Source organism: Sphaeramia orbicularis, chromosome 3 (genome assembly GCF_902148855.1).
Source record: "Sphaeramia orbicularis chromosome 3, fSphaOr1.1, whole genome shotgun sequence".
Taxonomy (NCBI): domain Eukaryota; kingdom Metazoa; phylum Chordata; class Actinopteri; order Kurtiformes; family Apogonidae; genus Sphaeramia; species Sphaeramia orbicularis.
In genome coordinates, this window is record NC_043959.1 from 15,234,335 (window position 1) to 15,295,282 (window position 60,948).

Here is a 60,948-nt window from a genome sequence, read left to right on the forward strand (position 1 = left end):
GGACCGTATGTTGGACCCCTCAGGGTTAAAGAAGACATTTTCCACTAAACAACCAAAATCCAAACATCCGCTCATTATTATTTTCATTTTTACTGTTAAATTCTGTTCATTCTGTCTTAATCCATCAAATGTCCATATTTAGACATTTATTTATAGCAAACGATTGAAATCAATATGCTGTAAAAATACCAACAGGGTAAATATTTGACATCAACCGATAAGATGCAGATTAAAGTTGACATTTTAGGGTGTTTTGTCCTGGTTTGTGATTGGCTAAACCACAGCCAATAGGAGAGCAGCTAAATATGACACTATAATTATAATAAATGTAGATGAAGATTCACTGTTTATGTTCATTAACTAGCATATTTTATTTATTTTTTCAGTTTCACAAAGTTTTGCTTCAATTAAATTATAACATGGGCCTTTATTTTGTTCTAAATTCAACTGTAATCAAAGATTTTATTTCAATTTTGGAAAATATAAAAAAAAATTTAGATAAATTTCCTTCTTTATAATCATAAAATCCTGTTTTTATTATTAGTTTGTTGCTTTAATTTCAGTGTTTCTGGTCATTGTTTCTTTATTGTTCCTCATGAACTCAGTTTTTCTGATAAATGACTTGAATAAATGTTTGGACTTTATTCACATAAACTCTGAATATCTGCGAATTTACTAGTTTAATCTTGAATGGGAGTGTTTTTATGAGGACACGCCCTCTAGTGGTCACTGAAACAAATCAACTGGATGAACACATGAACTGGATGAACACATGAATTGGATGAACACATGAAATGGATGAACTCATGAACTGGATGGACATATGAACTGGATGAACATATGAACTGGATGAACACATGAACTGAATGAACATATGAACAAATGAACTGGATGAACACATGAATTGGATGAACACATGAAATGGATGAACTCATGAGCTGGATGAACACATGAACTGGATTAACATATGAACTGGATGAACACATGAACTGAATGAACATATGAACAAATGAACTGGATGAACACATGAACTGGATGAACACATGAACTGGATGAACACATGAACTGAATGAACAAATTAACTGGATGAACACATGAACTGGATAAACAAATGAACTGAATAAACAAATGAACTGGATGAACTCATGAACTGGATGAACACATGAACTGAATGAACAAATGAAGTGAATGAACACATGAACTGGATGAACAAACAAAAGTCCTACATCCGTACCGATAAGTCCTACACCTCTTCACCTGGTCCCTTCACCGCAGTCCTGGACCGGTGAAGACACCGTGGCTCTCGGTGTCTCTTATACAGTGTCCCTTTTTCAGAGTAGGGCAGAGCTGGTGCCGTTCTTTAAATTCTTCTAATTCTTCCCCTTTCATTCGTCTCCATGTTTCTAAATCATCTCCTTGTTTTGTTTCTGACTTTGTCTCCACATCTTTGGGATAATCAGAGTCCTTTTAGGTTTAGGAACATCAGACATTTATGATCAGAAATGTTCAGATGCAGCTCAGTGGAACCGCCAACCTGGATGAACAAACACTACTGACTCTGTGATTGGCTGATAGGTGGAGGGCGGGACATCAGACCAAAACACACAATGACATCATAAACATTAGTGTGGGCTGACACTGAGCTGTAAATGAGAATATAGTGGACGACTACTGTCAGCGAGATCAGTGTTAGAAAGGAACAGGATTCATTCATGTACTGGGACATTCAGGGACATTTAGGATTAATATCAGTATAAATGTTACAAACTGCACCTTTAAAACGATGAAGGTGAATATAAATGTTACAGTGTATGTGTACATGTGTGTGTTTGTGTATGTGTGTGAGTGTGCGAATGTGTACGTGTGTGTATGTGTGCACGTGCGAGTGTGCGTGTGTGTAAGTGTATGTGTGTGTGTGTTTGTGTGCACATGCGTGCGCATGTGTGTACGTGTGTGTGTGTGTGTGTGTGTTCTGGTTCTATTCTGTGTCTCTGTCCTGTTGAAGTGTGTGGATAATGAGGATCGTGCTGAAGTAGCAGCGCCACGACTGTGACTTTTCAGCATGTTATAAAAGGACACACACACACACACACACACACACACACACACACACACACAGTGGATGTGAACAGGTTCAGTTCTTCTATCGATGGAAACATAAACCAATTTAACAGATGAACTGAACATGTTTTTATTTTATTTCTGATTATTATTACTACTATTATTATTATTTATATATTATTGTTACGATTAGTTTTTTTACCCTGTGATTTTATATATATATACATATGTATGTATGTATGTATGTGTGTGTATATATATATATATATATATATATATATGTATATATATATATATATAGTTGTGTATATAATACAAACTTTACTCTTTGTTTTAGCGTAAAAAGTAAAATTACATGAAAATGTTTACATTTACAAGCTGTTCTTTAACAATAAAATTTGATTAAACGGTACTAATATAAACATCGGGAAATGGTTTCATGTAATTTTCCTTTTTTTTACACAAAGACAAACTTTTGTATTTGATTTTAATTATAGTTTATTGAGTTTTTCTTTGGCTGGTTCTGACCCACTTCAGATCACACTAGTATGAATGTGGAACCTGAACTAAACTGACTTTAATGGCTCTGATCCTTCATATTTTCACTGTAATGTTTGTATTTCATAGACTGGGCTGAACTCTGTGGGGTTGGACCGGACTCTTTGGGGATGGACCGGACTCTGTGGGGCTGGACCGGAGTCTTTGGGGCCAGATCAGACTCTGTGGGGCTGGACCAGACCCTTCGGCGCCGGACCGGACTCTGTGGGGCTGGACCGGAGTCTTTGGGGCCGGACCAGACTCTTGGCTGGAATGGACCCTTTGGGGCCGGACCGGACTCTTTGGGGCCGGAGTGGACTCTTTGGTGGGCGGTTTTGGTCCCTGGGCCGTATGTTTGACCCCCCCGTTGTAGATGTTGTGTATGTGTGTTTGTGTGCGGGGTTGTCGGTTTGACTCCCCATCTTGCTGGACTGCCTCTGTTCAGGAGACCATTTCCTTCATTAAACCGCTGATTAAGCAAATTACGGGCTGATTAGTCAATCAGGTCCAGGTCTGAAGGAGAGACAGGCTAATTAGTGGCACAATTAGCAGCTGTGAAGAGCAGCCAATGAGGCGGTGGCGCTCGTTAAGATTCGCCCCGACAGATGAACTCCGCCTTCGATGCAGCATCATGACAACGGAAGAAACCTGGATCCAAACACAGCGAACGAACGTCATGAAAACAGAGACGCTACATCCAAACCAGATCCAGGTCATTCAGCCGGATCTAAAGTGGCATATTAGCGCCACGTATGAAAATACAAACTATGAGAATAAAGTTGTAAAATATCCAGATAAAACCCCTAATTTTATGAGAATAAAGCTGAACACAAAAATGTCCCCAACTTCCAGAATACAGTCGAACCCACTGGTTCCACAATGTAGAACTGGGAACATTCTGTGAGGTTCTACTTCCATTTGGGGTTTACGCACAAAGTCCAAATACTGAGCCTATTAGCCGCGCCCACCAAATACTGAGCCTAATAGCCCCGCCCACCATCAACATTAGCATTAGTCGTCCGCTCCAACAGAAGCGAAAGTTGATGCTTTGTTTGTTGCGTTCGCTGTAAATGGAAACTGCCATTAACAAGGATTGAGGATTAAGATTTATAAGAGAGGACTTTATCGCATTATTGAGAATTTGTTTACTGAATATTACGACTTTAATCTAATAAATGTATGACATTTTTGTTAAATGATGAGTTATTTTAAACTACGACTTTATTGTCATAATATTACGGCTTTATCTTCCTACTATTCTGACTTTATTGTCCTAATATTCCGACTTTATTCTCCTAATATTATGGCTTTATTCTCCTACTATTCCGACTTTATTGTCCTACTATTCCGGCTTTATGGTCTTAATATTATGGCTTTATTCTCCTACTATTCCGACTTTATTGTCCTACTATTCCAGCTTTATTGTCCTAATATTATGGCTTTATTATCCTACTATTCCGACTTTATTGTCCTACTATTCCAGCTTTAGTGTCCTAATATTACAGCTTTATTCTCCTACTATTCCGACTTTATTGTCCTACTTTTCCGGCTTTATTGTCCTACTATTCCAGCTTTAGTGTCCTAATATTACGGCTTTATTGTCCTACTATTCCGACTTTATTGTCCTACTATTCCGGCTTTATTGTCCTACTATTCCGGCTTTAGTGTCCTAATATTACGGCTTTATTCTCCTACTATTCCGACTTTATTGTCCTACTATTCCGGCTTTAGTGTCCTAATATTACGGCTTTATTCTCCTACTATTCCGACTTTATTGTCCTACTATTCCGACTTTATTGTCCTACTATTCCAACTTCAGTGTCCTAATATTACAGCTTTATTCTCCTACTATTCCGAATTTTTTGTTCTACTATTCCGGCTTTAGTGTCCTAATATTACGGCTTTATTCTCCTACTATTCCAACTTTATTGTCCTACTATTCCAGCTTTAGTGTCCTAATATTGCAGCTTTATTCTCTTACTATTCCGACTTTATTGTCCTGCTATTCCGGCTTTATTGTCCTAATATTACGGCTTTATTCTCCTACTATTCCAACTTTATTGTCCTACTATTCCGGCTTTATTGTCCTAATATTACGGCTTTATTCTCCTACTATCCTGACTTTATTGTCCTAGCGGTGGCGGTGCCCTGAATCCCACTCCACAGCCCTTTTTGGTCTAATTATTCCATTCCATTGGACCTGGATGCCATTTGGATACGAGGTAATTCAACGTGGTTTAACTCAATTAAATTCCTCCTGACTGGGATTTATGGGACATGAGCAGCTCCTCAGTGGGACCAATGGGAACGCTGCTTATTTATCCCCAGTCCCACTGATACTGCGTTTGTGCAGCTCAATTAAATACCAGCAATGAGGACAATGTGTCACCAGTCTGTAATGAGGAAAGACAGGACCCCCCCAGACCAACTACAACCCCCCAGACTAACTCCAACCCCACTCATCGACTACGACCCCCCCAGACCTACAGACCAACTCCAAACCCCCACACCAACTCCAACGCCACACACCGACTACAACTACCCTAGACCAACTACAACCCCCCCAGACCGACTAAAACCCCCCAGACCAACTCCAACCCCCCAGACTAACTCCAACCCCCCACACCGACTACAACCCCCCCAGACCGACTATAACCCCCCAGACCAACTCCAACCCCACACACCGACTACAACTCCACCAGACCAACCACAACCCCCCCCAACCCCCCCCCCCCCCCCCCCAGACTGACTACACCCCCCCAGGTTGACTCCAACCCCCCAGACTGACTCCAACCCCTAGACCGACTCCAGCCCCCCCAGATTGACTACAACCCCCCCAAGACTGACTACAGCCCCCCCTAAGCCGACTCCAATCCCCCAGACTGACTACACCCCCCCAGGTCGACTCCAACCCCCCAGACTGACTCCAACCCCTAGACCGACTCCAGCCCCCCCAGATTGACTACAACCCCCCCAAGACCGACTACAGCCCCCCCTAAGCCGACTCCAATCCCCCAGACTGACTACACCCCCCCAGGTCGACTCCAACCCCCCAGACTGACTCCAACCCCTAGACCGACTCCAGCCCCCCCAGATTGACCACAACCCCCCCAAGACCGACTACAGCCCCCCCCCAAGCCGACTACAACCCCCCCAGACCGACTCCAACCCCCAGACCGACTACAGCCCCCCCAGACTGACAACAGCCCCCCCCAAGCCGACTACAGCCCCCAAACTGACTACAACCCCCCCACACTATCTACAACCCCCCCAGACTGACTACAACCCCCCCACACTATCTACAACCCCCCCAGACCGACTTCAATCCCCAGACTGACTCCAGCCCCCCCAGACCAACTACAACCCCCCAAGACCGACTACAGCCCCCCCAAGCCGACTCCAACCCCCCAGACTGACTACAACCCCCAGACCGACTACAACCCTCAGACCGACTACAACCACCACCACCACTACCCCCCCCCCCCACACACACACAGATTGGATCTCAGATGTGGTGGTGAATTATCTGCAGCTCATCACTGATGAACTCTGTAATGAACAGTTTCAAAACGGACACGAATGGGCATCGAACTGGTGTCATTCATATGGTGAACTTTAACCCTTTCATTCATCAGTGAACTTTAACCCCTTCATAGTGAACTTTAACCCTTTCATTCATCAGTGAACTTTAACCCCTTCATAGTGAACTTTAACCCCTTCATTCATCAGTGAACTTTAACCCCTTCATTCATCAGTGAACTTTAACCCTTTCATTCATCAGTGAACTTTAACCCTTTCATTCATCAGTGAACTTTAACCCCTTCATAGTGAACTTTAACCCCTTCATTCATCAGTGAACTTTAACCCTTTCATTCATCAGTGAACTTTAACCCCTTCATTCATCAGTGAACTTTAACCCTTTCATTCATCAGTGAACTTTAACCCCTTCATAGTGAACTTTAACCCCTTCATTCATCAGTGAACTTTAACCCCTTCATTCATCAGTGAACTTTAACCCTTTCATTCATCAGTGAACTTTAACCCCTTCATAGTGAACTTTAACCCTTTCATTCATCAGTGAACTTTAACCCTTTCATTCATCAGTGAACTTTAACCCTTTCATTCATCAGTGAACTTTAACCCCTTCATAGTGAACTTTAACCCCTTCATTCATCGGTGAACTTTAACCCTTTCATTCATCAGTGAACTTTAACCCCTTCATAGTGAACTTTAACCCCTTCATTCATCAGTGAACTTTAACCCTTTCATTCATCAGTGAACTTTAACCCCTTCATTCATCAGTGAACTTTAACCCTTTCATTCATCAGTGAACTTTAACCCCTTCATAGTGAACTTTAACCCCTTCATTCATCAGTGAACTTTAACCCCTTCATTCATCAGTGAACTTTAACCCTTTCATTCATCAGTGAACTTTAACCCCTTCATAGTGAACTTTAACCCTTTCATTCATCAGTGAACTTTAACCCCTTCATTCATCAGTGAACTTTAACCCTTTCATTCATCAGTGAACTTTAACCCCTTCATAGTGAACTTTAACCCTTTCATTCATCAGTGAACTTTAACCCTTTCATTCATCAGTGAACTTTAACCCCTTCATAGTGAACTTTAACCCCTTCATTCATCAGTGAACTTTAACCCCTTCATAGTGAACTTTAACCCCTTCATTCATCAGTGAACTTTAACCCTTTCATTCATCAGTGAACTTTAACCCTTTCATTCATCAGTGAACTTTAACCCCTTCATAGTGAACTTTAACCCCTTCATTCATCAGTGAACTTTAACCCCTTCATAGTGAACTTTAACCCCTTCATTCATCAGTGAACTTTAACCCCTTCATTCATCAGTGAACTTTAACCCCTTCATTCATCAGTGAACTTTAACCCCTTCATTCATCAGTGAACTTTAACCCCTTCATTCATCAGTGAACTTTAACCCCTTCATAGTGAACTTTAACCCCTTCATTCATCAGTGAACTTTAACCCTTTCTTTCATCACTTATAAAAACCTTTGAACAAATTCTAGTTGTTACCCACTTTATGGAGATCATATAAATAAAACCCTTATGTTTAACCCTTAAACACACAGTTTTACTTTTGTATCAGTTCCTAAATCACATTTTTCCTTTGTATTTTTAAACCTTCCTTAAAGCTATACCGTATGATGTGTCATTTTTACACTTTTCTTTTGTCATCTTAAAATGCTCCTAATAAGCGTGTGTCAAACTAAAATGTAAAAGAAATCCACCAGGTATTGAAACTCAAAAATGTTTAATTCTCATGTATTGCTCATATTTCTGATAAAATTCTGACCAATCATTTTATTCGGTCCAAATGAAATAATTGGCCGAGCCTGGCAGAGCCTCCTGTCAATCATCCATTATCACCGTTCCGCATCCAATATGTGTACCTCTGAATCTGACGCTTCACTGGTGCTGCTCCTCCTGTCACTGACCACAGTCTCCTGTCTGAGGATGGGAATGGATAGGATTGAAATGTACATGAAGGGAAAAAAACTGATTTATTAACAGAAACAACAGCTAAGGGGAACGAACAGGAGTCCAATGAATGAAGGATGGAGATAAAAGTCCAGGAGTCAGGTGTACTGGACTCCACAGACAGGTCAAAGGTCGGCTTTCAGGACCACGGGACTAATACACGTACATGTACTTGGTGTCACACGATGTAGGATTATGAAACCTCAAATGTCCACGGAAAATTTGCGGAGACCGCGCATCCACAGTGCACAGGCCCATCGCCTGGGCACTTCATCTCCCAGCTGATGAGTGAAGACACTGACCCAGCGCTGCACAGACCAGACCCTTAAATACAGGGTCTGCTGATGGAACAGGAGCCCGGCAGGTGGGCAGGTGGATGATGTGTCTGATTACTGAGGGAGGGGTCCGCGGACACGCCAAAAGCTCAGGCAGGGGGAAGCAGGCGGGGCTTTGAAAGGGAGGCGGGTTGTTCATGTTCAAACTTTTACTGAGTGCTGTGAGACATGCCACATCAGTAGGTACAGCTTTAAGTGAATTATCACCTTTTACTCTAATATTGTCATCTGTAATTTGTATGTTTTCAGTGTAAATCTGAATTCGTATTTTCAAGTATTTAATTGACTGATCATGTCAATGTTGATTAAAGCTCAGGTTAAAGTCTTTAACATTAAGGGTTTTCTAAAGATGCCTGTCCTTCATCACCACAACAGCGTAGAATAGAAGCAGATGAATCTGACCGTGTCCATGTTTTTGACATCAAACTCAAACACTGTTTTTCCACACACACACACACACACACACACACACACAAACACACACACACACACACACACACACACATACAGACAGACATACATGCATGCACACGTTTGTTTAAAAATGTTTCTACCCCCTGATAGGATCGAACTGTAATAGTTAAAAATGCTAATGCTAATGTTGAGTCAGTTAACTTTGAATCCACTCTAATAATCTTATATCCTCTTGTACTAAATATATCAGATTGTATATATGTATACACAATAATTTCAACAAAATGAACTGTTCACCAAAGAAAACTGATCATTGATTACTTTTCAACATGCGTCCCAGAAAGGAAGAAAGGAAGTTTGGACAACTGAAGACAGTCAATGTCACACCACTGCCATCTGCTGGTCAGTTAAGGGAAATCAAAAATCCTGAACAGTGAAAAAAAATATACTATCTTCAAGAGTGAGTTCCATGTCATACAGGTCATAACTGTCATACATGTCACACAGGTCATACATGTCATACATATTTCATATCATATAATTGTCTGTGTTTTTAAACATGTGCTTCCACTTCATTCATATATAGCTTGAAAGGCTAAAGAGGAACAGAAAGAACTAGAGATTATTTAAATTATCAAGTTAGAAAGAGAGAGAGAGAGGGAAAGGGAGGGAGAGAGACAGAGAGAGAAAGAGGGGGGAGGGAGAGGGAGAGAGAAAGAAGGAGAGAGACGGGAGGTGGAGAGGGACGGAGAGAGAGAGAAAGAGAGAGAGGGGGGGTTAGAGGTAGAGGTTAGGGGAGGGGATAGGGGTTAGAGGTAGGGGTTAGGGGTTAGGGTTAGGGGTAGTGGTAGTGGTAGGGGATAGGCGTTAGGGTTAGGGGTAGTGGTATGGGTAATTTTAGGGGTTAGGGGTAGGGATTAAGGGTTAGGGGTAGAGGTTAGGGTTAGGCTTAGAGGTAGGGGTAGGGGTAGGGGTTAGGGGTTAGGGTTAGGGGTAGTGGTAGGGGATAGGGTTAGGCTTAGGGTTAGGGGTTAGGGTTAGGGTTCTGCTTGTTTCTGTTCTGTGTCTCATTCATCTGTAACTTGTTGAACTGTTGAAAGTCTTGAAGTCGTTCTGAAACTGAAGGGTTAAATCAGAACCAGTTCTAGTCTGATTCAGGTTCACAGTCCTTCTAATTAATGAACGTCTGGAGCTTCGTTACCATCCTCCTCGGCGCCGTTCAAACTCACTCGGCTCCGAAGACGCTGCCGCTCCTTCTGCTCCATGACACTATGAATATTTAATTAATAATTAGTCGTGTAATTCCTCCTCAGGAGTTATTATCCCTCAAAGTGGTTTGTGAATTTAATTATTAGCAGCCTTTTTGTTTCCACGCCGCCCTCATTACTGTCAGGATGGATGTAACATAAACTTCATTAAAAATTAAAGTGGGATTCTTTAATTACGAGGCCGCCCTCAGCCGAGCCAGAATGAGCCAAGTCAGTGAAGTGCAAATGAGCGCATTATTTCAGAAACATGCTGGAAGTGCTTATGCTAATTGGCCGGGGTTCACAGTGGCAGACCTTCCACGCACACGCTCATTAAATGCACCGTGCAAATGGAACGGACCGACGCTGCTTCATTTACGCAGATTTATTGAGTACGACTTGTGAAAAGTACCCATTTAATTAGCCCATCTCCTCGGATGGCAGCCGCTGATCGCTGAGCTTTTTAAAAAGATGCGTCGGAGAAAAAAAATCCACTGAGGCGCCGAGTGTTTGACGATAAAGTGGGATATTTGGTGCACTTATGGGGACGGACGACTTAAACTGCAGCATTTCCCCGAAGGACCCGGAAATGAGGCCGTTTCCTCCGAGTCCACAGCGCTAATGGCGCCGATGATGCCGCCCAGGCCGTTACCGGGACAACGGGGACCACGGCAGACAGGCTTAACGACGACCGGCCCCTGTGAAGCGGCGGCGAAACGGCACCAGAGGAATGATCGGAACGAGTGAAGTTTAAGACGACAAAGAAAATACGGATGTTTTAGTGAAGATGAAAAGGTCAGGAGGTCGAAACGAGGAAGAAACGGAGGAAGAAAAAGGAAGAAAGAGAGGAAGAAAATGAGGAAGAAAAAGGACGAAACAGAAGAAAATGAGGAAGAAAAAGGACAAAACAGAAGAAGAAAATGAGGAAGAAAAAGGATGAAACAAGAAGAAACAGAGGAAGAAAAAGGAAGAAACTAAAGACGAAACAGAGGAAGAAAAGAAAGAAGTAACAGAGGAAGAGACAAAAGAAGAAACAGAAGAAGCAAAAGAAGAAACAGAAGAAAAAACAGAAGAAGAAACAGGAAGAAACAAAAGAAACAGAAGAAGCAAAAGAAGAAAAACAGAAGAAGAAACAAAAGAAAAAACTGAAGAAGAAACAAAAGAAGAAACAGAAGAAGAAACAGAGGAAGAAACAAAAGAAGAAACAGAAGAAGAAACAGAAGAAGAAACAAAAGAAGAAACAGAAGAAAAACAGAAGAAGAAACAGAAGAAGAAACAGGAAGAAACAAAAGAAGAAACAGAAAAAGAAACAGAAGAAGAAAGGACGCACATTAGTCGTTAGTCACATTAGTTGTTAGTCATGTTAGTCCTTAGTCATGTTAGTTGTTAGTCATATTATTCCTCAGTCATATTAGTCGTTAGTCACATTAGTTGTTAGTCATATAAGTTGTTAGTCACATTAGTCGTTAGTCACATTAGTCGTTAGTCATATAAGTCGTTAGTCACATTAGTCGTTAGTCACATTAGTCGTTAGTCATATAAGTCGTTAGTCACATTAGTCGTTAGTCACATTAGTCGTTAGTCACATTAGTCATATAAGTCGTTAGTCATGTTAGTCCTTAGTCATGTTGGTTGTTAGTCATATTAGTCCTCAGTCATATTAGTCGTTAGTCACATTAGTTGTTAGTCATAAAAGTCGTTAGTCACATTAGTCGTTAGTCACATTAGTCATTAGTCACATTAGTCGTTAGTCATATAAGTCGTTAGTCACATTAGTCGTTAGTCACATTAGTCATATAAGTCGTTAGTCATGTTAGTCCTTAGTCATGTTAGTTGTTAGTCATATTAGTCCTCAGTCATATTAGTCGTTAGTCACATTAGTCATTAGTCACATTAGTCGTTAGTCATATAAGTCGTTAGTCACATTAGTCGTTAGTCATAAGTCGTTAGTCACATTAGTTGTTAGTCATATAAGTCGTTAGTCACATTAGTCCTTAGTCACGTTAGTTGTTAGTCATATTAGTCCTCAGTCATATTAGTCATTAGTCACATTAGTCATTAGTCGCATTAGTGGTTAGTCATATAAGTCGTTAGTCACATTAGTCGTTTGTCACGTTAGTGGTTAGTCATATAAGTCGTTAGTCACATTAGTCGTTTGTCACATTAGTGGTTAGTCATATAAGTCGTTAGTCACATTAGTCGTTTGTCACATTAGTTGTTAGTCATAAAAGTCGTTAGTCACATTAGTCGTTAGTCATGTTAGTCCTTAGTCATGTTAGTTGTTAGTTATATTATTCCTCAGTCATATTAGTCGTTAGTCACATTAGTTGTTAGTCATATAAGTTGTTAGTCACATTAGTCGTTAGTCACATTAGTCGTTAGTCATATAAGTCGTTAGTCACATTAGTCGTTAGTCACATTAGTTGTTTGTCACATTAGTCGTTAGTCATATAAGTCGTTAGTCACATTAGTCGTTTGTCACATTAGTTGTTAGTCATATAAGTCGTTAGTCACATTAGTCATTAGTCATGTTAGTCCTTAGTCATGTTAGTTGTTAGTCATATTATTCCTCAGTCATATTAGTCGTTAGTCACATTAGTTGTTAGTCATATAAGTTGTTAGTCACATTAGTCGTTAGTCACATTAGTCGTTAGTCACATTAGTCGTTAGTCATATAAGTCGTTAGTCACATTAGTCGTTAGTCACATTAGTCGTTAGTCATATAAGTCGTTAGTCACATTAGTCGTTAGTCACATTAGTCGTTAGTCACATTAGTCATATAAGTCGTTAGTCATGTTAGTCCTTAGTCATGTTGGTTGTTAGTCATATTAGTCCTCAGTCATATTAGTCGTTAGTCACATTAGTTGTTAGTCATAAAAGTCGTTAGTCACATTAGTCGTTAGTCACATTAGTCATTAGTCATATAAGTCGTTAGTCACATTAGTCGTTAGTCACATTAGTCATTAGTCACATTAGTCATTAGTCATATAAGTCGTTAGTCACATTAGTCGTTAGTCATAAGTCGTTAGTCACATTAGTTGTTAGTCATATAAGTCGTTAGTCACATTAGTCCTTAGTCACGTTAGTTGTTAGTCATATTAGTCCTCAGTCATATTAGTCATTAGTCACATTAGTCGTTAGTCACATTAGTGGTTAGTCATATAAGTCGTTAGTCACATTAGTCGTTTGTCACGTTAGTGGTTAGTCATATAAGTCGTTAGTCACATTAGTCGTTTGTCACATTAGTGGTTAGTCATATAAGTCGTTAGTCACATTAGTCGTTTGTCACATTAGTTGTTAGTCATAAAAGTCGTTAGTCACATTAGTCGTTAGTCATGTTAGTCCTTAGTCATGTTAGTTGTTAGTTATATTATTCCTCAGTCATATTAGTCGTTAGTCACATTAGTTGTTAGTCATATAAGTTGTTAGTCACATTAGTCGTTAGTCACATTAGTCGTTAGTCATATAAGTCGTTAGTCACATTAGTCGTTAGTCACATTAGTTGTTTGTCACATTAGTCGTTAGTCATATAAGTCGTTAGTCACATTAGTCGTTTGTCACATTAGTTGTTAGTCATATAAGTCGTTAGTCACATTAGTCGTTAGTCATGTTAGTCCTTAGTCATGTTAGTTGTTAGTCATATTATTCCTCAGTCATATTAGTCGTTAGTCACATTAGTTGTTAGTCATATAAGTCGTTAGTCACATTAGTCGTTAGTCACATTAGCCGTTTGTCACAGTAGTCGTTAGTCACTTTAGTCGTTAGTCACTTTAGTCGTTAGTCACATTAGTCGTTAGTCATATAAGTCATTAGTCACATTAGTCGTTAGTCACATTAGTCGTTTGTCACATTAGTCGTTAGTCATATAAGTCGTTAGTCACATTAGTCGTTTGTCACATTAGTTGTTAGTCATATAAGTTGTTAGTCACATTAGTCGTTACTCATGTTAGTCCTTAGTCATGTTAGTTGTTAGTCATATTATTCCTCAGTCATATTAGTCGTTAGTCACATTAGTTGTTAGTCATATAAGTTGTTAGTCACATTAGTCGTTAGTCACATTAGTCGTTAGTCATATAAGTCGTTTGTCACATTAGTCGTTAGTCACATTAGTCATTAGTCATATAATTCGTTAGTCACATTAGTCATTAGTCACATTAGTCGTTAGTCATATAAGTCGTTAGTCACATTAGTCGTTGGTCACATTAGTCGTTAGTCACATTAGCCGTTAGTCATATAAGTCGTTAGTCACATTAGTCGTTAGTCACATTAGTCGTTAGTCATATAAGTCGTTAGTCATATTAGTCGTTAGTCATGTTAGTTGAGGTTAAACTCTGGACATTCAGGCTGTTATTGGTGTAAACATCCACTAGAGGCTCCAAACACCAGAGGTTATAGACCCCGCCTCCACACCCGCCCCTTCGACATAGATTAGAATAAATAGAACTTTACGTTTTACGACTTTGACAGTGTTCTCTGTGTTCTTTACGCTACGTTAGCGTTGGTTTGGTGACTTTGGCAGTGTTCTCTGTGTTCTACTCCATACGTTAGCGTTGGTTTGGTGACTTTGACAGTGTTCTCTGTGTTCTTTACGCTACGTTAGCGTTTGTTTGGTGACTTTGACCGGTGGGTGTGGTCTCAGAGGCTTTGTCCCCATCTTATTGGTGTATTTTGGTTCAAACCTTTGGGTTCTTGGGTTCCAAACCTTCGGGGACATTGAGGTTTCCCATCCTCTGCCGGTTGGACTCATTAACGTCAACCTGAGTTTAATCGGATCCTCAGATCAGACACTGATCTGCTACTACATCATCTTTTCTATTATCGTTTGTGCTGTGCACTCATTTATCAGAGGAGACGGATTAATTAAACTCAGACTGAATGATCCACAGGTTCCAGCAGCGTCCTCCTTTAACCCTTAAAGACCCAAACATCCTCCTTTAACCCTTAAAGACCCAAATGTCCACCTTTAACCCTTAAGGACCCAAACGTCCACCTTTAACCCTTAAGGACCCAAATGTCCTTAAGAGCTGCAGTTGTCCCTCTTCCTTCTCCACAGGTGTAGAATGCTTCTGTTCTTCACACAGATGCATTGGAACATTGGACTGGACTCTAGTGTCTGTTGGTAGCTCAGTCAAACACTTAGTAAACACTGGTGTGTTAGCCACAGGGCTAGCTCTGTGACGGGGCTCATCTGTTGGATTTGGAGCATTGGTTCAGTCCAAACTAAGGGCTTTGGAAGGTCCCACTGAAATGGTTCTGGATGGAGTTGAATGTTCCTGCCGGGGCCTGGGTACTAAACTGTCCTTCAGGAACAAGACAATTCTACCAGTGAATTCTACTGTGAATGCAGAAGGCTGAAGCAGCTAGAGCTGAACTGAACTAATGCACAATGAGGAAGATGAAGAAGGACTGAAGTCATTTAGGAAAAGGACTGAATACTTTGTGTTAAAGCTACAGCAAATGTCTATTATTGGGACCCGTCTGAAACAGCGGTCTGTGAGGAACACTGAGGAACTCCAGAGGAACACATACATAGAAGCAGGAGATGGACTTCCAGCGTGGTTTATCTTTGGTTTTCACTCCAGTTACTAAACTACGACACAAACAGACTTTATGAAGTTTGTTTATTGTCTCATTTCGAACGTCACTTTGCATCTGAAAGTTACTGTGTGGAAAAAAAGAAATGCAGAGTTGGAAAGAGGATCTGCTCTTCAGTCATTAACTTCAAAACTAATGCAGCCTTGGACACAGTTCTGCCCTTATGACAGTAGGAGCTAGTGCTCATGGGAAACGGAGTCTGTGTCCCTTAAAAACACCAACAATTCAGACCAAAGGTGTCGCTGTAATCCACTGAAAAAACATTCTACACACACCACCTTTAACTGTTGGACATGAGTCCATTTTCTCAGAACTTCATTCGATTGTGTTGCACTAAACTATGTTCAAACAAGGTGACTGTATTTGATTGTATTTGACTGTATTTACTAGGCCTGTGACGGTACACGTACCGAACCGAACTGTTTCGGTATGCACCTGTTCGGTTCGGTACACAGCTGTACTGAAACGGCACAGTATGATGAGAAAAAGAAAAAGGAACGAAAGACGTCGTTCAATGTGGAACTTTAAATCCACGCAAGTTTCACACGGACATATTGAAGGAGCGCACATTGACCCGAAATATGAAACAGCAGTTGATATAAGGCAAAAAAAACAACAAATATGATGTGAACCTGGAAGGAAGAGACTGCAGACCCTCCACCATCAGTCCAGTCCAGTTTGGATCAGTTCAGGTTCAGGTGAAAGACAACAACGAGGAAAGAGACGTTAATAAGACGGACGTTGTTTGGCCCCTAGGAACTACGGTAGTTCTAAAACACTGACACTAGCTCTGTCTGTCTGTCTATCATGCACGCTGTATAATAGAGGAATAAATAGAACGTTGAAAGTATGTAAAATTTGACTTTCGTTTCATGACAGCATTCGTTACGTTGGTTATGGACTGCACCCCCAGGTATATAACTGTGCGCCCCCCCCATGCCCCGGCTCCAACTCAAAAAAAAAAAAAAATCCCCGTGCACACAGGCACACACAAATACACACAGTGTCCTAAACAGTTTGTTATCTGTCCTAAAATAAATAATTTGGTTCATTGTGTTGTCAATGTTGCTCTTCAGTTTGTTTAAACAGAATACCAGTTTACCCTCTTGTTAATGTTGCACTTCATGTGGAATTTTTTTGTTATTTTTATGCAGAATGTGAACTGACAGAACTGTGATTAGATTTTTCTTGTTTGTTCGAAACTACCTTTCACGGAAAAGTGCAATACATTAAAATACATTTAGTAATATTAATAATTTATTTTATTTTCTATTTGATTTGTAGCAGCAGAATGATATTATTCCTGTTTTTCTATATTCTATTGTCTCCAAAAATTGGGGGAAAAATGTTAAAAAATTCATAAATGCATTAAGAGACATTTTGAGGGGTTTTCTTTCTTCCTGTACCGAACCGAAAAAAAAACTAACCATGGCTTTGAAAACCGAAAACATACAGAACCCAAAATTTTGTGTACCGTTACAGGCCTAGTATTTACTATATTTAGTGATTTTGTTTCCTGTCTGTTTTCAAGGTTTTTTGGTTTTTACTCCATATTCGTTCTGATCATTTCATATAAAGTAGCAGAAGTTGATGAAACTTGTCCGATGCTTTAACTTTGTGCATTTGATTTGAGTTTGTGCGTTTGTTTTGTGGACTCTTGGCGGCTGCAGATCCAACTCTGGTGTGGTTTCTCTGATCTTCTGATCCCACTGAGGCCTCCAGGTCCAGGTCCCGGTCCCGGTCCCAGTCCAGGTCCAGGTCCTGGTCCCAGTCTTTTCTTGAACATCTGCCTGTGGTGTTGGTTTGTGGACGGTCGTCGGTCCCTGAGGCCGTTGTCAGTGACTCGGTGTTGTGTGCTGATCCGCCTACGGCTTCCTTCTTCCTTTTCTGTTCTTCATGCTTCGTTCTCTATTTTCCGTTCCGTTTCCAGTTCATCTCCAGAGTATTTACTCTGAAAAACACATTCTGTCTCCTGGTCTATCAACACCTCTGAGGCTTGGCTCCTGTTTTTCTTGGACTTTCTTCTCGTCTGCAGGTTCAGGAGGAAAGCGATGGGCCAATCAGTGACTTAAACCCACAGATCACCTCAGGAAATCCTCTCCGGGCTGCGCTCTTACAGGGTCTTTACCTGTGGTGGCTCCGCTCTTACAGGGTCTTTACTCGTGTTGCAGACAGATGGAAGCAGGTCTTCCTTCAGCTCACATGTGTGGTCGTGGAGGCTCAGCTCACACATAAATGCTCTGTAAAGTCTCTGCGCTGATTGCTCTGCTCTCCAGACGGTGTCAGCGTTAGCGGCAGGTGTGGTCTGTATTAAGTGTGCGAGGCGTGGAGGGCCCTCAGCGGCGGCGGCGGCGGTTCCAGATGAGTCCTAAAGCCCAGCTCTATTATCAGGAACCCAGAGGAGCCGCTGCAGTCAAAGCCCATCCTTAATGTTTCTGACACTGACGCTCCAGGACAATCCTCCGCTCATCGCTCTGGTTTCTTCCTGTTGTTGTTTTGCTCGTTTGGCCGCCTCCCTCGGACTCATCGGGTCGATCGGCATCAATCATGGCAAAGCGCAGCGTCGAGGGAGGAACGGCCACCGAGGCAGTTATTCCAGAGGATCCATGTGTTGAATTTAGTCCAGTTTATGCAATAATAAAGACGGAACACACAGGAACACAACAGGAAGTAATGGTCTTTACACAGCACACTGGTTCACACACACACACACACACACACACACAGGCTGATATTAGCTTTGCAGTTACCGATGGCAACCATGGTGAGTTCAGCTGATGCTGATCCTGTATGACTGTGATCCAGGTTTGACCCAGGTTTTACTAGTGAATTCTGTCCATAATTCTATTTAATAGTAATAGTTTTCTTTTACAGTGTTTGACCAGTGGGTTTAGATGTGTTTTAGTTTAATTTTTTCACTGTTTTTATCTGTATTTTTCCAGTTAGTATAATTAATTGACATTTGTATTTTAGCTGTAAATATAACAATAACACAAACACACACACACATATATATATATGAAGACTTTTCTCATGTAAAAACTCATACACCCTTTGACTATGCTTTTTTCAGAGCCATGTCTCTTTTTTTCATGAGAGAAAAGATTTCGCTATTTCACTAAGGTAGACATGTCTTTCTTTGTGACTGTTTCATTTGTATTGTGTGTTTCTCAACTAACTTGCTTTGTGTCACAGTCAGAGTTGCAACACATGTTGACATCATCCATCTGCAGGTTTTGTCCCACTTAATATATTTGAGATCCTTTTCCTGTTGTCTAAATTTGGCTTTTGGAATTCCCATTTTTAGGTTATTATCTAAAGTAGAATATGTCTGAAGATTTTTTTTTTTGATAATTTTCTTACAGCCAAAGTCATGTTGTGGTTAGATAATCCTGTTCTTAGATTGGATGTTTTTGTTATCCTTTCTTCTCTATTGGCAAAAATGGGATCAATGAATGTTTTACTATTTCTAGTTATTCTTGTGGGGTTTTTAACCAGTTGTTTAAAACTGTATTTAGTCATGATAGTTTTTAATTTCTGTTTATTTTTCTTGTCTGTCCAGTTTATATTGAAGTCCCCATAGATAATGGTCTCAGTACGGTGGTCGAGGATTTTCCTGAGGTCTTGCAGATCATTGTGAAAGGAAACAATGTGTGATAGTGGATTATATAAAATGACAATATTAAAATTAGACTGAGGAGATAACACCACATTCAGAGCAAGGCATTCAAGAGAGGTGTTCACTTGTATTTCATTACACTTGATTGTGTCTTTAATGTAGATGAGAAACCCCCCCCAGATGATCTGTCCTTTCTGTAGCAAATGTAGCCCGGGATATTCATCATGTTTGTAGGAATATTGCAGTGTAGCCATGTTTCACTTACACAAAGGTTGTCTAAGTGTGACTCCATCAGTAGTGTGTACATTTGGTCCCTTTTGGAGATAATACTTCTTATATTCAGATGACCTCCTAAAATCCCCCTGGGCTCAGACTGACAGTCACATAACACTTTAGTGTCATTAACAGTCTGACAGAAAAGGGGCTGTTTTTGTTTCTGCGCAGCCACAGACCCAGCAGGTGGACCTGGTTTGGGCTTTTCCAATCAGTAAACCCACCCCTTCCCTCCTTCCATCCTTCCCTCCTCCTTCCATCCTTCCCTCTTCCTTCCATCCTTCCTTCTTCCTTCCATCCTTCCATCCTCCTTCCCTTCCTACTCTGTCCATCCCTCCCTCGTTCCATCCTTCCCTCTTCCTTCCATCCTTCCTTCATTCCCTCCTTCTCTCCTTCCCTCCTTCCCTCCCTCCTCCTTCCATCCTTCCCTCCTTCTATCCTTCCTTTCTTCCATCCATCCATCATTCCCTCCTGAAACTTTGCAAACTTTCTTTGGAGGGGGTGGGATACCCCAATACCAATATGTCAGGACTGTAGCTAGTAAATGTGGCGTTCCTGTTTTTAACTTCACTTCCCATCATGCAGTGTGGTACTGCCCTGACTGTATTCTAAACATATCCGACTAATATACAGACCTGATCAAAATCTTAAGACCAGCTGAAAAATAGCTAGAATTTACCTTTTGCACATTTGGATCTTAATGAGGTTTTAAGTAGAGCTACAATATACAAAAGCAGAAGGGGGAGTGAGACAAAAAGCACTTTGAAAAAGTAATTTATTGAAAACAACAAGTAAACTGAAATAGGCTGTTTATCAGCTGATCAAAAGTTTAAGACCATCGCTCAAAAAATTACAAAAAACTCTCCAAACCAGAACAAAAAATTTTCTCAGCAGGACTCAGTAATGAGTAGCTCCACCGTTCTTGTTAATCCCTTCAAAAATTTGTTTGGGCATGCTTGATGCAAGTGTTTCCAGGAGGCCGGTGGGAACATTGCTCCAAGTGGTGAAGATGGCTTCACGAAGGGCATCAGCTGTCTGGAACTGATGGCCATTTTTATAAACTTCCCTTGCCATCCATCCCCAAATGTTCTCTCTGGGATTTAAATCAGGGGAACATGCGGGATGGTCCAAAAGAGTGATGTTATTCTCCCTGAAGAAGTCCTTGGTCAAGCGAGCATTGTGAACTGCAGCGTTGTCCTGTTTTTAAACCCAGCTGTTACCACACAGACGAGGGCCCTCAGTCATGAGGGATGCCCGCTGCAACATCTGCACGTAACCAGCCGCCGTTTGACGACCCTGCACCACCTGAAGCTCCAGTGTTCCACTAAATGAAAAAGCACCCCAGATCATGATGGACCCCCCTCCACTGTGCCGGGTAGAAAACATCTCAGGTGGGATCTCCTTGTCATGCCAGTAACGTTGGAAGCCATTTGGACCGTCAAGGTTAAATTTTTTCTCATCAGAGAATAAAACTTTTTTCCACCTTTCAATTTCCCATGTTTGATGCTCCCTGGCAAAGTCTAAACGGGCAGTTTTGTGGCGTTGTAGGAGACGAGGTCTTTGAATTCGTTTTTTGTTTTTGAAACCCTTTTCCCGTAGATGCCGTCTGATGGTTATTGAGCTGCAGTCGGCACCAGTAAGAGCCTTAATTTGGGTCGAGGACCGCCCTGTGTCTTGACGGACAGTCAATCGGATCCTCCGGCTCAGCGCAGGTGTAATTTTTTTGGGTCTACCACTTGACTTTTTCGTTCCATAATGCTCAGGATCTGTCAAAAAATTTAGAATGACTGTCTTACTGCGTCCAACCTCAGCAGCAATGGCACGCTGCAAGAGGCCTTGCTTATGCAGCTCGACGATCCGACCACGTTCAAGAAGAGAAAGCTTCTTAGCTTTAGCCATCAGGAGGGCATGACCGTGTGAATGCCCGACAGAAAATGAGAATTTTGAGCAGATTTTGGCTTTTATAGCCTGCGGTCTTAAACTTTTGATCAGCTGATAAACAGCCTATTTCAGTTTACTTGTTGTTTTCAATAAATTACTTTTTCAAAGTGCTTTTTGTCTCACTCCCCCTTCCTGCTTTTGTATATTGTAGCTCTACTTAAAACCTCATTAAGATCCAAATGTGCAAAAGGTAAATTCTAGCTATTTTTCAACTGGTCTTAAGATTTTGATCAGGTCTGTATCTGAAAATATGGGTCTGAGCAACAGGCTGCGATATTTACTGTGGAGACGAGAGTATTACTGAACTGGAGGAACCAAACTGAACAGATATACACACACACACACACACACACACACACACACACACAAACACACACACACAAACACACACAGACACACACACACACCAACACACACACACACACACACACACAGATATACACACACACATACCTGTATATACACACACACACACACACAGACACACACATGCACACACACACATACACACCTGCACATACACACACACGTGCACACACACACATGCACATACACACAGACACACAAACACACACAGACACACACAAACACTAACACACACAGACACATACACACACACACACACACACAGATACACACACAGACACACACATGCACACACAGACACACACATACACACACAGACACACACACACTTGCACACCAAGGTTATAATAGTTTTGGATTATTAATTATAGTTTAGTTTTAATTAGTTTTGACTTTTTTTTTCTCTTATTCAGTTAGTTTTAATTAGTTTTTAGAGCAGGTTTGTTAGTTTTTATTAGTTATCATTTTTTTCTGAATGCTTAGTTTTAGTTTAGTTTAGTTTAGTTTTAGTATTAGTTTTAGTTATTTCATATATTTTATCTTCCTCATCATCCTATTCAAAGAAATTAGTGAGGCGTGGATATGGGTTACCCTGGACACTTTATTTGGGGGTCGGGTTAGGGCGGCTCATGGACTGAGCAGAGACACAGTGTACCGTACAATGTATAAATTCCCTATAGCAGGTTGAGGGGGGGTGCAATCCATACACAACGTCACTTACGTGAAACAATGCGAAGATGTGCAAAGCATGAGAGGAGATGCACAAAGCAGCCAGCAGTTAAAGCAGATAGAAACATATATAACCAGCTAACCAGCAGTTAAAGCAGATAGGAACATATATAAACCACTTATAAACATATATAACCCAGTTCCTCATCAGTAAACCACACCTTAGCAGATATCTCATCTCTTAATCCTCTCCAGTTCCATTATTAGCTAACTTTGCTTCAGTTCAGTTCAGCTAGCTGTAGCTAGTAATATCAAACGTTTTTTTAACATTCTAACAGGTTCCATACCTCTGTAATTGGATTAGTTTCATCCTCCTCTTTTCTCCTCTTCTAAACTGTGCAGTTCAGGGCTTGGAAGGCCTTTTCATGGTGATAAACTCTCCAGTTTTAACCTGGATGCTAGTTCAACACTGACTGTCATTTAGCTCTGCTCTGTCTCTGTCACTCACGCGCACACACACGGTACGCCAAAAAAAAAACAAACAAAAAAAAAAAAACCCGACCCCACTCATCACTACAGTAAACCCCAGACAGGACTGTGCTGCTTTGTCCCAGCTTTAGTCTGTATGTTCCAGGTAGAGTGGGGACCAGAAGACGACTGCAAACCACCAGTGACCACACATGACACACTGTGAAGTGTTGTATGGTGTCACCAGCTCAAACTGCTGGAGCGAAAAAATCAATTTGATATCAATCCGACATTGACAAAGACGAAAACGAAGGGAATTGTATCCATAATTTTTATACGTTTTAGTTAGTTTCGTAAGCTCACAATACAGTTTCAGTTAGTTATCGTTTTTTTCTTTTAATTAGAGTTTTTATTAATTTCAGTTAACGAAAATGTTTTTTCAATTTTAGTTTTCGTCATTTCGTTTGTTTTCGTTAACGATAATAACCTTGCTGCACACACACACACATGCACATACACACACACACACACACACACACACACACTGATCCGTAAAGACGTCAAAACCACCTTCGATAAAATGTTCATGTGCTACATCCAACATCCTGTCACATTATCACTCAAACGTTTCCACTTCATAAACAGTCTGAACCGTACAGTCCACTCACTCTGCATCATTTTACTGTCACCCTGTTTGAGTGGTTGCCATAGCAACAGCAGCATCCCGTCTCTGTGGAGCTGTAAGATAATGGACGACTTCCTCCCCACGGGGTCCCGCCGCGCTCCCACAGCCCCTGAACGCATCAAGGTAGTAATGTTCAGATTTCATCACTAACGTTGTCGACCATTTGAATGTCGATGTCCCTGCCCCCTCTGCCCCCTCCCCCCCGGCCCCGCCCACCACACCTTGTTAAATCCCACTTTGTTTGAGGCCCTTGTTGTCTGACAGTTAAGGAAGTGACGAATGGCCATTATTATGGAAAGAAGGTTACTTTTATCCACGGCTCAGAGCGCTGGGGGAGGTGGGTGCCGGGGGGGGGTGGGCACCAGCGGCCGCTCCATCACTGTCAGGGAAACTAATGATAAGGTATCATAAGACACAGGACGGCCATGTTAAGATGGAGTGGCCTCCCGCCGAGCCTTCGTCAGCCGCCGTCGGTCGGAGCTCCGCATTCATCTTGATTCTGCTCCACTCGCACTTCTGTTCCTTCACACCTGCAAAAAGACATCAACCAGCGCCGTAGATTTATAAGTGGGACAATCAGCTCGCACATTTCCAATGAATAATGATGATAAAAGTGTCGTTTTTACGCTTTATTCCTGCACAGCTCAAGAGCTGGAGAAATGAAGACGCTGTGGCTGCGTGTTTGTACATTTAACTGACAGACTGATGGGAGCCAGAGCCCGCCCACGAAGTCAACCGCACTGGTATGGGTTAAACCGCACTGGTGCGGGTTAAACCAACCCACACTGGTATGTCCGCCTTTAACCCTTAAAGACCCAAACGTCCACCTTTAACCCTTAAAGACCCAATTGTCCGCCTTTAACCCTTAAAGACCCAATTGTCCGCCTTTAACCCTTAAAGGCCAAAATGTCCCCCTTTAACCCTTAAAGACCCAATTGTCCGCCTTTAACCCTTAAAGACCCAGTTGTCCGCCTTTAACCCTTAAAGGCCAAAATGTCCCCCTTTAACCCTTAAAGACCCAATTGTCCGCCTTTAACACTTAAAGACCCAATTGTCCGCCTTTAACCCTTAAAGGCCAAAATGTCCCCCTTTAACCCTTAAAGACCCAAACGTCCACCTTTAACCCTTAAAGACCCAAACGTCCACCTTTAACCCTTACAGACCCAAATGCCGGCCTTTAAACAGAAATATAAGAAACAGAAACGTCCACAGAACAGCACAAAAAAACAAAGTGTTTGATAATGTGGTCCAGTTGTACTTATGGGGGGGTTAGGGTGAGGGTTGAGGGGGGGGGTTAACATTGATGTAACATTCACTTCAGGACAGTATGATACAGAACAGAACAGACATTTTACAGTCTGTGTGTTTCAGACCTTTTTCACCGTCACATCCACACACCATGAGGCTCCGCCCACAGCAGGTCTAATGCACTATTTGGATTATTGAGTGAACTCTGATTTTTTTGTGTGTTGGTTCATATTCCACATTAAATCCGACTTCTATCAGTCTTGAGTCTGAACTGTATGTGACCCTGAAGTGACCCACATGCACAAAAGAGGTCCTGATGGAATACGAGACCACACAGACACACACTGTGTTTACAGAAGGAAATATGGTTTTCCTCCACTCCGACAAACAACTGGGACATTTGTCGCATTTCAATGACATAAAGGTCGGATAAATGCGACCTGGATGTTAAGACTGAAGTCACATTGGAAACTAGAAGCACTCGGAGAGCGCAGACCTCCGCCAAGGCTGATCAGTGGCCCCCCCCCGTGGGCCCCCCCACCCCCGATCACCACCAAAATTTAATCATTTCTTCCTTATCCCATTTCCAACAAACCCTGAAAATTTCATCCAAATCTGTCCATAACTTTTTGAGTTATGTTGCACACTAACGGACAGACAAACAAACAGACAGACAGACAGACAGACAGACAGACAAACAAACCCTGGCAAAAACATAACCTCCTTGGCGGAGGTAAATATCAGATACGTTTCAGATTTAGGGCCGCGTATGAAAGTGGTTCAGGTCAGATTTAGGACTGCATATGAAAGTGGTCCGGGTCAGATTTAGGACCACGTATGAAAGTGGTCTGGGTCAGATCTGAACAGAACCTAATAGGAACATGAAAATTTCTATGATACAGAATTAGAAGTTTTGTAATTCTGGAGTGATGTTCTTATGTAACCAGGAGAACGGACTGAAACAGACCATAATAAATCCAGATTAGAGGTACCAAAGCTGGTGACACCTCCCACCAGTAGGGGGCGGACATGTGCCCCTTCAGTCCTAACTCAATTTCAGGGCATGTTTCTATGAATGTGAAGAAGTAAATCCAGTTTAAAGGTGTGCCCACAGCTGCTTCAGTAAAGAGTATTAATAAGGACAGATTTGGATCAAAAGACACTAAAACTGACTGCATTTGACTTTATACCAATGTTTACATTCATTTATTTTAAGGATAAGATTAAAAAAAAAACAACAAAGCACAAAGAATCGCCTATATAAATATGTTCCCAGTTTAATTTGACTAAAACTTACCCAAACCAAAATGGCCGCCGCCCTGTGACGTCACAATATGTAAATTAGATGAGTCCATTTCCTCTCATCATAAACTGAGTCCAACCCAATATTTAAATGCTTTGCAGGATGAATTTATGTCCAAGCCCTTCTAACATGTGGATGTGAAAGGGTTCAGCTCTGTGTTTCAGACTCCTCCTGTGTTCACTTTATCCGTCATTATTTTTATTGTGCATCATTGTGCGTCTGATTTCATCCCAAATGTAAAAAACAATCAATCGATCAATTACTAAATCAGTCAATCAAAGACGACTGACAGGACCAAACACCATAAAACGTCTTGTGTTTATTGTCAAAGTTCGGCTTTGATTCTTCTTTCAGTTTCTGGTGTCGTTGGAAACTTTGTGTGAGGCCGTGCTGCGTTCAGGGTGTGTTTGTAAAAGTCCCCGCTGATGACGGATTAGAGGCTCAGGTTGTTTTTCTGCTGCCGTTTCCAAACCACTTTCCTGTGTTTTAATTGAAACCGTGTCGTCCTTAAGCCCTGGAACAACACACCCGACCACGAAGCCTTGATTTTGTCGCCGTTTGCGTCCCGTCGTTCCTGAATCAGACTCCACGGCGGCGTTTGAGGCGTTCGGCCAAATGTTTGGAGAGGATTTTGATTTAATTACTAGACGCGTGGACGAAGCAAACGGAGCCACGAGGCCTTAAATCAATGTTAATATCACAACAAAATCAGACTAATCTTTGGATAATTGAATTCGTATTTATTAGATAGATTTTATTTGTTTAACAACCAGAGAAGGAAATGAAGTTCTGCTGCAAATATATGCAGGGAAGAAGACGAGATGAAACCTGGGTTCTTTAAAGTAGGGAAAAAAAACTGAATCAATAAGTGTTAAAAGAAAGTCTACAAGTGGACAGAGACAAAACTAAAGTTGGATGTACAGTGTCTCACAAGTGTCAAAACTAACAGATGTAGCATTACAAGTGTCTTTAACTAATGTTGAATTTATTCAGTTTATTAAAAAACAGAAATAAGTCAAAAAGAATCTAACTGCAGTGACTGAGTATATTAAACACACTTTAACCCTCTGGTGTCCAGGTGAGTATATTAAACACATTTATTCAATTTATGAAGTGACTGTGAATGCATCACATCTGATTATTACTGTTATCTGATTATAATTATCTGATTATTATAATTATAATTATCTGACGATTATTATTATAATTATCTGATTATTACTGTTATCTGATTTTAATTATCTGATCATTATAATTATCTGATTATTCATTCATTCATTCATTTTCTGAACCCGCTTTATCCTCACTAGGGTCACAGGGGTCGCTTGGAGCCTATCCCAGCTACATAGGGGCGAAGGCGGGGTACACCCTGGACAAGTCGCCAGTTCATCACAGGGCTGAACATATAGAGACAAACAATCACTCACACATTCACACCTATGGACAATTTAGATTTACCAATTAACCTATCAGTGCATGTCTTTGGATGGTGGGAGGAAGCCGGAGTACCCGGAGAGAACCCACGCAGACATGGGGAGAACATGCAAACTCCACACAGAAAGGTCCCACCCCCTGTCGACTGGTGTTGGAATCGAACCCAGGACCTTCTTGCTGTGAGGCATGAGTGCTAACCACTGCACCACCGTGTCGCCCATTATCTGATTATTATTATTATTATTATTATTATTATCTGATGATTATTATTATAACTATCTGATTATTATCATTATAATTATCTGATGATTATTATTAGAATTATCTGATTATTACTTTTATCTGATCATAATAATTATCTGATTCCATTCTGTCTTTTCCTCGTACATATGAAATATTCATATTTATTATTGCTGACGTTCTTGTGTCTGGTTTTTCGTTTGCAGACGTAAAACTCCAACGTTTTTCAATAATCCAGTCGTTTCATCCTTGAATCCAGACCAAACATGGCTTTAGCGTTAATTAGTGTCTTTAACTAGTGCAGATAAAAAGGGTGGAATGGACCTACAGAGTGTCACAAAGGACAAAGCACGTCCATTTATGGAGTTCTTCAGCGTTTTTACTGATGTTGGACCTGATTGAAATTTATGTGGTAAATTCAGTAAATCCATCTATTATTAATTCATTAATATTATTATTAATTTAAAGAATAAAGGACATACATTGTTTAAAAATAAGTGTAAAAATAAGTGTAAAAAGACAGTCTTATTAATCAGACAGTTTTGACTCTTTCATAGATGAATTATTATAAAACTGAGTCGGATCATTAAACTCCCAAATTAATAATGTGACTAATGAGATCATTATTCCAGTCGACTGTTCAACTTTATGATAAATATAGATTTTATCATCGAGTCCAAAAGTCTGTGACCATAAAGATAATGATATGATTTATTTATTCAAAGTCAAATGTAAGTGTGGATGTTCGACAGAAGTGTTCGTACCAATGATCTGATCATGTGGGACGTCTGAATCCATCGGTCCATGTGATCCATTTGGTTCGGACTTTGGACTAATTATTGTAAATATTATGGTTTTAAATGATGCCTGAATAACAGCATTAATGGAAGGGTTAAAATGTTGATGAAACTAAAAGCTACAACAGGCAGAACTGGGTTCAAATCACACGTGTGTTTGTGTTCCAGCTCAGCTTGGTCACATTTCAACACATTAGTCAGTGTTTTGTTAAGAAATACTTTAAAGGTCCCGTATTATGCTATTTTTCAGTCACGTCATATAGGTCTCAGAAGCCCAAACACATAGTATTTAAGTTTGTTCGCCCCAAAATCATCCTTTTTTCGGAGTTTCAGCGGTCGAAAAAGTCCCTCTCACCAGCCCTCCTCAGGACAGGCTGTTTCTGGGCCTGCTTCCGGGTATGCAAATGATCGCATCTGTCCACGCCCACTCCCCCTCCCCTCTCTGGGAGAGGACGCGGCTTACGCTAGCAGTACTAGGCGCTAATGTTGACTGTGAGGCCATCGTACACACGTCTCAGACAGGACGTCTTTCCAAACACTGGCTTTCTTTGCCTTGAGGCGTGATTGAGCCCCGACGGAAAACGGCGGTGTTGTGTCGTGTTCGTGGACCTGACACGGACAGACGCCTACCACCACTAATGCAGGCAGCTACTAACAAGCTTGATGCTAACTCTACTGATGCCAACCACAAAAGGCCCGTGTTCAAAGTAGTTCTGTTGAATGTCTCTTGATATTATCAGCTCTTGCATGTTAACGGGGACGCAAACGTTAGCAGCAGTAACCGAGCTATGTTAGCTGCCATGCTAACGTTAGACGTACACATCAACCACCAGCTTATCCGTAATGTAGGGTTATGCAGTAAAGATACAAAAAAATGAGAAGAACTTACATCTCCCACACTTGTACTTGGGTCACGAAGCGTTGGTACTGCGTCCTTCCTGATTCGGAGTCTTTGTGCTAAGCCGGAGCTGTATGGGCCCATGTTAAAAAAAAACACTCGTCCGTGAAATGCCGGGCACACACATACAAGCGTTTGGGAATGTTGTTTGGTCCATGACCATCACAGATATAATCCAGCCACTTTTTACGGAGAGGCTCGGAAGTGGGGAGCAAAAATAAACTATCGTGTTGGTGTGTGCAGCCAACAACACCACAACTTGCGTGTCTCGCCTTCGCCATGTTTGTTGTCCAAGAGGTACTTTGCCAGGGTGGGGCTTACCTTTTCATGCAGGGTGGGGGCACAGTCAGGGGGAGGAGTTAAATCCGCTTATGTCGTCATAAGCGGACCCAACTCAAACTCGGCCGTTTGAGCAGGCATTTTCACAAAATGTGGTGTAGCAAGGCAGGGAGGAAACAGACAGTTTTCAAATTCAAACCTCATAATGAGGCTACTGCAACACACACTACTATAAGAAAACTTTCACAAAGTGAGATTTGCATAATACGGGACCTTTAAATATTTTCATGTCATTTTAAACTAAAACAAACAGAAACATTTATATTTGTCACATGGGTTATGGTGTTCTTATTGGACCGGTTCTGATCCACTTTAGATCCAACTGGTTTGAACATGGAACCTGGACTACACTGACTGTTACTGTGTTCAGTGTCATGGGTTAAGGTTAGAGGGTTAGGGTTAGGGGTTAGGGTTTGGGTTAGAGCAGGGGTCTCAAACTCATTTTCTTTCAGCGGCCACATTCAGCCTGATTTGATCTCAACTGGGCCGGTCCGGTAAAATAATAGCCGAATAACCTATAAATAATCATAACTCCAAATTTTTGTCTTTGTTTTAGCACAAAAAAAACCATTAAATTATGAAAATACTTACTTTTATAAACTATCCAAACAAGAAAGATGTGAATAACCTGAAAAAAACTGAAATTTATTTTTTTTTAAAAAGTGCAATTTTAACAATATCATGCCTCAATTTATCATTTATACATGTGCATTATTATTGAATCTACAAAGACACCACACTTTTCTTTAGACATTTCAGGTTGTTCATATTTGTTCAGGTTAGTGACATTTTATAGTTTGTAAATGTAAATATTTTCATAATTTATTGTTATTTTTTGCACTAAAACAAAGACAAAAATTTGAAGTTGTCATTATTTATAGACATAATGTAAAAAAAATTTCACATCAAACTGAGAAGAAGACATCGAGTCATTCTTTTTTGTAGGTGATTCTGCTGTTATTATTTGACTGTAGATCATATTGGTCTGTATGTGGAACCTGAACTAAAATGAGTTCCACAGCCTTGACTGTGGAATTTTTGCACTTGGCAAATTCATCCCACGGGCCGGATTGGAACCTTTTGAACCGAGATGCATTTGGCCCCCGGGCCACATGTTTGAGAGCCCTGGGTTAGAGGGTTAGGCCCATGGGTTAGGGTCCACAGGTTGGACTAGATATCACCGATGTCAGTCACAGCAAAAACCATGTCTGACTGTGGGTGAAACATGTGCTCATTTTTCCTGTGCTTCCAGTGGACGTTATTAACTCCACCCACATCCTTAAAACATGACAGAAGTTAATGAGAGAAGAGACATAATGAAATCTGCAGATCAGTGACCTGGAGAGAAAAAAAAAAAAAGAAAAAAGAGATGGAGATGGAAGGAAAAAAGGAAGGAAGGAGCAGACACACAGACAGACAGACGGACGGACAGACAGACACACACACACACACACACAGAAAGACAAACACACACACACAGACAGAAAGACAGACACACACACACAGATAGACAGACACACACATACACAAACAGACACACACACAGAAAGACAAACACACACACACACACACACAGAAAGACAGACACACACACACACACACACAGATAGACACACACAGAAAGACAAACACACACACACAGATAGACACACACACACAGAAAGACAGACACATACACACAGAGAGACAGAAAGACAAAAACACAGACAGATAGACAGACACACACACACACACACACAGAAACACACACACACACACAGCCCATGAACCTCTGAAAAATGTTGACAAAAGAAATGAAAACTTTTTAGAATATTAAATTTTAAATTCAACATCTAATGTCGACCAGTTCTTTTTTCATGGTTTAATAAAATTTTGAATTTTTAAAAAAATGACAAACAGAATCTAAAGCCTGACTCTACATTTGTTCCTGTTTTCTGACTCTATTTAAACCAGTGGGGTCAGCTCTCATACGTGTCTTTAGTTTTCATGTATTTCCTAAGTTTGGTCTAAATCATGTGTGTTCATTGGTCATTCTTGTGTCACATGACACTGTAGGTTTGGATTACATAACAACACGACCACAACACGACCGCTCACACAAACCATGTGGCACTGACTCCATCCACATGTGCAAATTAAATCTGCAAACAAATAATTAGTCCAGTCAATGAGGACAATTAATGACGACGTCCTCTGAGACTGAATCTGCATATCTAATGAGCTCATTAGCATAACAGAGAGAGACGGAGCGGCGCCACCTCCACCACCAATTAATCAGATGTTTAACCTCCAATGACCATGAGAACCAATGGGTGAAGAGTAGGGGTCCAGGATCAGGTCTGGACTTAAGGGGTTTAAGGATCAGGTCTGGACTTAAGGGTTTTAAAGATCAGGTCTGGACTTAAGGAGTTTAAGGATCAGGTCTGGACTTAAGGGGTCCAGGATCGGGTCTGGACTTAAGGGTTTTAAGAATCAGGTCTGGACTTAAGGGGTTTAAGGGTCAGGTCTGGACTTAAGGGGTTTAAGGATCAGGTGTGGACTTAAGGGGTTTAAGGATCAGGTGTGGAGTTAAGGGGTTTAAGGATGAGGTCTGGACTTAACAGGTTTAAGGATCAGGTGTGGACTTAAGGGGTTTAAGGATCAGGTCTGGACTTAGTGGAGATAGATGGATGAATACATACATTTATTTTTCACTCCTGAGGGTTAGGGTTAGTTAATAAATACAGTATATTTAGTGGATACTGTCTCCAATAACACCAGAAACGTCTACAGTAACACCAGAAATGTCTCCCATAACACCAGAAAAGTCTACAGTAACACCAGAAATGTCTCCCATAACACCAGAAAAGTCTACAGTAACACCAGAAATGTCTCCCATAACACCAGAAAAGTCTCCAATAACACCAGAAAAGTCTACAGTAACACCAGAAATGTCTCCCATAACACCAGAAAAGTCTCCAATAACACCAGAAAAGTCTACAGTAACACCAGAAATGTCTCCCAGAACACCAGAAAAGTCTCCAATAACACCAGAAATGTCTCCCATAACACCAGAAAAGTCTACAGTAACACCAGAAATGTCTCCCATAACACCAGAAAAGTCTCCATTAACACCAGAAAAGTCTACAGTAACTCCAGAAAAGTCTCCAATAACACCAGAAGAGTCTCCAATAACACCAGAAAAGTCTCCAATAACACCAGAAAAGTCTCCAATAACACCAGAAAAGTCTACAGTAACACCAGAAAAGTTGCTAGATTTGTCACGAGACACTTGACAAAAAATGTCGGCAAAAGGGTTTGAAAAGCTGCAAAATTTAGCAGTCAAAGTCTCCAAGTTGGCAAAACTGACCACCACGAGGTGATAATATGGGAAATGTAATTGGGTGTGCCGTGTCATGTTACCACATGACGTCAGTAAATGCCGAGTACTGATTGGCTGGACAGGCCCAGGTGACCTTCTCACGAGAAGTGTTATACAGTGAGATTTGGACTGCAGGACTATTCAGACAGAGAGGGCAGACGGGACTTATCCGCTGGGTTACGCCGGTCTAGAAACCGCTGAAACCAGAGGAAAGGCCGGCCCCCAGCCCTTGGTCCCACCCCAACAGCAGCAGTACTCACCCTGGTGTGGGCCAATGGACACTACCCTGTGGGCTGTCCATGCATTGGCAACAGCTGTTTGGATTTTTTTCCTGGCACCGGTCCACTGACCCACTGACTGATGGGCCCACTGACCCACTGACCAATGGCCCCATTGACCCACTGAACCACTGACCCACTGACCGACAGGCCCACTGACCCACCGGCCCACTGGTCCACTGACCCTCTGACCCACTCACCCACTGACCCAGCGGTTGACCTCCCAGTCCTCCTGTTGACCAGTCCACCGCTGCCTTAAACCTCAGCTGAAGTCGGTTCCACACCAGCTGATCTAATGATCCTCATAAATGAAGTTATGAATTGACCTTCTGAGTGGAACCAGCGTTCCAGAATCTGCAGAAAATGAGATAATGAAGTGAGCCAGAAACAACAGGATGAAGAACGTGTCGGCCAACACGAGGGGAACGCCAGCGGAGGCCGGCGGAGGCTGTGATTGGCTGTTGGATGTGCTGCGGCCGTACCTCCGGCTGACGCGCTCATTAAGTGAAGGAACACTTCCCCTGGTTGGATCCATCATCATCAGGCCTTCATCTGCACATGCTCAGACCTCCACCGCCGCCGCCGCATCATGGATCATTTTTAATAATTTCACTTTATGTCGAGCCAACACTCCTTCCCAATAATTACATTTTCCCTCCTCGTCCGTATTTACCGAGCGCCGCCGTGCTTTATTTGCCTTCAGCGTTGAAGACTGAGCGAGGTCAAAGGTCAGAGGAGTGGCTGGCTAAACAGATCTGTTCATTAGCAAACAGCCGTTCACAACGTTCAGCCGCCGCATCCATCACACGGAAACGCTGAGAACAGCAGCGGCAGCAGCAGCGGAAGGGTGGGCAGGCAGGCAGGTGGGTGGGTGCCGAGGCGGAGGCCGGACAGAGACCACCGGCATGGACAAGGACGCACAACAACACAAAAACACACAAAAACAGAAAAAACAAGGATAAACACACAAAAACACTCAAACACAAATGCACACAAAAATACACACACAAACACAGAAAAAACACAGATAAACACAAAAACACACACAAAACAGAAAAAAACACAGATAAACACACAAAACACACAAAAACATACACAAATAAATACACACACAAAAACACACTAATTATTTATTTTATTTTGTTGTTTGTCTTAAAACCCTTTTTCTTTTAAATTCATGGATTATATTTATTATCAAAAAACTTTTTCTTTTGTATTAATGATTTTGTTGAATTATGATTAAAACCCTTTTTCTTTTATATTAATTGATTATATATAATCATTATTAAAACTCTTTTTCTTTTATTTCACTTGATTGTGTTTAATTATTGTTAAAACCCTTTTTCTTTTATATTAATTGATTGTATTTGATTATTATTAAACCCTTTTTCTTTTTTGTTAATTGACTATATTTAATTATTATCAAAACCCTTTTTGTTTTGTGTTAATGATTTTGTAGAATTATGATTAAAACCCTTTTTCTTTTGTATTAATTGATTATATGTAATCATTATTAAAACTCTTTCTTTTATTTCACTTGATTGTAATTAATTATTATCAAAAGCCTTTTTCTTTTATATTAATTGATTATATTAAATTGTTTTTAAAACTCTTTTTCTTTTATATTAATTGATAATATTTAATTATTATTAAAACCATTTTTCTTTTACATTAATTGATTATATCTAATTATTATTAAAACCCTTTTTCTTTTACATTAATTAATTATATTTGATTATTATTAAAACCCTTTTTCTTTTATTTTATTGGATTCATCCACTTCTCACTGATACTAATGAATAAAGATAAAACCTTTTCCTTTCTATGGATGATATTTGTCATATTTTTCGGTGTTTGGTGATTTAGTTCCTCCTGGTGGTCAGTGGTGGAACGGTCTTCTGTGTTTCTCTGTTGGTTCGGTGTTTGGTGGTTTAGTTCCCCCTGGTGGTCACTGGTGGAACTGTCTTCTATCTTCTTCTATTCAATCCTGTTTATCTGTAAATATTTGCAATTTTGGTGAGTTTCTTCTTTTTTTGTCTGTTTTTTTTCCTCCAGTTTCATCGTATGTGAAAAGTTCTGCTGATGAAGTCTTGGACTTTTCCTTCATTACATCCTAAAAAAACTTAAATTCAGTAGTTGTTCTGTCCAATAGTGTCACAAACACGTGGTTGAATATCAGACATAATTCAGTCTGTACTTATTTATGGAAGTTTATTTAATCACCACAGTGATTTAAGAGATGAAGGGACCAGAGGAGAGAAGAGTGAACTACGGCAGTTATGGGGGGGGGGGGGGGGGGGGGGTATGGAAGCTTTTATCAGACCAGTGGGCAGGGGGTGGAGCTGAGATTAGATTAGATTAGATTAGATTAGATCAATTTAGACTAGATTAGATTAGTTTAGATTTTATTAGTTTAGATAAAATCAGTTTCGACTGGATTAGATTAGATTAGATTAGATTAGATTAGATTAGATTAGATTAGATTAGATTAGATTAGATTAGATTAGATTAGATTACATCAGTTTAGACTGGATTAGATTAGATTAGATTAGATCAGTTTAGACTGGATTAGATTAGATTAGATTAGATTAGATTAGATTAGATTAGATTAGATTAGATTAGATTAGTGTCTGCCAGTAGACCAGTGGTGAGAGCTGTGGTCTATTGTATGGGAGGCATGAGTTCAAACCCCAGGCAGGTCAGTGACTTTTGGGCAACACGGTGGTGCAGTGGTTAGCACTCGTGCCTCACAGCAAGAAGGTCCTGGGTTCGATTCCAACACCTGTCGACAGGGGGTGGGACCTTTCTGTGTGCAGTTTGCATGTTCTCCCTGTGTCTGCGTGGGTTTCTCTCCAGGTACTCCGGCTTCCTCCCACAATCCAAAAAAAAAACACGCACTAATAGGTTAATTGGTTAATCTAAATTGCCCATAGGTGTGAATGTGAGAGTGATTGTTTGTCTCTATATGTCAGCCCTGCAATGAACTGACAACTTGTCCAGGGTGTAGCCTGCCTTCGCCCCTATGTAGCTGGGATAGGCTCCAAGCGACCCCCGTTACTTACCCTAGTGAGGATAAAGTGGGTTCAGAAAATGAATAAAGATTAGATTAGATTACATTAGATCAGACTACATTAAAATACAGTAGATTAGATTATGTTAGATTAGACTGGACTAGATTAGAATAGATTAGATTAGTTTTGATTATGTTAGATTAGATTTGTTTATATTAGGGTTGTCGAAATTAACGCATTTACGCGGATCAATCCATCATCATGATTAATTCTAACAATAATAATTAAAAAAAAAAAAAAAGATTTAATTTTTGGGTGTTTTTTCGTGTTTTATTGTGAAGCCGAGGCCGGAAGTCCCGTTCCGTTTCCGGTTTGTGGCTCCAGACACCGCCGACTTTGCCACTCAGCGCCCGTGTGCAGCGGAGGGAAAGCCGTTAGCTCCGTTAGCTGTATGAGCGGTGGGACAGTGGGATAGTTCCGCTCGGTTCTTCCTTGTGTTTCCACCATGGCCTACCAGCTGTACAGAAACACTACTCTGGGAAACAGCCTGCAGGAGAGTCTGGACGAGCTCATTCAGGTACAGTCTGCAGCTAGCTTATCTTAGCTTAGCTTAGCATAATGCTAACGACACCGATCGGTTTCAGGCTTCAGTAACCAGCTGTTTACCTGAGTTTAGTGGGGATATACAGACTACATAAAGTGACAGTCATCGGACTAAACATCAACTCCACTGTTCATTCAACATCAGCAACAACTACATGGAGCGTGTTTTTATGTCCTGATGCTAACATCTTTAACTCAACAACATCTCTATATTCCACGGGGACTTTAGCCTAGCCTAGCATGATGCTTACGGCACTAACCGGCTTCAGTACCCAGCTGTTTTCCTGGTTTTAGCGGCGATGTACAAACTACTGAAACTGACACTGTAAGAAGCAGTAAACTCATCCAAGTAAAAGTAATCCAGGCCATTCCGTGTCGAAAATCAGCATAAGCAGAGGCTACATTTATGTTGTCGGTGCGTTCCCCGAATGCTAACGTATTTACATCCATAACATCTCTGCATTCCGCTGGGAGGTTAGCATAGCCTAGCATGATGCTATCGGCACTAACCGGTTTCAGGCTTCAGTAACCAGGTGTTGAGTCCAGTTTACAGGTGCTATACAGACTACAGAAGAACAGTCAAGTCACCGAAGTAAACCTTTAATACAGCTGTTTGTTCGGCAAAATTTGCACGAGTAAAGCCTAGATTTAGCATGTTGGTGCTAACATGTCTACCTTGTCTAACATTAAATTACAGTTAGTTGAACAGCGGATGATTCTATAATTACAGTTTACATTCTAAACCACACAGCAGGAGGACAGGATCTAAACTAAAAGGTTTAGATCAAGTACTAATGTGGAAATGAAGAACCCTGATCAGATCTGAAGACGACAGCCGCTCACTGTGGATGTTTGTGATAGTTTTTCCATATTTGTGTCCATGGATATGCATGATAAAGTGGGACAGAATGAAACCAAACTGAGTTTGTATAACTAAAGCTTTTTTGAATGAGCTCATTCATGCAAATTTTTACTAAAATAGACAAGGCCTACATTTTGATTGTGCAGCCAGTGGTTGTTTTGTTCTCTTTATTCATTGAATGAAATGTAAAATACCAGGGGCCTCATGTACAAAGACTTGTGTGGATTTCATACGTAAACCTGGCATATGCTTAGATCCAGAAAAGTCCGTACTAGCAAAACAATCCACATGAATAAAACTAAGCGTACACCCAAATCCAAGTTCACTTCCTTTATACATCCCAATCAACGTCAAATTGACCGCGTATGTTGAAGTACCAGACTCCTTCCTCTCCATGCCCACATTTAAATATGCTAATTAGTATAAACGGGGCCTGCAGGTGGGATTCCCTCTGGGCTTCCCCTCTACATGATCACATGATGTCAAGGTGGACACGAAGCGGAGGATGAAACAGGACGGAAAAAGAGAAGAGGATGAACTCAGCCCATTTGAGCAGAGTCACTGATACTGTGGGTGACACTGGTCTAACAGGGGTGACTGGGATCATCCCCAAAGTAAATATATTTAGTATTAGTGTAAGTCACACATTAGTTCATTCTACGGGTCATACAATAGTCTAATCACAGCCAAACTAGATAAAGGTTCATGTGTGATCATGTCAGAATATCAAAGAGGAAATCAAAGACTTTGACTCATATTCAATTACTCAAATTATTATTTTCCAGCAATGAGACAAAAGACAGTGAGATGCAGTATCAACCTCCTGTCACAGAGGCGTCCTGCTGCCTCCCCGGTGTTAGCCGATCCTCCGGTCCAACAGCCAGCTACAGATGCCCATCTGACCGGAATGGGTCTGTGCTCACCTGAGTCACAAGAGGACATCATGAGGACAATCAGTGTCAACAATGAACACCTGGACTGACTTATAAATGTTCCCACAGACATTAATCCTCCATTAAATGCATTTATAAACCAGGGAATTTTGTGTCCTTGTCTCTATATATTTGTTATTGGGCTGAATGTTCTCCCAGGCAGGATTGGCATTGATGGGTCCAGGGTTGGTCTGGTTCTGGTGGTGGATGTGCTGCTCTGACAGTAGGATGACGTGTTGGTGTGTTCATTGTTCATCTGTGTATCCTTGATGTGCACATCACTCTGTGGAATGACCTTTTCCACATCATTAACAGTTTCCCAGTGTCACCTCCAAGTGTTGCCAAAGGTTCCAAAGCACTAGAAATGTGCGTATGCCAGCTATGGAGTTGGAGTGGAGGTCAGCACATTTCCACGGTCATTCCACTCTTTATACATCTGAATGTGATCGTGGAAAAGGACGTACGCCACGTTTTTGTGCGTGCGCAGGCTTTATACATGAGGCCCCTGGTCTGTTGTTGCTAACATCGGGGTGGGGTGGCCCTGGGTCCTGGGTCCTGGTCTAACGTGGCCGTGTGCTTTGTGTGTCCAGACTCAGCAGATCACGCCTCAGCTGGCCCTTCAGGTCCTCCTCCAGTTTGATAAAGCCATCAACACAGCACTCGCAAACCGAGTCCGCAACAGAGTCAACTTCAGGGTGAGTCCCCTCTGACCTCTACAGCTGTGAACACCCCATGGTCTGTAAACACCATGTTCACAGCTGCATTTCCATTGGTCACATGTGGATCCGTGGTAGAACCTCACTTCCTGTTTGACGTCTACATAAACGTTGTGATCAGTCGTCTAAAACAGTGGAGTTGTGGTCTGTTTATGTCCCATCTGTCATCGCTCTTATCTACATATGTTTATAGTCTATACTTGTACTTCTAGTATTTTTATATTGTTAGTTTTTTACAGTATCTTTATGCCTCTGCTTTTTATTTTGTTGTCTTGACCAATGAAATTCCTGATTGTGGGATCAATAAAGTCTCCTCTAGTCCATCTAATGTAATCAGTCTAATCTAATGTAAAACACGGCTCAACATTTAATTTGTAGTTGAATGGAAGACACGGCAGCCACCTTTGTAGATTCTGGACAGTGACTGGTCAATACAGCTGTCAATCACATTTTCTATCATCAAATAAAGCGAGGTGATCAGCAGATGAACTCAGTCTACTGTCTATCATTCCATACAGTGTGTGTGTGTGTGTTTCTAGTGTTCATTGTCAGTGACTGGGTTCTGGTCTGGTTCTGCAGGGTTCCCTCAACACATACAGGTTCTGCGACAACGTGTGGACGTTCGTCCTGAACGACGTGGAGTTCAGGGAGGTCACCGACCTTGTCAAGGTCGACAAGGTCAAGATCGTCGCCTGTGACGGAAAGAGTGAGTTGACCTTTGACCCCAGTGTGGTCAGACTAGAACAGGGTAGGGCTGTAACCGTGTCATGGTGTTACGATTCATCAGAATTTTAACCGTCACAGTTAATGGTCAAGGCCGCCAAAACCCCTCTGATAAAATACAGTAGATGAAGAACCAAAGACACACCTCTATACGCTTCAGCACTGAACTGAAGCAGCGTCACAGAAGCTGCATTCAATGTTCCACCAGTGGAAATGACACAGAAGGAACCAGCTTCTTCACAAATTCAGAAAAGCATCATGTATTTATGAATCGTTTTGACCGTAAATATATTTTTGATGCAGGTTCTCTTTTGTTTTCCTAGAGTTTGTGTTCGCTACCATCATGTACACAGCTTCAATTTAAGCTCCCATCGACCGACCCATTCACACCAGTGTGTACACAGACGCTTCAGACTGTCAGAGAAGCTTCAGCTTTTACAGACAGACCCTTCAGACTTATACTTGGGGGTGTGGCACAGGGGAGTTTATACTTGGGTGGGGGAGTGGCACAGGGGGGTTTATACTGGGGGGGGTGGCACAGGGGAGTTTGTACGTGGTGGTGCGGCACGTGGGTTTATACTTGGGGGGGGGGGGCACTGGGGGGTTTATACTTGGGGGTGTGGCACTAGGGGGTTTATGCTTGGGGGGGGTGGCACGGGGGTTTATACGTGGTGGTGCGGCACGGGGGTTTGTACTTGGGTGGGGGTGGCACAGGGGTGTTTATACTTGGGGGGGGTGTGGCACAGGGGGGTTTATACTTGGGGGGGTGGCACAGGGGGGTGTATACATGGGGGGTGTGGAACAGGGGGGTTTATACCTGGGGGTGTGGAACAGGGGGTTTATACTTGGGGGGGGGGGGGGGGGGGGGTAGAATAGGGGGGTGTATACGTGGGGGTGTGGCACTGGGGGGGTTTATACTTGGGGGTGTGTGGCACTGGGGGGGTTTATACTTGGGGGGGGGGGGGGGGGGGGGCGTGGCACAGGGGGGTGTATACGTGGGGGTGTGGCACAGGGGGGTGTATATGTGGGGGGTGTGGAACAGGGGGGTTTATACTTGGGGAGGTGTGGCACAGGTGGTTTATACTTGGGGAGGTGTGGCACAGGGGGGTTTATTCTTGGGGGGGGTGGCACAGGGGAGTTTATACTTGGGGGTGTGGCACTGGGGAGTTTATACTTGGGGGGATGTGGTACAGGGGGGGTTTATACGTGGGGGGTGTGGCATAGGGGGGTTTATACGTGGGGGGTGTGGCATAGGGGGGTTTATTCTTGGGGGTGGGGTGGGGGGTGGCACAGGGGGGTTTATACTTGGGGGTGTGGCACAGACTTTACCCCCAAGTATAAGCCCTGTACAATAATGGTAGTGGTGGTGAAACACTGGTGAATTCTGTGATGATAATCATAACACCAAACTCTGTAATGGTTCCATCCTTAGAACAGGGGTGTCAAACATGTGGCTCATGGTTCAAAACCAGCCGTCAGAAGGTCCGATCAGGACCAAGGGATGAATGGGTCACATACCATTATTTAACCTGTTATTAAATATATTTAACCTGTTATTAAATAATATGTAGCCTGTTATTAAATAATATTTAACCTGATATTAAATAGATTTTGCCTGTTATTAAATATATCTAACCTGTTATTAAATATTTGCTGTAGATCTTCTGTAGAAGTTTGAATGTGCTTGGATTCACGAGGCCCTGTTGAAATGGCACTTTGACTTTTTACATGAAAACAAAGACAAAAATGTGTTATTCTATTGTTGTATTTCTGTAGGTATTGTTCTATTGTTATTGTTCTATAGTTACTGTTCTATTGTTATATTTCTGTAGTTATCGTTTTATTGTTATTGTTCTATAGTTAGTGTTCTATTGTTATATTTCTATAGTTATTCTTCTATTATTATTCTTCTTTTGTTCTATTGTCATGAGTCCATTGCTCTTAATTTTCTTTGTGGTTTGACTTTTCTGGTTGTTCAGGTTATTTACATTTTCATTATGTAATTTTACTGTTTTTGACTGGTTCTAGGTTATTATGGTTCTGGTCCAGTTTAGATCATACTGGTCTGAATGTGGAACCTGAACCTTGGATTGGTTCTGGTCCAGTTTAGATCATACTGGTCTGAATGTGGAACCTGAACCTTGGATTGGTTCTAGGTTATTATGGTTCTGGTCCAGCTTACATGACTTTGACCCCCCCTGTATATTAGATGTTTCAGGTTCATCCTAAACTCAGCTTCCGTCCATTTATTTACCGTACTGCCACAGGTTCTGTTGGTGTTCTAACAGGTTTGTGTGTTCTCTTCCTTTTCAGATTCGGGCTCCAACGCTGCAGAGTGAACTCACATGGACCTGGACTGTACATATAATTTATTACAGCAGCGTCACAGTCCGACTGGGTTTCAGTCTGTTTGTTTCAGTGTGTTTGTTTGTGTGTTTGTTTCAGTGCGTTTCAGTGCGAGTGTGGGCCGGTCACTGTACCTGCAGTTCTTTTTTATTATCTCTTTACAGGACATTTCTGTTCAGTTTGTCTTATTATTGAACTGGATCATGTTTAATAAAAACTTTATTTAAAACACAGGTGTTTTAAGTTTCAGTGCGTTTCAGTGTATTTGAAGGTGTGTTTCTTTATAGGTACATCTCAAATATTCAGTATTTTTTTTCACTCGTTTCAGAAAATGAAACCCATATATTATATAGACTCATTAGACAGAGTGAAATATTTCAAGCCGTTATTTGTTCAAATGTTGATGTTTATGTCTTACAGATAATGAAAAAACAAAATTCAGTTTCTCAGAAAATTAGAATATTATCAATAAAATCAATTTTTAAAAAAGGAAATTTTAAACATAAATGTCAGTCTTCTGTAAAGTCTGTTCTTTTGTATGAACTCAACACTTGGTTGGTTCTACTTTTACATGAAGTCATGCATCAGTGTGTGTTGTCATGGAGGTGATCAGCCTGTGGCACTGCTCAGGTGGAATGGAAGCCCAGGTTGGTTTGGTAGTGTCCTTCAGCTCATCTGTATTGGCGGATCTGCTGTCTCTGATCTTCAGACCAAACCAGCACTGACTGCGGAAAGTCCAAAGTCCTCTGTTCAGATGAAAGTACATTTTACATGTCATTTGGAAATCAAGGTCCCAGAGTCTGGAGGAAGAGTGGAGAGGCACAGAGTCCACGTTGAAGTTCAGTGTGAAGTTTCCACAGTCTTCCATGTCATCTGCTGGTGTTGGTCCACTGTGTTTTCTGAAGTCCACAGTCCACTAGCCCATCTACCAGGACATTTTAGAACACATCATGCTTCCTTCTGCTGACTGACTTTATGTAGATGCTGATTTCATTTTCCAGCGAGACTTGGCACCTGCCCACACTGCCAAAGATACCAAAAGCTGATTCAGTGACTCTAGTGTTACTGTGATGGAGCAGAAAACTCACCTGACCTGAACCCCATAGAGAATCTATGGAGGATTGTCCAGAGGAAGATGAGAGACAGCAGATCCACCAATGCAGATGAGCTGAAGGACACTATCAAACCAACCTGGGCTTCCATTCCACCTGAGCAGTGCCACAGGCGGATCACCTCCATGACACCACGCATTGTCCCAGCTGTGATCTGGCCAAAGAACGGCCCATACCTTGGTTTTGGGATGCCCTGCGCTCCAGAACAGTCTGTCAGGAATGTTGGCGCTTTAGTGGCTCTTCTTCTGACCTCTGCCACCGTCACCGTCATCCACCACCCAACCATGGTTGTCCAGTACACATCCTCACAGATCCTCAGCCTCAACCTCCATGCACCCCCCCTCACCGGACATTCTGACAACAACATTCTTCTTCTTCTTCTTCTTCTTCTTCTTCTTCTTCTTCTTCTTCTTCCTTACATCCACCCGTTCTAACTTTATCATCCATTCCGCCGCTGAAAACACTATTCCATCACTCTGGTCCGACAGCACCATGCACCATCCTGGACTCTGCTCCAACCACATCCGTATATGTCATCTGCGCACTGGTCACATGACCCACTACAACCTCCTCCCCGTTTCAACTTCTGCCACAAGGATTTCTCAACCAAAGCCCCCACGTAAAGCCTACAAACACTTCACCTCCACCTACTGCACAGCTCTCAACAACGCCCGTACCAACTACTACTGCCAAGTCATACGCTCCAGTTCCACAAACCTCCACCACCACCCTGTTCTCCACATGTGCTCAGCTCACCAAACCCAAGGACAACATCTCCTCCACATTCTCTGCAGAAAAATGCAATAACTACCTGTCATTTTTCCACTCCAAAATCCAAACCATACACATCACACTGAACTCCTCTCTGTCCACTCACTCTCCCCCAGAATCTGGCCTCAACTCACCCTCAAACCACAGTCTTTAATTCTTTGCCCCCTTATCCCTCTCTGACACCACCAAACTCTTTCTCCACTCCTAAAAGCCTGCATCCCTACTATCAGCCCACTCATCAACAACATCATCAACACCTCCCTCAGCTCTGGAACTGCCCCTCCCACTCTCAAACTAGCCACAATTGCACCCCTTCTGAAAAAACCTGGCCTGGACCCTGACAACCTGGACAACTTCAGACCCATCTCCAATCTCCCCCTACTCTCCAAAATACTGGAAGGCGCCATCATCTCCCAACTCCAACAACATCTTCTCAACTTCCAGCTTTTTGAAACATTCCAATCTGGTTTTGGCCCCCACCACAGTACTGAAACAACCCTCCTAAAAGTCTCCAATGACCTCCTCCTCCTCGCCGCTGACTCTGGTTCCCTTTCCATCCTCCTCCTAGACCTCAGTGCTGCATATGACACCATCGACCACACTGTCCTCCTCCACCATTTACAATCCATGGGCACATCTGGCACAGCTCTCTCCTGGTTCTTCTCCTACCTCTCCGGCTGCCATCACTACATCTCCATCAACAACGTCCAATCTCACACCTTCCCTGTCACAACCGGTGTCCCCCAAGGTTCGGTGCTTGGGCCCCTCCTCTTCATCATCTACATGTTACCCCTTGGACACATCATCCGTCACCATGGACTTCATTTCCACTGCTACGCCGACGATACCCAGGTTTACATCTCCACCAAATCCATGTCCTCAGTTCTTGTCTCCACCATCACACACTGTCTGTCTGATGTCCAAACCTGGATGGATCAGAACTGACTCAAACTCAACAGCAGTAAAACAGAACTTCTCATCATTGGTCCCAAAGTTCTCCTCCCCTCAGCTCAGAACATCTCCCTCCTCATCGATGGTCACACAGGTGACCCCTCCTCTTCTGTACGCAACCTCGGTTTTATCATGGACTCCACCCTCTCATTCAAAACCCACTTAAGTCACATCATTAAAACATCCTTTTTCCACCTCTGAAACACCACCCATCTCCCCTCCTCCCTCTGTCAATCTGCTGCTGAAATCCTTCACACATTCATTTCCTGGTCTGCCCTCCTCCCATCTCCAAAAACTGAACTATATCCAGAACTCTGCCACCCCCCTCCTCACTCACACCCACTCCACAGACCCCCCCCCCCCCATTCTCAAACAGGTCCACTGGGTTAGTCCATACCAGACCTCATCCAATACAAGCTCCTCCTCCTCCACACCTACTAGTCCCTCCTTACTCTGGCCCCTCCCTATCTCACCCATCTCCTTCAGCAGCACTACCTGCCCCCCCGCCTCAGATCAGCCAGCACCAACCTCCTCACCCCCACCACTACAATAAAACACCGGACCTCGGGGGTTCGAGCCTTCGCTGCAGCTTTTTGTGCAGATTTATAGAGGAAAAAAAGTGGAAAAAATACTGAAATGATGATTCTATATCAGTTTTTACAAGGACATTTTTACCTTGAGGCCAGTAAATTAAATTAACACTAGTTGTATTTAGTGTCAAAGGGTTAAAAAAAAAAACGTCCAAACTTTAAGAGTTTAGTCACATCAAACAGAAGAAACAAAGCAGAGAAAGTTGATATGAGTTTATTTCAACATCAGGTTTGACCTCGTGTATAAAAGAGTGCATCTTAAAAAACAAACAAACACTGGAACGATTACAACGATCAACATGTACATGGTTGAATTTTTAGTTTATGTTCCGGACAAAAACGGAACATAAATGAAGCCTAAAGTGCCCACAGTCTGCCTCTGAGGCTTCAGGAAGACGGAGCAGAAATGTATAAAAATAGACTGTCTATAGTTCAGTGTCAAACATCTTGGACTGGACATCTAAGTCGTGTGACCCCAGGTTCCACATTCACACCAACAGGATCTAAAGTGGACCAGAACCAGGACAAGAACAGCACAAGAACCTACAATAATGACAAATACAGACTGTGTTTTACAGTGAAAACAGTCAAAGTACATGATAAAAATGACAAACTATCCTTGAGAAATGTCAAAAACAGGAACGAACTGAAATGTATTCAGAAAAATAAGTGCAATTAGGATTTACAAATAAACAAAACATTTAGTACTTTGGAGAAATTTGACAAACATGAGCACCATTAACAGAAAAAAATAACAAAAAATGAAGAAATATGAACAAAATAAAGAATAGGAAGAACAAAATATGACAAAAATAAACGAAAAAAAAAAAGCCAGCACATATGATCGAATTAATCAATAACAAGAACAAACATTTAGTACAAATCCAACAAACACACAGAACATTTAGTTGGATTCTGTTGGTTCTATTGGTTCTGTTGGTTTTGTTGGATTCTGTTGGTTCTATTGGATTCTGTAGGTTCTATTGGATTCTGTTGGTTCTGTACATTGGTTTAACAGTCTGGTTTATTCCAGTTCTATATGTAAAGTGTCATGAGGTAACTTTTGTTTTGATTTGGCCTTATTTAAATAAAACTGGATTGATTGATTGATTGATTGATTTGCCTTCAGTCTGAACGTAGCCTATGTTCTGATTGTTCTGGTTCTGACCCACTTTAGATCGTACTGGTCTGAATGTGGAACCTGAACTAAAGTGACTCATATCTTCCGTCATAAATTCGTCCATGTGCTGGATCGGACCCTTTGGTTCAGGTCCATGGGCCTTATGTTGGACGTCCTGCAGGAGGTTCTATAGACACGAGAAACGGCTTCTGCTTCCAAAGACATGACGTCTGAACCCGACGGACGACCACATCAACAGAGAGTTTAGTTCCGTTAACGTTTGACAACAACGAGTTAATAAATGGAGCTGAAGTGCATCTGAACACAGATGGTCTGTACAAGCCTCTGAACGCACCACGTAATACCGGCAGTCCGTACAAGCTTCTGAAAGCACCACGTAACACCGGTGGTCCGTACAAGCCTCCGAATGCACCATGTAACACCGATGGTCCATCCAAGCCTCTGACTGCACCCTTTTTTGACATGAACCTGTTCCTGAAGACGCTTTGGACCGTGTGACCTGAAGGTGAAGGTTAAAGTTTAAAGCTGTGTCACATCACGTTCAGACAGAAATAAAAAAAAATGCATCGTCAAACATTCAGGAGAATACTGCTGCCTTCGGGTGCTGTCAGGAAGATGATTATCTCCACTAGTCAATTCAAAATTACAAGTGCGTTGTGTTCAAGTGCTTTTGTTGGCGTAGTGAAATGCTACTAGGGGTTTTTTTTGTAATTTTTTTTCTCAAATTGTGCAAAGTATATATGTGCCAAATCATCAGCTGACAGCAGCAGAAGATTAATAAAACCCCCGTTTGTTTACCTTTGGCTGTGAATTGCTCATCGCTCTGTGCCATGTTGAAAAGGTCAAAGGTCATTTTCATCTTCATTTTACCCAGTTCTTGAGTGGAAATACGACGCCAGGGGGCGTTTTCCACTTCATAACTAGTATTTATCATAATTCCCCTTGCACGTGAAGGCAGCATAAAACTTATTATCGTTACCGTGGTGTTGGTGAGTTTCAACTAAATAACACGCGGAAACGCCACTGTTGTAGTCAGATCTAAAGCCCAGATCAGGGTTCAGAGTAGCAACAAAACCCCCGAAAACGTTCATCTACATCTGAAAAGTTCAAGCCACTGCAACCACAGGTTATGGAATCTGCAGCATGATGGAGGAGGCTGCTGGTGAGTTCCTACACCCAGCTGAGGGCCTGAAACTCCCACATGTATTCATGAAGGAGCTGAGGTTCCACAACATCCACTTGGACAATTATCAGAGACAACCATCAAAACAGATGAAAGACTGAGAAAACCCACCATCAGCCCCAGGTCTGGACCCAGGATGTGGAGACTGATGTCAATGTGGACCTTCTACTGGGGGTCTGATCCAGACCGGTCCTGGACCAGGTTCTTGTCCCATCCCTACTGATGGATCACATCATCTATTACGACTCGCTGAGTAACAGAACAAATCAACAGGACTTTATTTACACCCTGGGCTTTACACACTCTCCTAAACTCAGCTGAGTTCTGTGTTGCTATGGCAACCGTCGCCATCCTGTTCTGCCAACGTGACATGAACGAAGCATCGAGAGTCAAACCCCTTCATGGTCCAACCCCAGCCGGAGTGTTGCCATGGTTACCAGTAGTTTTTGGAACAAGCTGAAAAAGAGCCTGACTCAGAGGGTCAAAGGTCACATGTTCGTAGCTGCCCCCGTTGGTTAAACAGATGCAGGTTCATTAAAGGTCACATGATTGTAGCTGCCCCCATTGGTTAAACAGACACAGGGTGGTCAAAGGTCACATGGTCGTAGCTGCCCCCGTTGGTTAAACAGAAACAGGTTCATTAAGATGACGGCATCAACAAAATACAACGAATGGAAAATACTTCTATCAAATGTAGAAAGAAGAGGAGAGTGAAAAAAACATGTCTGTACAGAGTAAAAAAACATCCACCAGGTGGAGCTGAGGTCCAGGTCCAAGTCCAGGTCCAGGTCCAGGTCTAGATCCAGGTGTGTGGATCCAGTTCAGTCCAGGAAGCGTTGGCAGGCCTTCTTCCATCGACAGGCTGTGCACCACTGCTCCCTGTGTTCGATACCGTAGACTTTACGACACTTCTTGGCTTCACCGCGAACCCTCCTGGAAAGGAAAGAAAAGGAAATAAAAGGAAAGACAAGAAAAGAAAAAAGGAAAGAAAAGAATAGAAAAGGGAAAGGAAAGGAAAAAGGAGAGAAACAAACAGGAAAGAAACAGAAAGGAAAGGAAAGGAAAGAAAAGGAAAGAAAAAAGGAGAGAAACAAAAAGGAAAGAAAGGGAAAGGAAAGGAAAGAAAAGAAAAGAAAAGGAAAGAAAGAAAAGGGAAAGAACAGATGTAGATAGAAGTGTGGTATGAGTTTATAGATGTGGTGCGAGTTTATAGAAGTTGTGTTTGTTTATAGATGTACCTGCAGGGGGCACTGTGCTGCTGCAGCCACTGTTCTCCAACGCTGACTGAGCGGACACGACACGCCAAACCCTGAGGACAGAGAGGTTAAAGGTCAGGGTACGTTACGGCTTTAGTCTGATTAGTGTTTCATCTTTAGTCAAACTAGTACAAAGCAGAGAACATGTGGATGAGTTCTGGTGTCCATGGTCATTAGAACATTTGAACAACATGAACACTTATTAAACTCTATACATTTAAACATGGACACTTATTAAACTCTGTCATTGTTTTATTGTAAAAAAAAACAGTATTTTTATTTATTGCTTTGTGTGTTTGATCACTTTTTGATTCAAACACACACTTTTTTAACAGGGTTCTTTAAACGCTTCAGTTGTTCTCTTTCACTGTTTGGTTTCGTGGTTCTCCTGGTTCTGAGTTCTCAAATCTCTGCTCGTCTGTCTCCACAGGCTGCACTTCCCTCCGTCCACCTGCAGAAGGCAGCACTGCTCCAACACAAACCCAAGGAAAATGTGACCACAAACATGAGGGGGTTTTCCTGCTGAATGAAAACCACCAGGGAGGAGTTTTACACACTGGTCTGGTCTGAAACCAGTTCCAACAGGTTCAGAAACAAACAACAGGCTGCACTTGGACTGTGACCGCCACAAAACAGGAAGTGGATTAAAGAAGGGGATTAAACAAGTGAGTCCAGAAGTAATGAAGTGAGTCCACAAGTGAGTCCCCTAGTGAGTCCACAGAACAGTTACAAACACAATAAACCCAACAAACTGAACAGAACCAGAACAGTCACAAACACAACATGAAAAGCACTCAGAGAGCGCAGACCTCCACCAAGGCAAATCAGTCGTGTGTGTGTGTGTGTGTGTGTGTGTGTGTGTGTGTCCTGATCACCACCAAAATTTAACCATTTGTTCCTTGTGCCAGTATCAACATTTCTTGAAATTTTCATCCAAATCCATCCATAACTTTTTGAGTTATCTTGCAAACAAACAAACAAACACACAAAGCAAAGTGATCACAATACCTCCTGGTAATAAACCCAACAGAACCAGAACAGTCACAAACACAATAAACCCAACAGAACCAGAACAGAACCAGAACAGTCACAAACACAATAAACCCCACAGACTTTTCGGTTCATCACCTCACATCCTAAAAACACCAAACCTTTACCTGTCTGCTCTGGCAGCTGGTGAGTGGAGCCGTCCAACGACAGGTGGGGCTTGGAACTGCAGCAATGATCATGTGACTTGGGGGCGGGGCCTAAAGACAGAATGTAAATACAGGTTTTAGACATGATCCTTAGGATAGAGGAGTAAATGTTTGTCATGTGGTTTCACTATTTGGTCAGTGATGAAGATGAAGATGAAGAAGGATGAAGATGAAGAACAAATGAGGAAGAAAAGACAGAGTCGAGTTCTTCCCAAACTTTCACTAATAAAAATAAGAAAAAAAAAAAAATACAATTAAATCATTAAAGCAGCAAAATGATGCAACAAAACTAAACCTGATGAAAATCCTATAATACATAAAAATAATGTAACGTAACAAACCATTACTATTGTTTATTATTGGTAGCAGTCTTAAGCCCTGCCCTACCTGGTAGGAGTGCTCTGATTGGACCTGCCAGAAGCTGCCGGAGGAAGAGGAGGGGGCGGAGCGACTGAGGACACTGCAGCCTGGAGGAGGTGGGGATGGAGGTGAGGGAGGGGGGGGGCTGGGCGGGGAGGAGGTGTGGCTAGGGGAGGAGGGGGCGGGGCCACTGTGGACAGGAAGGGGCGGGGACTGCTGCTGCTGATCCCATTGGTTGATCTCAGTGTAGTAAAAATCCTCCTCACTGCGGGAGCATCGCTCATGTTCAGCACCACGACTGTTGGAGACAAGGTCAAAGGTCATATTAAAGCTCTTCACCTCCTCGCTCCCCTCAGGGGCATGGCCTGATAAACATCACATAATATTTACTTTGGGATGTAAAATCGGACAAAGTCTGAGCCTCACATTCACATGTCCCACTGAAATGAATGACACAGGATTGGCTGAGAGTGTAAAGGGGTGGGGCACAGAGAAACCATGTGACACTGAAACAGGAAGTCACCGTCTGGTTGTTAAAGCGTCTTGGTTGTTGTATATTGACTCTGTTGTAAATGTTCCTGCTGTTCATTTGACGCCTCATGTGCACAGGTAGGTACGGCTACTATCGTACGATTGGACAGCTGCTGCTCTGGGGCGGGGCTTATTTGAAATGGTTTTTGTGTTTGAAAAGTGCACTGAAGTTCAGATGAAGCGAATGTTTAACCCACAGGACTGATCAGCTGATTATGGCGTCGACAGCATTTGTGTGAGAATGGAACAAGGATGTTAGTCTGCGTTCAGACTGAAGCCAGACCACTTTCATGTGGGGTCCTAAATCTGACCCGGAACACTTTCATGTGGGGTCCTGAATCTGACCCGGACCACTTTCATGTGGGGTCCTGAAGCTGACCCGGACCACTTTCATGTGGGGTCCTACATCTGACCCGGACCAGTTTCATACGCGGTCCTAAATCCCACCCGGACCACTTTCACATGCGGTCCTAAATCCCACCCAGACCACTTTCAAATGTGGCCCAAAATCTGATACAGATCTGATATTTTCCAATGTGACTTCAGTCTGAACGTCCAGGTCGCATTTATCCAACGTTTACATCATTGAAATGTGACAAACGTCACAGTTGTTCGTCCCAGGAGAAGGAGCGGAGGAAAACCATATTTCCTTCTGTAAACACAGTGTGTGCCTGTGTGGTCACATATTCCATCAGGACCTCTTTAGTGCATGTGGGTCACTTCAGGGTCACATTCAGTTCAGACTCAAAACTGATAGAAGTCACATTTAATGTGGAATATGAACCAACACAAAAAAAATCAGATTTCACTCAGTAATCCAAATTGTGCATTAGACCTGCTGTGGGTGGAGCCTAGGAGACCGTTTTCATTCTTCCTTCATAGAATCGACTTCTACAGACACGTGTCGAAGCCGACAGTTTGTACCAATGAAACAGTCACATGGTGTTTGTTTTCCTTCGTTGTGACTTTTCTCCATTCGACTGTTTACACCATTGGTGTCAAACCCATGTGTGTTTTGAAGGAGATCAGAACGAAAATGATAACAGTGTGACTAACAGGAACCATCCTCACCCTGAAGGTTCTCCATAAATATACTCCATGTTCTGCTTCAGCTGAGTCTTTAATAACAAACACAATATGGTTCTGTTTGAGTTTATTCACATTCAAGGTCAAAGGATCGGTGGTAAATGTCAATAGTTTCATGTTTTCATTTGTAATTACACTAACATAAATATTTGGAGTCATTTTGTCATTATTTAGAGTTTATTGTGTTTGTATTTGACTGGTTCTGATCCACTTTAGAACGTATCGGTCTGAATTTGACATCATTAACCATTAATGTCTTCCGTGTAATTTTTGTATTTTCTAATTTAATTCCATGAGCTGATTGGACCCTTTGGGGGTCAGTTTTGGACCCTTTGGGGGGGTCAGTTTTGGACCCATAAATCCCCATAAACCCATAAATGATCAGATCCATAAATAATCAGATCCATAAATATTGATGTCACCTGATGTCCGTCTGTAAACCCTGAGACCACGCCCACATGCTCCGTGTCCTCAGGTGAGACTCACCTCAGGTGCGTGGTACGAATGTGGCGTTTCATTCCCACCACTGACGTCAGGACCTTCCCACAGCTGGGCCACAGACATTTGAACGCCGCCTTTACTGAGTTCTGTTGGAGGAAAATGCCGTCAGTCCTGGACATGTGACCTATGATCTGTGGCGTTCGGACGCCGCTTCACCGTCCGGTTCCAGTTCCGGTTCTTACCCTGCGTTTCCGTGGCGCCGGTTCCTCAAACAGCATCTGCTCCATCTCCATGTCCAGCCCCTCGTCAGGGGGCGTGGTCGGGCCGGCGTCGGACTCCGTCATCGGTGGAGAAGGGGCAGGGCTTCTGTTGCTGTGGCCAACGCTCCAGTAGCCGCTGCTGCTGTCAGACAGTTCGCCTCCACCGCAGTCCATGGGAGGAGCTAAAGACCATGTGACATCATCAGAACCTCAACCTGACACTGCTCTGGGTTTCTTGTTGTTGTTTCTATTTTTGTTGTTGTAGTTGTTTACCTGTGGTGTCCGGGAGGGCGGGGCTATGCAGCAAGGGGCTGCACGACAAACTGCTGAGGACCATCGCTGCCATCAACTCGTCCATGTCCACCTCATCTGGACTCCTCTGACTGGACAGGAGACAAGGAGACAGGAGACATAAGGAAACAGGACATAAGGAGACAGGAGACATAAGGACACAGGACATAAGGAGACAAGGAGACATAAGGAGACAGAGGATATAAGGAGACAGGAGATAAGGAGAGAAGACAGAGGAGACAGAGGAGATAAGGACACAGGAAACAAGGGGGTGAAAGTGAAAGTGGGCGAACTGAGTCTCACCTTCTGGGGACGTCGATGGAGGAGGAGACAGATCTGCTGCAGGACGGAGACGCTGAGGACGAGGATGAGGAGGGAGGAGACGAAGGCCAGATAGAGACGTCACTGTGCATGAGGTCAACGTGGTCCGAGGAACCAGCAGGATCATCCTGTCCACACTGAAAGTAGACCTGAGACCAAGGACACACAGGTGAGACACGTCAGTCCAATGACGTCTAAACCAGGTCAAAGGTCACATACAGACCAGGAACAAAAGAACAGGGACAAAAGTTTAATTAAAGGGTCCAAAAACAGACACAGATCTGCAGACATGAGTCCATTTTACCCAGGTCCATCCTCTCCGACTCAGTGGGCGTGGTTTATTAAAATGTAATACTGCCCATGGCTACTAGAGGCTCCTCCCACAGATGTAAACTCAGATGGACTCTAAATGTTTTTCCAGGACTGTTTGGTTTTATTTGGACCCTCTGATACAGAACTCAGTTCCCTAACCATAACCTACCCTAACCTAACCCTAACCTAACCTAACCTAACCTAACCTAACCTAACCCCTAATGGACCAAACTAAGTAGGTCTGAATACACCCATACGCTCACCCGTGGCCAGATCGGACCCTTTGGAGCCTAGTTTGGGACCACGAGCCATATGTTTGACCCCACTGGACTACAGTCTAGTCTGACAGTATCCTCCTCTCACCTTGAGTCCAGGGTGACCTTTGACTCTGCTCATGCTGGTCTCCCCGGTCTCCTGGTCTATCCGTGGTCCTGTTGCTGGGCAGGTGGAGCTCACCAGCGCCCCCAGTGGAGAACGCTTTCCCAGACGGGTTTTAGGCAGCATGTCCATCCGTTCGTACGTCTGTCCCACCAAAAAACTGGAACAAACACACAGAGACAGATTCGGTCCCACATGGAAGCGGATCAGAGGACGTGAACCCACATGGTCTGGACCCAGGTACATAAATGATAGGATTATTTTCACACTGGTGTCTCGTATAGTTTTATGTCAACAGGGATCCCAGGTTTAAACCTTTGGTTTCATCATCAAATACATGTTATAATAACAGGTTTTTCTTTAAGGTCTGAACTTTGTAATGTCTTCCTTCTTTTCTTGACCTTTGACCTTAATCTTTAAACTGAGTGATATTATATTAATAGAGATGAATATCAGTCCAGTCTGGTCCTGATTCAGCTGGACAGACGACTTCAGTTACCTTAGGGTTAGGGTAAGGTTTAGGATTAGGTTTAGGGTTAGGGTTAGTTTGACCACAGACTGTCTTGACTTGTATCATGTACAAACATCATATGTGACACAATCCAAACCATTGATTGAGCTCCATTCATGTTTCGTCCAGATTTATGTCCCATGAAGCTCAGTGGGAGGGGCAGGGCTTCACTTTTTCATCACAGCGCATCATCCAAACCTACATATACACTAATGCCGCGTTTCCACTACGTGGTACCGGCTCGACTCGACTCGGCCTTTTTACATTTCTATTTCGATAAAGGACCTTTAATCTGGTACCTGGTACTAGTTTTTTGGTATCACCTCCACCGAGGTTCCCAGACTGGGGACCAGATACTAAAAGGTGACGTATAAACACTGCAGATCACTGATTGGTCAGAGTTGTCTCTGTGACCCGCCCTTTTACAAACACAGATACAGAAGTTGACAGTAAATATGTCAGTAGGTGAATCCACATGATGACAGTCTGTAAAACTACACCATGGTCGGTCCAGGAGGTTCAGTCTTTGGTGGACGATGTAAAAATTCAGCATGAGCTTGATGAGACAACACGCAACGAGCGAGTTTATCAGCAACTCTAAGCAGAAAGTAACGCCCCGCATTGCTATGATGACCAGGTACTCTACAGTCAGTAGTATCCTGTAATGGAAACAGTCTTGAAGAGGACCTGGTACCAGAGCCAAGTCGAGCCGGGTCCACGTAGTGGAAACGCGGCAAAAGTTATTCTGACGCTTTGGTTGTCTACAGTCTTTTGTCTGTGTTCTGGACATGTTTGTCCATTTGCGTCCTCATTCTGAACTGCATTAAAGTCCGTCCTGGTCCATCAGATCATGTCTTCAGCTCTGACACACGTCCTGAAACAGTCAGGACACATTTCATGACTCAGTCTTATCTGATGAGACACGGTGTGTTTGGATGTGGTCTGGGACTCTAACCCTAACCCTAACCCTGTGGTCTGGGGCCCTAATCCTGTGGTCTGGGACCCTAACCCTACCCTTACCCTCTGTGGTCAAACTAACCCTAACCCATGGGTTCCCATCCTGAATGGGTCTGATCAGACATGTGTCCTGGGTTCATCTGAAGGGTTTGGGTTTGGGTTAAGAATAACACCATAACCTGTAAATGATGTCCACTCTAAACCTGTCTGTATGTTTTACTGTAAAAAATGTACATTTACATGAAGAAAATGAAAATAAGCTGAACAACCACGTACAACATAAGTGCAATTGAACTATTTCATGTCACACACAACTTCCAAATGAACAAAGAATGCGCATAATATTAAAATTACATTTATTTAAATTATTAAGACGTTTCGTGTTGTTCATATTCAGTTTATTCACATTTTATTGTGAAAGGATAGTTTGTTGATGTCAATTTTTTTCATGTAGTTTTAGTTTTTTTCTCTCTACACTAACTTAAAAACTTGTTTGTCATTGTCTATGTGTTCTTGTGTTCTTATTGTCCTGGTTCTGATCCACTTCAGAACATATTGGTCTGAATGTGGAACTTGGACTAATCTGACTTTGAGCCCATTGATAATGTCATTTCTTCTTTGTACTTTGTAAATTGATCCCATGGGCCATGCTAGACCCTCTGGTGGCCCAGTTTAGACCCACAGGCCATGCTGGACCCTTTGACGGCCCAGTTTAGGCCCAGGGGCCATATGTTTGACACCCCTGGTCTGTAGACTCACATGTCTGCTGACAGGTTCTGTTTATCAGATATCAGACTGAGTCTGATTGAAATGATTTAAAGAAGATCTGGAGTCTCTGATGTGGACTATATGCTAATGCTAATGGGAGGTGCTGTGCATTATGGGTAAAACGCAGAAGCTGAATTTCCCAATAGGAATAATAAAGCGATTTCACCTTTAACCTTCAAAGCATTACAGACGTTTGGAAGAACTCCTAAAGACGTGTTTGAGTTGGAATTCAATGATGCCCTGGACGGTGAATTTACCCATAAACCCCCTCAGTCCAACAGTGACCTGATATGACCCCGGTCAGGGCTGGAGGTGCGTCTCTGTCCAGACTGAGCAGACACTGTGGAGGACAGTTTAGAACAGACGTCAACACAGCGGTTCATCTGTGTCAGTCCTCTGAATGTGGAACCTCTGCTTCCTGTGAGTCACTGGTTAATGGGAAACCTTCATAGGAGGGGGAGGGGCTTCCATGCTGTTGCTGTGGTGACACATTTAATTCACTGAGGTGTCGTTCGTTATCATTAACAGATGTAATGTGATAAAGACGCAGCAATTAATGTCTGAAACCATCTGTCACATTGAGTAATCCATGTCAGACACACACACACACACACACATGTGTGTGTCTATATACACATATACACACACACACACACACACCTGCAGCTCCATACTCTGGACCAATCAGGTTCCTTCAGAGTAGAGCTGACACCCTCCACAATAAAAGTCATCATGAATGAGAGGAAAAACAACCTGAAACAGACTGAAACTGGACTGAAACAGACTGAAACAACCTGAAACATAATGAAACTGGACTGAAATTGGACTGAAACCGACTGAAACAAACTGAAACATCCTGAAGCAGACTGAAACTGGACTGAAACAAACTGAAACAATCTCAAGCAGACTGAAACAGGACTGAAGCCGGACTGAAACAGGACTGAAACAGACTGAAACTGGACTGAAACAAACTGAAACAACCTTAAACAAACTAAAACTGGACTGAAACAGACTGAAACTGGACTGAAACAAACTGAAACAGACTAAAACTGGACAGAAACAGATTAAAATTGGACTGAAATTGGACTGAAACAACCTGAAAAAGAATGAAACTGAACTGAAACAGACAAAGTAAACTTAAACTGGACTGAAACAGGAATGACACAGGACTGAAACTGGACTAACACAGACTGAAACAGACAAACTAAACTGAAACTGGACTGAAACAGATTGAAACTGGACTGAAATAGACTGTAACAGACAAACTAAACTGAAACTGGACTAAAACTGGGCTGAAACTAAACTGAAACAGACTAAAATAGACTGAAACTGGACTGTAACAGACTGAAACTGGACAGAAACAGGACTGTAACAGACTGAAACTGGACTGAAACAGACTGAAAAAGACAAACTACACTGAATCTGGACTGAAACAGACTGAAACTGATTGGAAAGGGACTGTAACAACTTGAAAATTACTGAAACTGACCGAAACTGACTTAAACTAAACTGAAACTGGACTGAAACAGGACTGAAACTAAACTGAAACAGACTGAAACCAGACTGAAATAGACTGAAACAGACAAGCTAAACTGAAACTGGACTGAAACAGACTGAAACTGACTGAAAAAGACTTAACTTGACTAAACCTGGACTGAAAAAGACTGAAACTATTTGAAAATGACTGAAACAGACTGAAACTACAAGTGAAACTGGACTGAAACAGACTGAACCTGACTGAAACAGACTGAAACAGGACTGATACAGACTGAAACTGGACTGAAACGGACTGAAACAGACTGAACCTGACTGAAACAGACTGAAACAGGACTGAAACAGACAGAAACAGGACTGAAATAGACAGAAACAGGACTGAAACCGGATTGAAAGAGCCTGAACCTGACTGAAACAGACAGAAATAGGACTGAAACAGGACGGAAACAGACTGAAACCGGATCCACATCTCAGTGTTTTATCTGCCTGTAAATGTGTCTGATGTGTTTCTGTGAAGCATACATGTGGCCTCAAACCGGACTGGACAGAACCAGACCTGGGTTCGAACTAGAATCTGCAGCAGAACACTACTGAAGCAGATGAAGCAGAACCAGCAGGTTTACACTGAACTTCACCCACATTCACTCATGGAAGCACCTTCAACCTACAATTCATCCATCACAGTCCTACAAACGGATCCAAACAGACCTGTGAGTCCAAACGGATCCAAACAGACCTGTGAGTCCAAACGGATCCAAACAGATCTGAGCCTAAACAGACGCAGGAACCAGAGGACACCCCCCCTCCCCGCACACTGTCGGTCCAAGTCCACAGTTAAAGCCCGTCAATCCCATCATGCATCACTGGTGACATACCTGCAGATCCAGACGTTCCCACACAAAAACAACCAGTGAGGTCCAGTCTAGGCTAAAGCTGAAGCTGAAGCTGAGCTCTGCTGTTGCTGCCAGTCTCAACAGCACCAGCAGGGAGGACCCAAGACCTGGACCCAGATACCGCAGGATGTGGATCTGGATCTGGAGCCGGATTGGATGAAAAGGAAATCTACCATCAGCAGAAGACATGAAGAGAAGAGTTTCAAACCACAAATGACATTAGTTTGAATCTGTTTCCGTTAGACTCCAGGGATGGAACCATATTTAACTGACCTTCAGATACGATTTCTGAAACTGAGTGAACAATACAATTTCCGAAACTGAGTGAACAATACGATTTCTGAAACAGTTTTGAACAGAATGAGCTTGTAGACAAATTATGACTGAAAAACATTCCTTTAATTATTTTTCAAACATAAAACAGATTTTTGAAGTCGGGTGGAACTGCAAAACACAAACTAGAAAATGATTGCATTTAAAATAACGTTTAAAAATTATATGTACCTATATATATATATATATATATATATATATATATATATATATATATATATATATATATATATATATATATATATATGAGTGTGTGTGTGTGTGTGTGTGTAAAAAACTGTGTAAACAATCCTCATCCTCTTCTTAAAAGTGCAACTGAAATTATATTTTAAGTTAAATAATAAAAAATAAATTAAAAATTGGATTTTAAAACTAATCCCACCTGAAAATGAATTATATAAATAAATCAGACCTGTTCAGATAAATAAACTAAAGCTGACATGACTTCCATGTTTAGAGTTTACATGGTTTTTAGAGCAGATCCACTTATCCTGGAATCAGCCTTTGAACAGTTTGGGTTTCAGCTTCTTTGACTTCAGCTTCTTCTTCTTCGTCTTCTCCTTTTTCTTCTTTTTTGTCTTCTTTTCTTCTTCTACCTCTCTTTCTTTTTCTTCTTCTTCTCCTTTCTTCCTCTCTTCTTTTTCTTCTTTTTCTTCTTTCTTCCTCTTCTTCCTCTCTTTTTTCTTCTTCTTCTTTGTTTCTTCTTCTTCTGGATGAAACTGGGATTGTTCCTCCTACTGGTTTTGTCTTTGACTCCAGATCCCTGGTCTGTGATCCAGTCCTGGTTTTCCCATCAGCCCCCTCTGTGGCTCCGCTGCCTGTAGTAAACAACAGAACCACGTGGGAGGGAGCTAAATGCTGATTGGCTGAGCTCAGCCGTGCAGGAACACACCCCACTGAGGTCTGTTGTTTACTGAGTTTGAGCAGCGACAGAGAAAGTGCACAAGACACACAACTACTACACAAAACTGTGTGTGTGTGTGTGTGTGTAGTTTA

The 60,948-nt window shown here is 42.3% G+C and overlaps 2 protein-coding genes across 5 annotated transcripts; one reads left to right on the forward strand and one right to left on the reverse strand.

The window, feature by feature from the left end:
* The first annotated feature begins 37,010 nt into the window (after nucleotides 1–37,010).
* gtf2a2 (general transcription factor IIA, 2) lies at nucleotides 37,011–43,051 on the forward strand. 3 transcript variants are annotated; one of them, XR_003934124.1, is made up of 5 exons: nucleotides 37,011–37,211; nucleotides 39,622–39,726; nucleotides 40,327–40,453; nucleotides 42,784–42,882; nucleotides 42,919–43,051. XR_003934124.1 is itself a non-coding variant. In XM_030122495.1 (4 exons), exons 1-4 carry the CDS (start codon nucleotides 37,140–37,142, stop codon nucleotides 42,807–42,809), a joined length of 330 nt encoding a protein of 109 aa, XP_029978355.1. In that variant the 5' UTR covers nucleotides 37,011–37,139; the 3' UTR covers nucleotides 42,810–43,051. The 3 variants fall into 3 exon arrangements, 1 of the variants encoding a protein (XP_029978355.1); XR_003934126.1 differs by having other exon boundaries at nucleotides 42,784–42,880; nucleotides 42,931–43,051; XM_030122495.1 differs by having other exon boundaries at nucleotides 42,784–43,051.
* Nucleotides 43,052–46,438: 3,387 nt separating this feature from the next.
* Nucleotides 46,439–59,714, reverse strand: znf395a (zinc finger protein 395a). Of its 2 annotated transcripts, none has more exons than XM_030122100.1 (10): nucleotides 59,602–59,714; nucleotides 54,982–55,156; nucleotides 54,289–54,455; nucleotides 53,968–54,077; nucleotides 53,677–53,876; nucleotides 53,480–53,580; nucleotides 51,404–51,674; nucleotides 50,978–51,067; nucleotides 49,803–49,873; nucleotides 46,439–49,497 (listed from the first exon to the last, which is right to left on the reverse strand). In XM_030122100.1, exons 2-10 carry the CDS (start codon nucleotides 55,126–55,128, stop codon nucleotides 49,386–49,388), a joined length of 1,269 nt encoding a protein of 422 aa, XP_029977960.1. In that variant the 5' UTR covers nucleotides 55,129–55,156; nucleotides 59,602–59,714; the 3' UTR covers nucleotides 46,439–49,385. The 2 variants fall into 2 exon arrangements, with proteins under 2 accessions (XP_029977960.1, XP_029977968.1); XM_030122108.1 differs by having other exon boundaries at nucleotides 59,598–59,608.
* Between the last annotated feature and the right edge of the window lie 1,234 nt (nucleotides 59,715–60,948).

Coding starts and splice junctions, on each gene's coding strand:
- gtf2a2 (XM_030122495.1), top strand. CDS start 37,140: ATGGCCTACCAGCTGTACAGAAACACTACTCTGGGAAACAGCCTGCAG. Junction 39,727..40,326: donor GCAACAGAGTCAACTTCAGG/GTGAGTCCCCTC, acceptor CTGGTTCTGCAG/GGTTCCCTCAACACATACAG. Junction 40,454..42,783: donor CGTCGCCTGTGACGGAAAGA/GTGAGTTGACCT, acceptor CTTCCTTTTCAG/ATTCGGGCTCCAACGCTGCA.
- znf395a (XM_030122100.1), bottom strand. CDS start 55,128: ATGGACATGCTGCCTAAAACCCGTCTGGGAAAGCGTTCTCCACTGGGG. Junction 54,078..54,288: donor TCCATCGACGTCCCCAGAAG/GTGAGACTCAGT, acceptor TCTCCTGTCCAG/TCAGAGGAGTCCAGATGAGG. Junction 51,068..51,403: donor AATCAGAGCACTCCTACCAG/GTAGGGCAGGGC, acceptor TTCTGTCTTTAG/GCCCCGCCCCCAAGTCACAT.